A 72,089-nucleotide genomic window follows, 5' to 3' on the forward strand; every position below is an offset into this window, starting at 1 on the left:
AAGATTTGAACATATAAGGGAAGTTATACTTCCGACCGCCCGGGATGAATGGAATACACTGAGATTCCAAGATTTTAAAAAAGTCAGTGATTACAATTCGGCGATATATAGAATAATCTCGCAATTAAAATTTTGTGGACATGAGGTCACAGAATCTGAGATGCTTGAAAAAACATTTTCCACATTTCATGCATCAAATATTACTCTACAGCAACAATATAGAGTACGTGGATTTGCGAGATATTCTGAGCTCATCGCCTGTCTTCTTGTGGCGGAAAAGAACAATAAGCTATTAATGAGAAATCATCAGTCCCGACCCACTGGATCAACAGCATTTCCCGAAGTAAATGTTGTAAGTAAAAATGAATTTAAACCTGGAAACCAAAATCAATTTCAAAGACAAGGTTTTGGTCGAGGTCGTGGACGTGGACGTGGACGTGGAATTGGTCGTGGTCGTGGACGCGGCCGTGGTTTTGAAAATAATAGAGATAGTTATTTTTATAACTCATCTCAAAAGAGCGTCCCAAACCATCCACTGAAAAGGCATCATGAGAATACAAGTGTTAATGAGAATCACTCAAAAAGATATGAAAGTTCTTGTTACAGATGTGGTACTCCAGGACATTGGTCCAAAGTTTGTCGAGCCACTGAGCACCTTTGTAAACTTTATAAAGAATCATTAAAGGGGAAAGAAAAGGAGACCAACTTCACTGAACGCAGTGATCGTTTGAGTGATTCAACTCATTTTGATGATGGTGATTTTATGAATGATTTCTCTGGAAATGATCAACATGTTGGTGGGATAGAAATGAACAATTTTGATGCTACAGATTTTCTCAATGATTTCTCTGAAAATGAACAATTTAATGGTAGAATATAAATGTACAATAATTTATTTTTCATGTATTCATGTAATAATGTTTTATTGTACAATTATGATATGTGTTATATTTACATATGTATTTTCAGTAATTTTATTTCATTGCATATTTTTTTGAAGTTCAAATATGGAAAATGCTATGAGCAAAGCTGAAGTTTGCATACCCGATAGTGGTACAACGCACACTATCCTCCGAGATAAAAGATATTTCTTGGAACTAAAACCAACAAAAACAACGGTGAATACAATATCAGGTCCTGTAGACTTGATTAAAGGATGTGGTAAAGCACAATTTTTGTTACCTAATGGTACAAATTTTTTTATCAATGATGCTTTATATTCACCACAATCGAAAAGAAATTTGTTGAGTTTTAATGATATATATTCTCATGGGTATGATGCTCAAACAATGAATGAAGGGAATGAGAAATATATGTGTCTTATCACATATAAATCAGGAAAGAAATATGTGATTGAAAAACTATCAATGATCCCTACTGGATTGCATTATACACATATAAGTCTCATTGAATCAAACATGGTAGTTGATAATTCTTCGATATTAACCAATTGGGATGATCGATTGGGACATCCTGGTTCAACAATGATGCGAAGAATTATAGAAAATACACATGGTCATCCACTGAAAGACCAGAAGATCTTTCAGAATAATAAGTTTCAATGTAAAGCATGTTCTCTTGGAAAACTTATTATAAGACCATCACCAGTCAAAATCCAAACTGAATCACCAATGTTTCTTGAACGTATTCAGGGTGATATTTGTGGACCAATCCATCCACCATGTGGACCATTCAGATACTTTATGGTATTGATTGATGCCTCCAGCAGATGGTCACATGTATGTTTATTGTCAACTCGAAATGTTGCATTTGCAAGATTACTTGCTCAAATAATAAAATTGAGGAATCAGTTTCCCGATTATACAATCAAGAAAATTAGACTTGATAATGCTGGTGAATTTACTTCCCAGACTTTCAATGATTATTGTATGTCTATGGGAATCATTGTTGAGCATCCTGTTGCTCATGTACATACACAGAATGGATTGGCTGAATCATTGATTAAACGTCTGCAAATGATTGCTAGACCAATGATTATGAAAACAAAGCTCCCTATTTCTATATGGGGCCATGCAATTTTACATGCTGCTTCATTAATTCGCATCAGACCAAGTGCATATCATAAATACTCCCCATTACAGCTTGCATTTGGTAAAGAACCAGACATTTCTCATCTGAGAATTTTTGGATGTATGGTGTATGTGCCTATTGCACCACCACAACGAAAGAAAATGGGATCTCAAAGAAAGGTTGGAATTTATATCAGTCATGATAGTCCATCAATCATTCGATATCTTGAACCTCAGACAGGCGACGTGTTCACAGCACGTTTTGCTGATTGTCATTTTAATGAGGAAATCTTCCCAATGTTAGGGGGAGAACAGAAACATACCGAAAAAGAAATTACATGGTATGTATCATCATTGTTACATCTGGATCCAATAACAAAACAATGTGAAAAAGATGTACAACAAATTGTATACTTGCAAAGAATAGCAAATCAAATACCAGATGCTTTTGCAGACACAAAAGGGGTAACTAAATCATATATACATGCTGCAAATGCCCCTGCTCGAATTGAAATTCGAAAGAAACAAATGGAAGATACTCATGATGTCATTAAACGCCTGAAGCGTGGAAGGCCAGTCGGTTCCAAGGATAAAAATCCTCGAAAAAGAAAATTCATAGAGAAACACGATGATCACAAAATAAAGAATGATGTTTCTGAAGAAACACACGATGATCACAAAATAGAGAATGGTGTTCCTGAAGAAACACATGATGATGAAAATGTTCTGTCAGAACCACAAACTGACGAGAATCATGAAATCTCTATCAATTACATTAATACTGTAAAAATATGGAACCGAAAAGATATAGATGAAATTGATGATATATTTTCTTATAATGTGGCAATCGACATCATAAATGATAACGAAGATCATGAACCAAAATCTTTTGGTGAATGTAAAAATCGGCAGGATTGGATAAAATGGAAAGATGTCATCCAGGTTGAATTAGATTCGCTAAATAAACGTAATGTTTTTGGACCTATAGTCCTTACACCTGAAGGTGTAAAACCTGTTGGAAACAAATGGGTTTTTATTCGAAAGCGAAATGAGAAAAATGAAATAGTAAGATATAAAGCTCGACTTGTTGCACAAGGTTTTTCTCAAAGGCCTGGAATTGATTATGAAGAAACGTATTCTCCTGTGATGGATGCAATTACGTTTCGGTATTTGATTAGCTTGGCGGTATCTGAAAATTTAGAAATGCGTCTTATGAATGTTGTTACAGCTTACTTATATGGATCACTTGATAGTAATATATATAATATTGGGATGTGCAATCTACGAAATTTGTGAAGAATTGTTCATGTCAACATCAGGGGGAGTTTACGTGACTGCACTCTTTTTCCCTTACTATGGTTTTTATCCCAATGGGTTTTTCCAAGTAAGGTTTTTAACGAGGCAGTACAAAACACGTAATGAAGACATCATCGTATCATGATCATCATCACAAGGGGGAGTGTTGAAATAATATATTTGAATATTAAAAAAGTAATAGTTGAATATTTGAATGTTGAAAATAAGAGTTGTAAGTTAGAAATTTGTGTGTGATGATGTAGGTAATGATGTATTTTATTTTTGGATTATGTGTAATGAAACTCTATAAATAGATCTCTCATTTGTGAAGAAAATCACAATTGAGCAGAGAGAAAAATATTATAAAGTATGTTGTTTGGTAAATTTTGAGAGTTTGAGATTTTTACTTTTTACCATAAATTTTTACTTTTTCACAACAGTTACTTATTTATTGAGTTGGAGGATTTTTTATGCAAAAAAAAATTGTGTGACCATCTCACTAGTATATTTTGTGAAACGGATATCTGATTCGGTTTAACTCAAAAAATATTATTTTTTATGTCACGATTGTTACTTTTCATTGTATGTATTGATCGAGTTGACTCGTCTCACGAATATAAATCATGATTGAATTTCGAACATGATATTTCATTCTAAAATATTTTTTATCTCATTTCAGATTAGTTATAAGTCATCGCATAATAATAATGTTATTTTAGGTAAAACAAAAAAGTTTTCCCAATGTCCAAACACATCAAAAATAGTTTTTCTAAGATCTCTCACTTAATTAATAATAATGGACAATTGATATGAAGTGTTATTTTGCAATTTTCAATTCTTGGAGGCTAGATGTAACTTCTATAAAATTTAAGAATCATTTTGATTGTAAAAGTTACCAAGTCAGAAAATTAATGCACTTTGAAATTATTGAAAAAGGGCAATTTTCACCATTTTCCATTTATGACATGGTTTGCAAAAAGTGTCATTTTACTTTTATAGGTTCATCGTAATGTTACATTATTGGTAGAAACGTGTATACTGTGATACCCTTGTCCCACATCTGAAAAATTAAAAAGATTTAAAATGAGTTTATAAAGGGCTACAATATACTTCTTTAGCAACTTGGGTTAATCATTTTCGTAAAGCGATGACGAATACGAAATAGTTGCTACAGGGCTCATTGTGCAGTCAGCAGCGCGGGCCCAGGCTCGAGACGTGACAGAATGGTATCAGAGCCGGTCACGGACATGGAACACCGAGAAATAAGTGCTATGCGGGGCAAAGTGCTACGTGCATGGGAGCCACCTCTTGAACCTGCGAGGCAAAGTGCTACATGACGGGAGCCACCTCTTGAACATGTAAGAGCCACCTCTAGATTCTCGGTGCTTGTGAATCGAGTGGTCAGGCCGCGACGTGGACGTCGCGTTCTGAAGGAGGGGTGATTGTGATACCCTTGTCCCACATATGAAAAATTAAAAAATTTAAAATGGGTTTATAAAGGGCTACAATGGATTTCTATAGCAACTTGGGTTAATCATTTTCGTAAAGCGAAGACGAATACGAAGTAGTTGCTATAGGGGCCTATTGTGCAGTCATGCAGGCGCGGACCCGGGCTCGGGACGTGACATATATGTTTGTATTTTATTTCATTTTATTATTTATTTATTTGATATATATATATATATATATATATATATATATATATATATATCAGACCTTTGGCAAAAACTTGTGTGAGACGGTCTCACGGGTCGTATTTGTGAGACGGATCTCTTATTTGGGTCACCCATAAAAAAATATTACTTTTTATGCTAAGTGTATTACTTTTTATTGTGAATATGGGTAGGGTTTGACCCGTCTCACAGATTATGATCCGTGAGACAGTCTCACATGATACTCACTCCAGACTTTTTGTCTAGAAACGGTCCAATCTATATATATCATACCTTTTGTCTAACGGAACGGTCGAATCTGGTAGGCGTAATGTCGATCATGTTGCGTCTTGGCTTCTCATCGGACATTTATCCATTTTAGGGAGTCTTGTCTTTTGTTTTTATTTCCTGTCTTTAAACAAAACTTATGTAGGAAAATGTAAAATAAGACAAAAATACATATTAACTATTAAGCACTAGAAAGTTGTCATTTTTAGAATCCAAGGAGTCAAGAATCTGTAAGTCGGCTGTGGTAGCTGCCTAAGACAATTACTTTAAAATAATTTCATAACTAAATTATTCATATTTAAAAAAAAAACATATGGCATTCAATGAAATCAATAATTTAATATATATATATATATATATATATATAATCAACGTCTCTCTTGTGATACAGTGATACAAATTTCTTTTTATTCGAGTTTGAAATTTTTTTAAAGCAAAAAAACCGATCCTCCGGAAATTATGAACTTTAATTTTTTTAACAACACTTTCCTTCAAATTTGGTTCTGAAATTTTGAATATTGAGTCGTTTCATTTCAATTTTAAAAGTCGATAACTATTATTTAAATCATTTTTCTTTTTTAAAAAAAAAAAAAAAAACTAGTTGATTGTGTTTTAATTTTGATCACACGAGATGTCAAAAATCCAGCTGGCATTGAAAATGACAAAAAGGAAAAAGGAGCCCACGGTTTTAACGTGGCCGTGTCATTACTGACAAGGTTCACCCGTGGCATTATACCAACTATCCCCGGAAGTCGTACGTCCACGTATGCGCCTTTACAAAGATTTCCCTTTTGGGTCCCATTTTTTATGAACGCTTTTTCTTTTTGGGTCCCATTTTTTATGTATATATATGATATTAAAATATGCCACAAATAGTTTGATACATACGCGTGCAGCCGGTGGCTGAAGTTTGTCATAATTGTAACTATAATTTAAATTTGTAAAATATAAATATTGGTTTTTTTTATATACGTGTGCAACCGTTGAGTTCGATGAAAATAAGAGATTGAGTGGTGAAAATAAGAGTTGTAAATATTGAAAATTAATATGTGATGATATATTTAAAGATATATATTTTTTTGGATTATTTTCAAAGAAATTCTATTAAGTCTCAACACACAATTGAGTGGAGAAAATTTATTATAAAGTGTGAAGTTTGATATATTTTGATAGTTTGAAATTTTTACTTTTTACCGTAAATTTTTACTTTTAACACGTTATCAGCACGATACTCGGAGGTTCGGTTCTCCATATTTTTTCAAGCTCCAAAACACAAGAAAAATGTAATAATATTCAAAAGTAAGAATGTTTATTTATTATTATTGTGTATATATTTAATATATAAATTATCATGTTATTATATAAAATGAGTCTGTGACACCTCATTATAATAATGAGATGTGATTTTATTGTGTTACTGTTTATTTATTGTGTATATATTTGAATAATATTATGTTATTATATAAAAGAGTTTATGACACTTCATGATAATAATGTGATGTTCTTATTTCACTGTTTATATATTTTTATTGTGTTAAATAATAATTATATATATTTCTATAATGTCTCAATATTATATAAAAGAAGTCTCTAACATCTCATTATAATATTGTGATGTGATATACATAATTATTTATAATGATTAACATTATATACATCATATTATTACCATAAAATTTACATATACATACATTTTTTTAATATTTTGTAACGGTCATAAAAACTAGTTTTTATCGTATAAATATGACTTTACAAACACATTCAATCACTTCAAGTTTACTCTTCCTCCCTAAAAATTTTCTTCATCGAAATTTTTGAAGAAAAGAAGATGATTCTTTCAATGTTATTTTATATAATTACTTTAGTTATTATACTCACTAGTCTTGTATTTATCGAAAATATCTGTCTCGCATTTTTTCTTTATTTTTAAGGATGATTTTACTTATAATTTATCCATTACTTTTTATTGTCATATTAATAGATATAGAACTTAACTAATCAAATGCATTGTTATTTTTCTAGTCTCACCAAGTCATATTTGGCAAATCTCGAATTTATTGCGCTCGACATTACTGGAAAAAATTATATTTCATGGACTCTCGATGAAGAAATGCATCTTGATTCATTGGATCTAAGTGAGACCATTAAAGAAAATGATATCTCAACATCACAAGAAAAACAAAAGCTATAGTATTTTTGCGTCGACATATTGATAAATGATTAAAATGTGAATATCTCATTGAAAAAGATCACATGACTTTATGGACAAGATTAAATGAAAGATTTGAAGATATAAGGGAAGGTACACTTCCGACCGCCTGTGATGAATGAAGTACGTTAAAATTCCAAAATTTTAAGAAAGTCAGTAATTACAATTCATTGATGTATCAAATAAGCTCGCAATTAAAATTTTGTGGACATGAGGTTACAGAATCAGAAATACTTGAAAAAATATTTTCCACTTTTCACGCATCAAATATAACTCTACAACAACAATATAGAGTGTTTGGATTTGTGATATATTATGAACTTATCCCCTGTCTTCTTGTGGATGAAAAGAACAACGAGCTGCTCATGAGAAATCATCAGTCCCGACCCACTGGATCAACAACATTTCCAGAAGTAAATGTTGTAAGTAAAAATGAATTTAAACCAGGAAACAAAGACAAGGTTTTTGTCGATATCGAAATCGAGGTCATGGTTGCTGATGTGGACGTGGAAGTGGTTGTGGTCGTGGTCGCGGCCGTGGTTTTGAAAACGATAGATTGTTAATGAAAATCACTCAAACAATTTGAAAGTTTTTGTTTTATATGCGACATTTCAGGACATTGATCTCGTATTTGTCGAGCCCCGAGCACCTTTGTAAGCTCTATAAAAAATCGATAAAGGGAAAAGAAAAAGATACAAATTTCACTGAACGCAATGACCGTTTGAGTGATTCAACTCATTTTGATACTACAGATTTTCTGAATTTCTCAAAAAATGATCAATATATTGGTGGAATATAAACGTAAAATATTTTATTTTTCATGTGCTTATATGCTAATATTTTATTGTATAATTATGATATGCATTATATTTTTCAATAAATTACATATATATTGTCAATAATTTTTTTTCATTGCATATTTTTTTGAAGTTCAAATATGGAAAATAATATGAACAAAGCTAAACACAGAACTAATTTCATGGAAGTTTGCATACCTGATAGTGGTACAACGCACACTATTTTCCGAGATAAAAGATTTTTTTGGAACTAAAACCAACAAAAACAATGATGAATATAATATCAGATTCTGTATACTTAATTAAAGGTTTTGGTAAATCATATTTTTTGTTAACTAATGGTACAAATTTTATGATAAATGATGCTTTGTATTCATTACAATCGAAAAAAAATTGTTGAGTTTTAATGACATATATTTCTATGGGTATGATACTCAGACAATAAATAAAGATAATGATAAATATATGTGTCTTACCACATACATTTATCATTGTAGTTGAAAAACTATCAATGCTCCCTACTGAATTAAATTATACACATATAAGTCCAATTGAATCCAACGTGGTAGTTAATAATTCTTCAATACAGATTAATTGGCATGATCGATTAGGACATCCTGGTTCAAAATTATACGAAGAATTATAGAAAATACACATGGTCATCTACTGAAAGACCAGAAGATCTTTAAAAATAATAAGTTTCAATACAAAGCCCGTTCTCTGGGAAAACTTATAATAAAATCATCACCAGCCAAAATCCAAACTGAATCACCTCTAGGGTGATATTTGTGGGCCAATTCATCCACCATGTGGGCCATTTAGATATTTTATGATATTGATCGATGCCTCCAGCAGATGGTCACATGGATATTTATTATCAACCCAGAATGTGGTATTTGCAAGATTACTTGCTCAAATAATAAAATTACGGAATCAATTTTTCGATCATACGATCAAGAAAATTAGACTTGATAATGCTGATGAATTCACTTGTCAGACTTTCAATTATTATTGTATGTCCATGGGAATCACTGTTGAGTATAATGTTGCTCGTGTACATACACAAAGTGGATTAACTGAATCATTAATTAAACGTCTACAACTGATTGCTAGACCAATTATTATGAAAACAAAATCTATGTTTCTATATAAGGACATGCAATTTTACATGATGCTGCATTAATTCGCATCAGACAAAGTGCATTTCATAAATACTTCCTATTGCAGCTTGTCTTTAGTAAAAAAAAACCAGACATTTCTCATCTCAGAGTTTTTGGATATATGGTATACGGGCCTATTGCATCGCCTCAACGAATAAAAATGGGACTTCAAAGAAACATCGAAATTTATGTTGATTATGATAACCCATCAATAATTCGATATATTGAACATCAGACAAACGACGTGTTTACAACATGTTTTGATTGTCATTTTACTGAAGAAATATTTCCGATATTAAGGGGAGAAAAGAAACATATCGAAAAAAAATTACATGGTATACATCATCATTGTTACATTTGGATCCAAGAACTAAACAATGTGACAAAGATGTACATCAAATTGTCCACTTGCAAAGAAGAACAAATCAAATACCAGATGTATTTGCAGACACAAAAAGGGTAACTAAATCATATATATATTATGTAACTACCCCTTCTTGAATTGAAATTTCAAAGAAACAAATTGAAGATACTCATGATGTCATAAAACGATTGAAGCGTGGAAGACCAATCGGTTCCAATGATAAAAATCTTCGAAAAAAAAACATAGAGAAGCACAATGATCACAAAATAGATAATGATATTCCAAAAGAAATATATCATGATGAAAATGTCTGTTAGAACCACAAACAGATGAGAATCATGAAATCTATATCAATTATATTAATATTGGAAAAAAAATATAACCAAAAAGATATAAAAGAAATTGATGAGATATTTTCTTACAATGTGATATTTGACATAATAAATTATAATGAAAATCACGAACCAAAATCTTTTGCTAAATGTAAAAATCGACATGACTAGATAAAATAGAAAAACGCCATCCAGGTTGAATAGGATTCGCTAAATAAATGTAACGTTTTTGGACCTATAGTCCTTATTTTGGAAGTTTGAGATTTTTAATTTTTACCATAAATTTTTATTTTTAACAAGATTTTTATTATACCAAAACTATATATATAAGTATCAGAAAATTGTTTTTGGTCCTATATATTTACTTATTTGTGATTTTGAAATTTTATGATGTCAATTTTTAGCTTTAGTCTATTATTTTTGTTCTTTTAGTAATTTAGTTTTTTTATTATTATTATGAGGTTGCAGCGATGGAAGCTAATTATGTCGTTATGAAAATGACGTGTGCATTGTCATGTCAATATTTTTCATATTCTATTATATATATATATAATAGAATATGTACTATAGGAGCGGATATGTGTGTAGTATCTTTGCAAGGGTGAAGACTTGGTTCTCACAGATACGAGAACGAAGAATCTCCAATTATAAAAAAAGGAAAAAAGAAAAAGAGAGACTGGAACGGAATTTAGAACGAGTTTTGGATTCTCTCCGCTCCCCCGTTGTCATCTCCAGGAGTAGGTGATAGAGTCATAGGCCCCAACGACCAAATATTAGTCAATGAAATATTTATCTGGAAAGCGTCGTTAAATTTACACAAAACTCGCAAGCAGCAGTCAAACGAAATCGCGTGCAGAATTGAAACTTTCCAGCATTGTGCTTTAATTGCCTCCGGTTATTCAACCATCCAGTACTCTGCAGTTTCCTCTCGTTCCCACGTCTCCTCCTATTTACACTCCTGCCAAATTTGTGATCCCCTCTTTCCCCTTCCGCTTCGTTTTTCATCTAAAAGTGAACGTGCGTTCCCCCTGATTTTCAATTTCTGCACATTTTCATCGTTTCTTGTGAAATCTCTACTGGGTTTTTGCGCTTTGTTCGAGGAGTTGTTCTTTGGGAAGGTGACGTCATTTCTGCTCTGTGAGCTGGAATCTTGATCTTTGAGCCCTGACTGTATGTGCGATTTCTTGTTTCTTGAAATCTGATTCTTTTTTGGTTTGCATTCTCGAATTGGTTTAGGTTTTGATCTGCATTTCCGATTCCTTTATTCCTTTTCTTTTTTCTTTAGCGAGGTTGGAAAATTATGAAACGAAATTCTACATGCATTTGTGAATACAAAATCATATCTTTTGGGCTTTGTTTATAAATACTTTATTTGATTATCTTATTGGAAAGGTTCGAATCTCTCATATGATTTGCGTTCTGAAATTTTTTCCCTTGCCCACTATGGTTTTGAAGTGTCTCAAGATTCAAATTTTCATTTAATGTATTCCTTGTAAATCGCAACGATTGAGAGTTGTAGCTGCCCAGAGTTCATCATTCTTCTTCAGAAAAAGTTCTGCTTCTGTTTGCTGGAGCCACAACGAAAATGCTATTTTGAATAACCTTTTTCTCAAAAAAACAATATGTGAGAAAAAATTGGAACAAGTTTCATCTGAATAATTTTGTTATTTATTTTGTTTAAACCGTGTTTTTCTTTCTTTTTGGTAGTAGTTTGAGTCAGTTGACGTGTTTCTCAACATTTTCTTTTGATATCATGTTTTGAATTTGCTACCTTTTTTCCTGCAATTTCAAGTTTGGTTATTTCCTTTTCTCTCTTTGTGACAAGTCAGGTTGAATAGGAATCTAATATGTCGGCATTATAGTTGTGTTATTGTTAGAAGATAAGGTGCATTATTTTATCTCCAATTATACATATATGTAGTCCTATTGAGGCATTTAGTTGTCGGCTGGTTCAATGTCGAAATTATTTTCTTATCTGTATCTGTTAAGTTATTACCTAGTGAGCACCATTAAACCGTAATGAAGGGGGCCGAAATAATAAATTAGTATATGAAAACTAGAGACCAACTGCTCCACCAATGGACTAATTAATTTGCATCTGTGATCTCTGATGGTGACAACGTTAAAGGGACATCCACCCGATTTTTTTCTCACTTACTTTCATGAATAACATGGTTTATTACATTTTTGTGAATTTTGATGAAGCCGGGCCCATATGCTTAATGATACCCTTGTTTCTTTGTAGGACCAATAATATGTGGTTGTACATGGTTTCATTTCCTCTGTATATATACTATTGGCTTAGGAAAACATAGTACAGCTATAAACCATTGTTTCTCAAGCTTTATGCATTAGCTCTGTCTACCAGTCTTTGAACTCTGTGACTGTATCTTCATAGCCTTTAAGTGGCCAAATTCTCAGACAATGTTTGTTCAAAGTCATTGGGTTGCTGGATTCATTCTCTAGTTATTATCCTTCCTTGCATAAAGGAACTTTCTTGACTTGAAGGCCATAAGTTCTTTGGTAATGATGTGTTTGATCTCTTCATCTTGTTGTTAACTAGTTGTTTACTTGATCTCGCCGGTTTACAGAGTTAGATGGGACATCAAAGTTTAATGTGGCATTCCTTCATTTTTGCGTCAGATAGTTTCAGTTTCTGACTCTTACAGTTTGTTCAAATGTCAATTATCTGCCGTTGATGTGCAAATTTATCCATTTATGTAGCTCTACAATATCGCTGTATTATTATATTATAAATATTGAATTCATATAATTAAGCACGATGATGGGCAAGAAACATCCAACGTTCAAATATGTTTTTTGTATCTTTATTATAAAAATAATTTCTTTTGATCTGGCATGGTATATGTCTTTGTTTTTCCTCCACTTTTTCATGGTTTATTGATTTAGAGTTTTCATTTGTACGAATGGAAGTGGGTGTGTCTTGATGCAAACTCTTGATGTATAATCACGTTTTGTCTGAAAATTCAGTTCTTGAAATTTTGCAGTTACTTTTGCTGACAAGAACATTTGGAACGACTTAGAAGGAATAGAAATGCAAGAGTAAGATTTGACTTACATCTGCTAGATAAGTTTTAAATTCCTATTATCAATTAATTAACACGCGCTTTGATTATTATTTGTCAGGAATCATATTTTTGATGGACTGTTTTCCCTCCATCAGTGATAAACATACTCTTAAAAACTGGTTCTCTATTGACAAAACTGTTGGTTAAATTGGCTTTCAAGATTTTGCAAATAATCTCATTCAATCTGATTCTACCTGCTAACACATATTTGGAATTTCATTCTTTTCAACCCAAAATCTTTATACAATGGATCTGAAATCAAAGCATACGTCCCCTGTTCTCACCGATACTGCCCCTATGAATAACTCTAGATTGGGCATCCACTCAGCTATACTGCCATACCCAACCAACGGCCCTGCTTTCTCTTCGAATCTCTTCCTAACAATCCCAAGGAAAAAGTCGGGAATCCTTGATGATGTCCGGTCAAGCCTGTTTGATACTATGAAATCATCATCTCCGACTCATAATATGTTAACAAAAGAGTCAAGTACAGAGTCCGCTTTAAGTGACTCTGATCTTGCTTACCGTGACTGGCTGGTAAATTTCTCGTGCCCTTTTGATTTTCCTCTAAAATGCTATCATGAATATGAAACTAGTATCATGTTGTAATGTACTGTTTTGGATCTGCAGGTTAAATATCCGTCAGCACTTGCTGTATTTGAGCAAATAGCAAACATTGCAAAAGGAAAGAGAATAGCATTATTCTTGGATTACGACGGGACTTTATCTCCTATAGTGGACAACCCGGATCAAGCCTTCATGTCAAATACGGTACCATTTTCCTATCCTCCCAAAATATAGAATTCCTTAATAGCCTTTGGCCCCGTCTCCTTGAGTTGTTTCTGAATCTTGAATAACTTGGTTTCCAGATGCGTGCTGCTGTCAGCAACGTCGCCAAGTATTTTCCCACGACAATAATTAGCGGAAGAAGTTGTGACAAGGTGACAATTGGCTGCTTTTGATTGATTTCTTTCGCACCCATGTTTTAAATGTACCAAGATTAAAATCAGTGTTCGTAGTTTTTTAATCTGTGTCTCATGTCATTCATTCAGGTTTATGAGTTCGTAGGACTAACTGAACTTTACTATGCCGGAAGTCATGGTATGGATATCATGGGCCCAGTTCGGTCCGTTAGCAGCGATCACAAGAATTGTATTAGGTCGACCGACAAGCAGGTAATGGTCTGAGAAATCCATCTTTCTTGAATGTGTGAACTCAAGCGATTCCGCATGAATTTATGGACCAATTGTTGACAAGGTTTTCTGTGATATAGGGCAAGGAAGTTAATTTATTCCAACCTGCTATTGAATTCTTACCTATTATTGAAGAGGTATGTTGGTAACAACCTTGGCGTCATTTACCATTTAATACACCAGTTCAAGCAAGATAATTTTAAATCTGTATTCTGAAATCTCTGTGTGTTTTTCTGCGAAACTCAGGCTTTTAGAGCTCTTGTTGAGATTACTAAAGACATAGTTGGTGCTAAAGTTGAGAACAACAAATTCTGTGTATCAGTGCACTACCGCAATGTAGATGAGAAGGTATACAATGGGTTTCAAGATTTTAGTAGTTCAATATAGTTTTTATCTTACTCTATTTCAACTAATAAAATGTGTTTTCCCTCTTCTTCTGTGTTGGTTTAACAGAGTTGGACAACCGTTGGTGAATATGTTAATGACATTCTGAAACAATATCCTCGTTTGCGACTAACACATGGTCGGAAGGTAGTATACAAGCCAGTCATATTGTTAATTATCTTGACTGCCTACTTTCAGTATTCCATCAGTTTTTTTCCATCTTTCTAGTTTCTTGATAGTTCGGTTATGATTTAGGTTTTAGAAGTCCGACCAGTCCTCAACTGGGACAAGGGTAAAGCAGTTGAATTTCTACTCGAATCACTCGGTGAGTGGTTTTATTATATCAGTAAAACAAAACATTTCTATAGTGCTATAAGGTTTCCTCTCGTATGAAGCAGTCTGATTAAATCAATGCACATAAAACTACAGGGTTAATGAACTCTGATGATATTATCCCGATATATGTTGGAGATGATCGTACTGACGAAGATGCATTCAAGGTCTGTTAACAAACTTTTGAAAAAGCCTTCTGTGATTACTTGTTACAACAAAAAATTCTTAACTAGACTTTCACAATGTACAGGTTTTGAGAGAGGCTAATCGAGGCTGTGGTATCATAGTCTCTTCGGTGCCTAAGGAAAGCAATGCATTTTACTCTCTCAGGGATCCATCCGAGGTATTACAAGATCTTTTCTTAAATTTTGCATCAACCTCGTATTTCTATTGTCTCGATGTACCATTTCTCAGAACTACACCGCATAGTTTTCTTTAGCATGAAGTCTAAAAGTAAATGTCATGTTTCTTATATGTAAACAACACCTCAAGATCGCACAATAAAATGCTTCAAACTTGATGGACATCCATTTAGAACTAAGATTTATCTCCCTATTCGAAAAATAATTCGCATTTCTTCATCATTTGCAGGTCATGGTATTCCTCAAGACCCTGGTGAAATGGAGGAAGAAAAGCGTGATACATTGACGTTTGAATACGTTGTCGTTTTCGATGCTACGTGTCGTATATGTTAGAAGATGGAACATGTTAATAACTACAAGAGGTTAAGGAGCAGAGGTGCTTATTTCTAGCACCAAGGATGCCTGTACCCATTTTTTCTCCCGAGTTTGTATTTGGTTCCCATATATTTCAAAAAAAATTGTACCATTGTTGATTTTTAAAGATCTCCCCAAGGGAGGCTTCAAGGTTGATTTGTTATTGTGTAACTAAACTTGTCCATTCTTCTTTGGACTGGTACTCAAACAAATCTAGCCGAGAGCAGGGAAATAAGCAAGAAATCTACAAATTTATAAAGAATTTCATGATAATTGTATTCCTTCGTGTTAGACAATATTGTGATCATTATGTTTGACTGTCTCATTTTAGGCAAATAATGTACATAAAAAAAACACTAGAAAACATGGACACACGAAAGTACAGATTCTTTGGGGCCGACAAAATTTCAGTTGTTGGATTTGCTATTTTGATTAATTAATCAATAATTTTTAAAAACATTGATTAGTCTATTTTTAGTTCAATCTGCTATCAATTTAACTGGAATACTATTCCGATCTATTACTAAAAAAAAAATTCACGAGATAAAGTCGGTTAACAATTAACTTGTTGGACAATAAATATGGCACTGAGGTCCAAGTTAATTTCACACTCAAATCATTAAAAAAATGAAATTTATAATTTTTTTTGAATGAATTAGAGTTTGAATTCATAATTGAAAACGAATAATTTTCACCGATTCGAATTCGAACTCATCTGTATAATAAGAGGACAAAAACTTGTGTGAGACGGTCTCACGGGTCGTATTTTGTGAAACGAATCTTTTAATTGGGTCATACATGAAAAAAATATTACTTTTTATTGTGAATATCGGTAAAGTTAACTGATTTCACAAATAAAAATTCATGAGGCCGTCTCAGAAAAATTAACTCTAATAAGAGATGCTTGATTTTTTTCTTTTATATTAATATACAATCAAATTAGTTTATTTTCAAATACTTATTTATAAATAAATACATGTATTTATATATTATGGAATATATAAATTATTATATTATATTTTGTTAAGAATTTTTATCTTATCTTAAGTTTGGTGATTGACAATATAATAGCATCGAGTTGTTACAAGAAATGAATTACTATATTGTTATGGTTTTTAGGTTTACTCTAGTGCTTTTATTCATCACCAGCAGCAGATAACATATTTTCTTACCGGCTCATATCGGTTAGAACTTAGAAGTGTACAATCAGTGAAGATATGTTACTTTCAACTCCTTGGAGACTTCTAATTTTAGCATGAAGTAAAAATACATTAACTTTGAGACATTTAGAATAAGTGACATTGATGTCATGATCTGTTTTTCGAAAACCAAAAAATACAATTTTTTTCAAATTACAAAAATTTTTGTTTTGTAAATATTCTTCACACACATTTTAGTAAATTGACATTTTATCGATCTATAATATCCTCATAAATATTTTTATCTATATATAATTGAACTGTTAAATTAAATAACCATATATTTAATAACAAAAAAAATATTTTTTTATAAAAAAACATTTTAAAATTTTAATTTAATCTCTCGAATTTAAAAAAAAAAATTATTTAACACCAAACATTTTAGTATGTATGTAAACATCACATGTGTAGTCATGTAGAAACACTGATATTATTTATGTGTCCATACATTAAATTATCACATATACTTGCTTCATATGTATTTATAAAATATATATATATATATGTTCATAATATATATTATACATACACAATAAATTGTATTTATAAATTATATATACACATAATATATTAAACATGTATAATTATTCCACTCTCCCGCTTGTACAGAAGCAATCAAAAATATTTTAAATATTTTTTTACTGCCTCACAAGAAGCGGGGCATCGTGCACAATTTTTTTTTTAAATTTATTTTTATAATAATTTAATAACATATAAAAAAGGTATTTTGATTCTTAAAAGGGGAAAAACTATATTATGATTAAAAAATAAAAAAAAATCCCACCAAGTGACTAAATGCATTCAGATCGGGCGCTTGGCCCAGTAGTCTCACTTTACGACCCTCTGTTAGGCATTATCCCAATAGGATAATTAGTGTTCAACAATCTTCATTCAAAAAATTGCACGAACTTATGTGTATATATATTATAGGAATCAAACAAAAACATTGGCTATAATCTCAATTTTAGAATCGAGTATTGACTACTTTACGAAAAGTTATTGTTAAAAGAACAGTACACTCAAATCTTTTAAATCATTTATTAACTCCAATATCAAATATGACCATCATCCAAGCAACATGATTACAAGTACAAAGAAACGAAATTGAGTAGAATATCAAGAAAATTTTAAGACTCGGATTTATAGAAGTATATATATTTGAGCTAGACTTTGATTCGAATATCGAACTTGGCTCAAATTCGATAATTTCTTATATGAATCTAATATTTTTTTAAAGATCAAATCGATCGTGCACAGTAATAAACAAGATTTTTGTGGACCGAGATTTTTTGTATGGATAAGAAATATTTTTTTGTAAGTCATTATTAAATTAAATTTGTAAGGAATTGTTGTACAGGAAATAAATATTATAATGTTTATAATGTGTGTATCAGAAGTTAGTGTTGTACTCTGGTGTTGTTAACACGAGCACACAACATGCAGCGGAAATTAATTATTAACACACAAATATAATTTTAATGAATAAACACCAGCTTTAAATTATGCACAAGTACGAATACTTGTGCGATGCCTCATGGCAAAAATTTCACTAGAAAAATTATGTAAATCGTTTACACCAAAAACAATACTAGTGAGAAAACAAAAGCAAATTCCTTTACACTCCAAGGAATTAAAAATGCATCAAAATAAACCACATAAAAACTAGATGCATAAAATAAAAACGTATTGCTTAAAACAAACACAACCACTCTTCGTCCAACACTCTGCGTCAGTGTTGTCTCCGAGTGTTGGTAACACCAATCGGCAACACGGAAAATCTGTGAATCAATCACTCAAACACTTCACACGAAAATCTCCAATACTGAACTTGTGTGTTCAGAAAATGCTCCAGCAGCTTTCTGCGTTGCAAAGTGATCAATCGATCACACGAAAACTTCTCATCAAAAATAGGCTCGGCTTTCGTATATTCTTCTATGTAAGAACTCCTCTGCCGACCTTCCCGAAGACTCCCAAAAACTCCAGCAGCTTCTCTTCACAACAAAGTGATCCACAATCACACAAAACTTCAGCACCTACACAATAAAGTGACAACCCGATCACATAAAAATGTAGAGCAAATATATGTTGGACTTTTGTAATTTCTTCTATGTGAAAAGCTTCCTAGTCCAACTCTCTCCTCTCCAAAAACCCCACTGTACGGCTGCAAGGGTATCCATATTTATATCAATAGTTTGACCTAAAATTTATTCCATAAAAGTGTCCTACAAAATATGGAAACAAGATTTTCATTAGATAAAAAACACTTTCAAATAAAGATAAAATATCTTGGATATACAAATCATATTAAAAACAAATACTATAATATCTATAGATAAATAAAGCAAGATCTCATAGTCTACAAATAAGTAAACCAAGATATTATCATTTAAATTAAATCAAGCAAGATTTAATAATCTAGAAAGGCAAAATCATAAATTGATATTATCAATTTAGCAAAATAATAAAGGAATAAAGTATTCCTTTCAATCTCCCCCTTTTTGCCTTTCTGGACAAAACATCCAAAAATGATAATCTTGATAAGCATCGCAGTCAGTTAAGCTCCTCCTACATTAGAGTGTGTCTCCCCCTGAGTTAAAGCTCATCTCCCCCTGAATTAAATATGTTAGAGCACTGGTGTTGTTGACAGTGTTGTCAACACCATCATTAGAACACCTGAAAACATAAGAAGACATGCGAATGAGAAATTCATTAATCACGCACAGCAACCCAAAGAGTCTTAACAACTCGAGATGCTTCAGCACCATCCATAGAACCATGTCATTTTTGTTCTCCTTCTCCCCCTTTTTGGCCAGAATGTAAGCCAACTTCCAAAAGTGCTCTCTACTCAGCCACTGGTATTTCTTAGTAAGCAATGGGTTCTTTGGGCTTTTGAATCTACTGTAGATCAAAGTCAATTTGGACCGTAGCAAACACTCCACGATCTCTGAAGAATGCCGTCAAATTTTGTTGGTCATACACCGTCATGTCAATGTTCCTCTCTTCAATAAGTTCTCTATTCACATAGAGGACCATAGGACTAAAGCATCTTCAGTGTAGAACTTGGTGGAGACAGAATGACTTACATCATTATCAAAAGAGTCAGTGTTGTCAGCGGTGTTGACAGCATCGGACTCAACATCAGCAGTATTTTCAGCAACCTGTAAAATGTGAGAGAAAATTATAAAGATATATTAGGAGTTATGCACAAAGAAATCACGATAGTAGGAAAGATGCGAGAGCAAGTGAAAATAAGCAAGAGTAATTATCATGGATTCAATGGTAACAAAACATATATACTCTTGCTCCAACGAAAAAAAATCAGATTGATTCACTCCTTCAGTTCTGAACAATCCACACCGTAAATGTGATATTTTCAAAATTTACCCAAAAAAAACTTATTATGGTTTAATCCCAAAATCAAATAGTAAAATTGATTCAAACTCGTGTTACGACATTTTCAAAAGAAAATCCAGTGAAACCCACGTCGATTATAACTCACTGACACAAGTATACACATAAATTCAAAATCTAGGTAATCAAGGTTTTTATCAACTGTCATAGGTCAACACTGATATGTCACTGCATACGATGAATTCACGAAACAAAAATCAATATGCATGTCCTAAATATGCCTCCAATATGATGAATTATCAAAATGTCAGGCAGTGTATAAATTGTGCTGTGTCAGAACTTGGTGTTGGCAACACCTCCTGGCAACACCACTGAGTTTTATTCAAACTTCCATAAAATTTTATTTTGATTCAGAAATGGTAGCTCCCACACTAGAAGAACGGTCTTCAATGGACTCCCCTAGGTAGCTTTTTCCATTACTATTTTTACTTAGAAGTGGTAGCTCCCACACTAGAAGAACGGTCTTCAATGGACTCCTCTAGGTAGCTTTTTTCATTTTCTTCTAATTTTTTTTTATTTACCTCTTTTCTGTTTTTCTCCTTTTGCTCACATTTTCCAAGTCATCCTTTCACTTTAGACAAGATCGCGATTTTCATGAATGTCCTCAACTACTCAATGCCTTGGATTTGAGCAAAATCTATTTCTCAACATACGATTGGAAGTATGAACGCTAAGAGGGTACCTTTCAGAAATTTGCCTTCACTGTTCAGTCATTGCACAAATAAATAGGATGATTATGAATATGCAGTATGCCTAATATCCTAGTAATGATCATGCACAAACGGATGTTGTCTCTGGTGTTGGCAACACCACGGACAACACTGAACAAATGTTTTTCTTTTAAAGTACACACATGCTGAGAGATTTCCAAAGATTGGAAAATCTCTCAAAATCCAAAAGTTTCGTGAATATATCAGCCAGTTGATTCTCAGTCCTAACAAATTCCAGTCGAATTACGCCTTTTTCAACCAAATCTCGAATAAAGTGACGTCTTATGTCTATGTGTTTTGTTCGAGAGTGTTGAATAGGATTCTTAGAAATGTCTATAACACTTGAGTTGTCACAATATACCATCATGTAATTGCTTAACTTGTAATCTAAGAAAGAAATTTAGTTCTCCTACCATGCTCATTTTGAACTGTGATGACATGCAATCCACAAAGTTATTCACAAGTATTTGAGATGAAGAATCGAAAATAATATCATCTACATATACTTGACAGATCAAAATATCAGATTTCAGTTTTTGAATGAAAAGGGTTTTATCAACCTCACCTCGTTTGAAGCCCAAGTTTATCAGATTGTCAGCTAACCTACCGTACCATACCCGTGGAGCCCATGCAGATTAAACCAATCATTTTGCGGTAGTCCACCTTTTCTTTGTTTCTTGTTTGCACACCATCATGTAATTCACCAATGATTTGTGATGATGGATGATTTTTCTTTTTCACAATTGATCACCACATCATCATTATCATTGTAATCATTATCCACAGTTTCTGTTTGGTTCAGAGGCGGTGTTGTGCTTGGTGTTGCCTCACTGGTCTCAACACCAGACTCAACACTGTTTCTGGTCAGTGCCTCACTTATATCCAGCCATTCTTCTACATCAGCCTCCGGAGTTTTAACTGTTAGATCTGCAAGATCATCAAACACAGCGTTAATTGATTCCATTGTAGTCCTAGTTCTCAGATTAAATACACGATAAGCACGACCATTAGTAGAGTATCCAAGAAAGAGACATTTAACACTTTTTGAATCAAATTTAGCTAGATGATCTCTATCATTCAACACATAACCTACACATCCAAAAATATGAAAATATTTAAGGTTTGGTTTTCTTCCCATGATAATCTCATATGAGGTCATTGTAGAACCACTCCTTAAATAAACACGGTTGGAAATGTGACATGCCGTATTTAAAGCTTCGGCCCAAAAACATTTTGACACATTCTTAGAACTAAGCATGACCCGAGCCATTTCTAGGAGGGTTCGATTTTTCCTTTCAGCTATGCCGAATTTTTGAGGGGTCTTCGGAGATGAATAATCATGAGTGATACCTTTCTTATGGCACAAAGAAATAAAATGAGAATTTTCAAACTCCTCACCATGATCGGTTCTTATTTTAACCACCCTCATATCAAACAGATTTGTTATCCTAGCATGCAACTTCTTAAAAGCATCAAATATATCAGATTTTTCTCTAAGAAAACTTACCCAAGTAAAATGCGAAAAATCATCAACACAAAGAAACGAATATTTCTTACCACCCAAGCTCTCAACATCCATTGGACCCAGTATATCCATATGCAAAAGTTCAAAGCACTGTGTTGTCCCAAAGTGTTGCAACACCGGGTGTGCAACACGGGTTTGTTTACTTTTCTGGCATGGACCACAGACATAAACAACACCTAAATTTAAATTGGGCATACCTCTCACAGCATCAAACTTACGCAGATTCTTCAAGGTATTGATACTCACGTGTCCCAGTTTTTGATGCCATATGTCTAAATCACTCACCTTGGCACTTCGGCAACCATCGCCTTCTCCCAATTGATAACAATTGTCAGCTGAACGAGTACCTGACATTACACAAACATTGGCATCATTAAAAACTTCACAATTTTTTTTTATTGAACTTAACATGTAAATCATCATCACAAAGTTGACTTATGCTTATTAAGTTTGAGTTAAGTCCTTCAACATGTAGAACATTATGAAGTTCAGGGAGCCCGTCAACATTCAGGGATCCTTTGCCTACAATTCTTCCTTTGGAACCACCACCATAGGTTACACACCCACTTTTTACTTCAACATAATCCGTGAGGCGTTCTTTAGATCCTGTCATGTGGTGTGAGCACCCACTGTCAAAGTACCATGCACCTGCAATGTTAGTTTTTAAAGAAGTATAAATTATATTACAATGAATAACAGCTTTTGGTACCCAAACTTTCTTCACAGGAGGTTTCTTGGCTGCTGTGTTGCGCCTGGTGTTGGGCAACACCAGATTTGTATGCCAGTTCATATAGTCATTTCTCAGTTTAAAACAAAAAGGTTTTATGTGACCTGATTTATGACAGTAGTGGCAAATAAAATGTCGCTTTCTTTGCTTTGATTTACAAGTTGACACTTGTTTCTTGGTTTGTGGCATCTTCACTGACGGGTCAACTTTCAAATGAGAAGAGGAAGCTCTGTTTTGTTTCAGCATTTGTTCCGAGGCTTGCTTTGAGATTGACAGAGTCTTCATGGGAGGTTTCACTGTTAAGGGGACAGAGCAGTCTTCGCTTGCCTTTACAAACATGGTTGATTTTGATTTAGAATTAGAAGTTTCACCATGTTCATATGTGCTTTCAACATATCCAAGATCAGTTCTGTTGTCCTTTCCCATAGTTAGCATTGAGTCAAGTTTTGACGAACTTGAGTTGAATTTTGCAAGAGTCTTTGAGGCCTTCTCAAGCTCCTCCTTGACTTTGCACAATTCAAGATCCTTCTCGCTAAGTACAACTTCAAGTCGAGACACAGATTCTTTCAGATCAGTATTCTCCTTGGTGAGGATCAAATTTATTTTATTTCTTTTTACCCAATCTTCATATAGCTCCTCATACATAGGCTGCACACATTCAAATGTGAGTTCATCAGAATCAGCATCCTGGATTTCATGATTACCTGAGTCATTGTGAGATTTAGCATTGAGACACAAGGATTTTGAAGTGGTGTTGCGGCCTGGTGTTGCAACACCAGCGGCAACACCGTGCGGGTTGACTTGCAGCCAGCATTTTTCCTTCAAAACAGCAGTATTCTTGGATAATATGTCCATCGGGATTCTGTTAAATTTCCTGAAAAAAAAACAACAATAAACCAGAATCAATCACTTAGTATATCAAGCGTTGGCTCTGATACCACTTGTAAGGAATTGTTGTACAGGAAATAAATATTATAATGTTTATAATGTGTGTATCAGAAGTTAGTGTTGTGCTCTGGTGTTGTTAACACGAGCACACAACATGCAGCGGAAATTAATTATTAACACACAAATATAATTTTAATGAATAAACACCAGCTTTAAATTATGCACAAGTACGAATACTTGTGCGATGCCTCATGTCAAAAATTTCACTAGAAAAATTATGTAAATCGTTTACACCAAAAACAATACTAGTGAGAAAACAAAAACAAATTCCTTTACACTCCAAGGAATTAAAAATGCATCAAAATAAACCACATAAAAACTAGATGCATAAAATAAAAACGTATTGCTTAAAACAAACACAACCACTCTTCGTCCAACACTCTGCGTCGGTGTTGTCTCCGAGTGTTGGCAACACCAATCGGCAACACGGAAAATCTGTGAATCAATCACTCAAACACTTCACACGAAAATCTCCAATACTGAACTTGTGTGTTCAGAAAATGCTCCAGCAGCTTTCTGCGTTGCAAAGTGATCAATCGATCACACGAAAACTTCTCATCAAAAATAGGCTCGGCTTTCGTATATTATTCTATGTAAGAACTCCTCTGCCGACCTTCCCGAAGACTCCCAAAAACTCCAGCAGCTTCTCTTCACAACAAAGTGATCCACAATCACACAAAACTTCAGCACCTACACAATAAAGTGACAACCCGATCACATAAAAATGTAGAGCAAATATATGTTGGACTTTTGTAATTTCTTCTATGTGAAAAGCTTCCTAGTCCAACTCTCTCCTCTCCAAAAACCCCACTGTACGGCTGCAAGGGTATCCATATTTATATCAATAGTTTGACCTAAAATTTATTCCATAAAAGTGTCCTACAAAATATGGAAACAAGATTTTCATTAGATAAAAAACACTTTCAAATAAAGATAAAATATCTTGGATATACAAATCATATTAAAAACAAATACTATAATATCTATAGATAAATAAAGCAAGATCTCATAGTCTACAAATAAGTAAACCAAGATATTATCATTTAAATTAAATCAAGCAAGATTTAATAATCTAGAAAGATAAAATCATAAATTGATATTATCAATTTAACAAAATAATAAAAGAATAAAGTATTCCTTTCAAAATTAAATACAATAAAATTATATCAAGAATTTATTGTAATATTAATAATCATTATCACAAATTCATCAACCAATCCCTCTCCCAACCTTCAAATTTTTACGCTCATTTTGTCAACAACTTCTTCCATAATTTTTGAGTTACCCCTCCCGATAAAAAAAACCTAAGGAAAGAAAAATTAAATGCTCGAATTGCGTGCATTAAATAGAAAGAGTAAAATAAATAAATAAATAAAGAAGGGAGGGAAAATGCGGATAAATTTGTCGTTGGCGGGGCCCACATAAACCGTGTGTAGAGGAGTGGAGCCCACAAAATTGCATGTGATTTGCCTTTCAACGTTACAGCCACAGTGGCGCCGACCTATCATCAATTTGTCTCTCTTTATATATATATTATATTATATGTATAAATCAAATAAATTATAAAAACTAATGTGAGATTATATTATTATTATTTTAAAAAATAAAAAAAAGAAAATAAAAATAAAAAGATTCTTTAACTTAATAATATAAGTATAGTATAGATATAATATTTTTGTTAGTAGAAAATAAATAATAAAATTTTCTAAATATTTGATCAAATTTGGGTTCGAATAAAAAATTTCATTCAAAGTTAACATACAAATATATAATTTTTAAGAACAACAACGGGTGTATTTGCATAAATAAGCTGTTTGTGCAAAAATCGTTTTGATATAACTAAGGAGATTGTTTTTGGAAAAAAGATGGGTGGATTGTATTTTATCACCATTATAAAATAAACAAAAATCTTCGCGAGACTGTCTATTGATACATATTTTTTATTTGAGTCTCGTTTTATGAATAAAAATCTATGAGATCAACTTACAAGATATCTATTTTTATAAAATATCATATCTTACTACTCATGCTTTTAAAAATTCAAGAACAATCTCCATGTTTTTAGGGAGTTTTCATGTGATTATAAAAATATCATTAATTTCATATAAGAAGTTATAGATATTTTTTTGGTAAGATTGCTAAAATTCCTTCCATTCAAAAAAATATTTTCGCGTGAGATCAGTTTTGTGAACTAACCCGATGGACGATATGAAAAAAAAAGGAAGAAAAAAAAATCTAGAAAATTTTGGACAAGGGAATGCGAAAATTTATAGAAATTTTGATATAAAATTTTATGTTTTTAATAATTTAAAAAGAAGTGATGGCCCTTAGCTCCTCATTGGATAATACGAACCATTTTCTTCATAATAATAATAATAATGAGTTAAAAACTTGTGTGAGACGGTCTCACAAGTCGTATTTTGTGAGAGAAATCTATTATTTGGATCATTCATGAAAAAATATTAGAACCGTCTCATAAACAAAAATCCGTGAGATCATCTTAGAATATATATATATATATACCTATTCTAATAATAATAATAATAATCTGAACGTTACCGGTGTGGACATGTGCTGACTACCGAGTGAGGCATCACTTGTGGTCACCGGTTATAGCCCGTTTCCCTTTGAACCAATTTAAAATTTCCAATCCGAGACTCTTGTCGTCCACATCCACATATAAATGTTTTAATCTACTACTTATTGGATCAAATTATTTAATATTTAATAGAACTTATATTTTAATTAATTTGGTACCCATGTAATCTAGTGTTGATTTGGCATAAACATAAAGTTGATTGAACTTTTATAACATCATATTGTATGTATAATTTTCTCGATTTAATTCCTTGATACATATATCGTAGTGCGAATGATGAAATTCAATAATCTTATATCATCTCTTGTTTAATTCGAGTTTTACGATGATAGGAAAATAAAAATAAATGTTAGCTTATCTTTCAATTTATCATCTCATCATTCATTATCTCGTCTCACGGGTCTAATGTCGACTTCTTGTTATTTCTGTACCATTTCGTGTTTAATTCGAACTTTACAAAGACAGTAATTTAAAAAAATAAAACGTTATTTTTTATGTTTTCAATTTATTTTAAAAGAATATATTTGTTTTAAATTTGTCATTTGCATGATAAAGGCTAACATTAAAAGAAGAATTTTAGGGAGATGGAGCTACTCATTAATGAAGCATTAATGAATAAATTATAGTAAAAGATTTTTAATGCCTTTTTTTGCAACATAAGTCGCATATTGTTAAAGAAACATCATGCCGTGATGTTTGGGAAATTAATTTACGGGTGTGAGCACTTCTCTCTGTTTATTATTATATATAGTAAATGCGTTGCATTTTACTTTATTAAATGATAAGTTTGTCAAAAAGGAAAAAAATATTATACCACCATAATTAAAATATTATAAATTTGCGAATTTTGTTTATAGATTTTTATTTATATGTATAATTTATTCGTTTACTTCATTTCTCTTGTGAGACGGTCTCAAATATCTTTATTTATTAGAAGAATTAACCATACACATAGTTACAATAAAAAATTAATACTTTTGGCATAAAACATAATATATTTTCATGGTAACCCAAATAGAATATTTGTCTCATAAAATTTACATTAGAGATCGTCTCACATGAGTTTTGTGAATAACATAAAAAAAACAAAAAAAAATCTCTAACTTTAAATTTTGATATACTCGAAAAATTTATCAATGTAATTAAATCATTTTGGTTAAATCAAAACTTTGCTTCACTAACAATTTTTTGTTTTTATTTTTGTAAAGGGAACACAAAACCAAACGGGCTTAACAAGTAACCGGTAAAGCAAAACGCCCCACATTTCTAGAGCGCAGAGATATACGGAATTCAAAAGGCACCGTTTTCACAGCAAAGCACAGCAAACTCCCCCAGAGCCTCTACTTACTCTCCCTGCATTTCTTTGCTGTCAAAGTCGAAGCTCGCACTTTGTTATCCTTGTGTCTGTGGCTGCATTTTGCTCCAATCTGTGTGTGTTTTCATGTGATAATTAAGAGAAACGGACCCCCCTCCTTTTTTTTTTTCCAAGATTGGAGTTTGGAAACTGCGGCAATTTGTGTTGCGTGATGGGTTCTGTTGCTTGGTTGCGTTTGATTTGTGCGGTTTTGGTGGTGGGAGTGTGTTTTGGCGCGGACCCATTTGCTAACTTTGAGTTGGTGCTCTCGTACATCACTGCTTCTCCACTTGGTGTTCCTCAACAGGTAAAATGGTGTTTGTTTTTCAGTTTTTGGGTGTAGATTTGGAAATGGGTGTTTTTTGTTTGCTCATCTTTTGGGCTTGCCTTGTTTGTTTGGAATGTTAGTGTGAAATGTGAATGGATCTAGGATTGTGAAGTTTGGTTTTGTAGATTCGAGATGTGTTTTGGTACAAATGAGATTAAGCACTTTTGAGAAAAACTTTATCCGATTTATATGACATTAACCATTTGCTTTTCGCTGTTGTGTTTGATATTTGTCTGGCTGGAGGAGAATTTGGGTTGATAATTGAAAAGTTGGTGGCGGACCACAGATTTTAAGTAAAGGAGTTCTTGTGCTGTTCTGTTCTGAAATATATTTGTACAGTTGAAAGTAAGGCTTAGCAGACATTGTTGTTTCTAGTTTCATTTGATGTTTTTTGGCTAACACTTGTAAGTTTTTGCTTGAAAAAGCGAGCTAAATTTAGATATTTTTATTTTGTCATTTTAATTTCCATTACTTGAAGTCGTATATTGTGTTTAATTAGCTTTGGGTCTCAAGTTTGTACATTTGGTAAAAAGAAAAAAGATAAATATTTACTGTTCAATAGCTTTTCGTGGAATTTGTTTAAATCTTTATCTCCTTTTTTTATAATGTATTATGCTTATGATGCAAGAAGATAAAAAAATTTATGCTGTTCATGGCATTTGCAGGTGATAGCTGTTAATGGGAAGTTCCCAGGTCCTGTTCTTAATGTCACTACCAATTACAATGTTGTGGTAAATGTTAGAAACAAATTGGATGAGAGTCTGCTAATCACATGGTACGTGTGCCACAATGTATGGACCACAATGTTTTATATCTTATAAAGTGAACTGTTTTGAATCTCTAAATTTTGACCCTTCAAGGATCTGATAGCTCTGATTTTGACGGTAGGTCGGGCATACAGATGCGTCGTTCATCATGGCAAGATGGCGTTTTGGGCACTAATTGTCCCATTCCTCCTAACTGGAATTGGACGTATCAATTTCAGGCCAAGGATCAGATTGGCAGCTTTTTTTACTATCCATCACTTCATTTGCAGAGAGCATCTGGTGGATTTGGTTCATTTGTTGTGACAAATCGTGAAATTATTGCTATTCCTTTTGCTGCTCCAGATGGTGATATAATCATCTTGATTGGTGACTGGTATACGCGTAATCACACGGTGTGAATCATATTGTCTGCATGACTTTTATTTTTGTTTCAGGGTATAATGTCTTTTGGTCATGATCATTGCTTGAATTACCAGGCCTTAAGGAGAGCACTTGACGGAGGACAAGATTTGGGCATGCCGGATGGGGTTCTTATTAATGGAAAGGGACCTTATAGATACAACACGACCCTTTTTCCTGATGGAATTGATCATGAGACCATTAAAGTTGATCCCGGTGAGGTTCTTAAACAAGTCCTTGGACATCGATGGCAATTTAATTAATTTAATTTCAAATATTGCACCATAATATCTCCCATAATATAACATAAATGACAGGGCTGATTTTCTGCACTTCTTAACCACACTCAAATGTTAAATCTTTTATGAACGTAATTACACTGCAGGCAAAACATATCGAATTCGGGTTCACAACGTTGGAGTATCTACTTCATTGAATTTTCGAATTCAGAACCATAATCTGCTTCTGGTTGAAACAGAGGGCTACTATACAACACAGCAGAACTACACTAGCATGGATATCCATGTTGGTCAGTCTTTCTGTTTTCTGGTCAGTATGGATCAAAATGCAAGCAGTGATTACTACGTTGTGGCTAGTCCTCGATATGTGAATCAATCAATCTGGCAAAGAGTGACGGGTGTTGCAGTTCTGAGTTATTCCAACTCAAAAGGAAAGGCCTCAGGTCCCCTCCCAGACCCTCCAAATGATGCTTTTGATCCATCATATGCGCTGAACCAGGCCATGTCGATTAGGTGCCACATTTTTCTTCTTTTTGAGCGCATTAAATTATGTACCTTGTTTTTTTGTATTCTTAATGGAATTAGGATTCGTTAAAAACTGGATTAGAAAAACACATTTATTTCGTACTCATGTTTCAAGGAACATATGTTTCTTGGAATTGCTTAAAGTTCATGTTAGGAGGCACAGAATCATGTATCTGTCCTAAACAAAATAGGCTTGGGACCCATGTATCATTTGAAAGATATTATACGGAGAGTACTCTCAATGTTTTATAGACGAAACCCATAGTGTGCGCTACCCTCTTGATAACATTAAGAAAAGAAAGTTGATTAATTCGATTTATTTCAAATTTTTGAAATATTATCTTCAAACTTCCTTCTTGCAGCAGTTTGTGTGCGGAGACTGATGCCACTTTTCAAATGACTTCATACCCCCCCTATGTATTTTATTGTGCTTCTAATGACCATGATATCTTGTAATCTGTCTTGGTTTTCTTGCCTCTATTTTTGTGTTCATCAGGCAAAACGTGACTGCTAGTGGAGCTCGTCCTAATCCACAAGGTTCCTTCCACTATGGTTCAATCAATGTCACTGACTCTTATATGCTCAAGAGTGTGCCACCATTGATTATCGATGGGAAACTTCGAGCTACGTATAATGGGATTTCGTTTGCCAATCCCGAAACACCAATACGGCTTGCAGATGAATTCAAGGTGAAAGGTGCCTACAAGCTCGATTTTCCAATTAAGCCCCGGGACAGGGCACCAAGCTTGGATAGATCTATTATCAATGCTACTTACAAGGGTTTCATCGAGATCGTATTGCAGAACAATGACACTGTTATTCAGACCTTTCACTTGGATGGTTATTCCTTCTTTGTCGTGGGGTATTGTCTAATCTGAAGTCTTATGTGTGCTTAGAGTATTAATGGATCTTAGGATTTAATTATTGCATGAATATGGATATGCAGGATGGGTTTTGGTGAATGGACTGAGAATAATCGAGGTTCATACAACAGATGGGATGCCATATCTCGTTCTACTGTTCAGGTATATATGTTAAAAAAGTTTCCTTTTAATGGTATTAGTTAGGGATCCAGTTAATGATTGCCTTTGATTCAATTCCAGTGTAGAAAGTGGCTAATTATCCCCATACATTGTCATCGGTGCCAATGGTAGTTTAAACACTGAAACCACATGTTGACCCTCAACCACAAGATTATAGTAAATCTTAAACGGTTTAGTGTGGAAAACATAGTGATCAATATAACCTACAAGGAAGGATTTTATTTTATTATTTGGATTGTATTGTAGGGGGCTTTATGCAAAGTTCACCCCAAAAAAGAATATGATTCACTTTTATAGCCGCGGCTAATTTAGGCCTTGGCATCAACCATGTTTCTGGTCGGAAAACACCGTTCAGCTTTCTATCACACTTGCGTTCGTTTATGGACAGGTTTATTCTGGAGGATGGACTGCCGTTTATGTGTCTCTGGACAATGTTGGCATCTGGAATCTTAGAACTGAGAATCTCGACAGATGGTATCTTGGCCAAGAAACATACATGAGAATCACCAATCCCGAAGATCCCAGCAACAAGACAGAACTACCGTTGCCAGACAATACTCTCTATTGTGGTGCCCTCAGCAAAATGCAGAAGTATGGAACAACTAAACTCTAATTAGCTGTAATGGATGGAATCCCCTTAAATCTTTGATACTTAAAAATTTACTGTTCACTTGCAGGCCTCAGAAAGGTTCTGCAGAATCAACATTTCACTTCTCCACCAAGCTCTATATTTTTTTGCTCGTGCTGTTTTCGACGTTGATTTCTGTTTTGGCTTGAGAAGTCTTTTTCCAGTGGGTATATGTTGTGTTCTAGGATGTCTGAATCGAACTGGCCTGGTTTACTGGATTTTTTCGTATGAATTTTCGAGTATTTCGAAACAACCTTCTGTGGTTAGAATTTAGCAGAGGCAAGGGTCGAGTTTGAAACTGAGTTTAGGTTAACTGTGTATTGTTTCATTATTGGTGTGACTGTATCATTCTTTATTTATCAATAACAGGACGTTGCTGATACATTTCATCCATATTTGTTGATTTCTTATACGCTTGCCTCTCCGTTTTATGGTGTTCATATTTCAAGTTGAATTTGGGTACCTATATTTTTTGCATAATGAACTTTACTAAATAAATCTCCTTTTTTTAATGTTTCTTATTGTTTGAGTCGCACCTTTGGTAGAGTAATTATTACTACTGAAGTTAGTTTTGTAATGATCATTCAACTTTGATAAAATAGAGAGAAATTTCCAAATAAGCTCATTCAATTGTGTGTCCATATATTCAAGTGTAAATTGTAAATGTGTGTTTATTATGTGTGTGTATGTATATATACATATATATATATATATATCTGTGAGTGTGTATATATGTATGTAATACAGAGGTCCACTTTGAAAATATTTTTTATAAGTATTTGGTTGACTGCAAGAGATAAGGATGACACACAAGACACCCGGTGGGAGACATCAATGAGTGACTGAAGAATGTGCTGTCTCCATGTTGGCTGGTAGATTGCTTTTATTGAAGCATGGGGCTTCGCTAAAATTTTGAAAATAAATTATTTGACCTCTATGTATTTCGTAATATATTCTTTTATTCGGGTTATTCATAATTTTTTTTATAATAAAAATATTAAAAATATTAATTTTTATTGTGAATATCGGTAGAGTTGACATATCTCACAGATAAAGATTCGTGATATCATCTCACGAAAGACCTACTCAAATTATTTTGCTTTGTTCTGCTTTTTTTTTTTTATATAAAATTATATTTGAATCATTAATGTTTTTGTTTTTATACATCGATTCTTATTGTTTTTTGAACTCTAGTCATGTGGGATGAAATATACATATTTTCCGAAAACACTACCCACAAAAAAATTGTTTTACCAGCCCTTTAAAAAAAAAAATAAACAAATAGAAGTATCTGAGATTATTTCAGGCTTGTAACAATGCAAGTATGTTGCATTTATCTAAATTAATTGTATCTATATTTAAAATACAAAATATCGACTTATGCTATTGTTATATATTATATCTAAAAAATGTCAGTTATTAGACACTAACAAAATAAAAACTTATCAATTTACATATAATTTCTGGAGTAGAAATATTCTATATATATATATATGTATGTATATGTTACTGTGTAAAATTGGGAAGGTAATTAGGGAATCAAAAGACTCATACCAAAGAGAACAAAGATCCATTTATGATTCTTTAGTCTAAAGTTGTGATTTTAATTTATATGATGTATCATATTATTTCTCAAACTAAAAATATTTAGAATCTAGAAAAATACTGAGATATAGGAATGTTATAATCCCAAGGGGTATGTTCGAAAATCGAAAAGAATTACATAGACAACTAAAATTCTCAGTATATTATATATATGTATAGTCTTAAAACCATTGAAATTTTCACATTCCACAATATTAAGTTCCAATTATACATCATGCGTACTTGACCAGGAGCAAGAAGAAACTCAATGATGATTTAAAAGATAAGCCAGCTGCAGGCCTGTCCAAAGACCATGTTCTTCAAATCATACACACACAAACACACACAAATAAATATACATATAAAACTGGTGCTGAAACATTAATTATAGCAAAGTCACATGAAGTTTTTCACGCTGTTAATGATGTTAACTTCCTTTGCAAACAAATATATATCATAAATCTTTGCAAGGTCATCCCATATTCATCAGATCATATGTATATCATGCATGCATGCGCAGCTGCTTATGATTCTATATATTTCAGAGCCAGTCCACACACATATATAGACTCGAGCATGATCGAACAAGGATGTATAGAGTCATTTCGTTTTATCGACAAAATAAAAGTTCTGATTATCTTAAAACTACAGATTAAATGGTCATTCTCATCAAATTATGATGTCTCCCGGCCTCCTCTTTCTGTGTATAAACATTTATACACATACTTTTGACCTCAAGCATACACTCGAAACACAGATTGACTTGGAAAAGCTAATTCCCTTTATTTCCTAGGATACCAAATTCTTTTATCTTTTTTCCCAAAGATCAAGGTCAATGAGTTGAAGTGGGATTACATTCATTCAATTTAGTGAGTATATATATCCATTATACATTATATGAATTTTACAGCTTCTGGAAAAGGGCTGTTGAGCTTCATCCCTTGTATATATCTTGATTGTGCTTCCAAATTCTTTTGACAAAATTTGAGCAAAAAAAACCAATCACGGAAATGCATGACAATTCTCGTCTATGCTTCATGTTCTTGCAATAGTTTCTTGGTATTGCTGTTGAGTACTTCACAAAAGGTATATAGATTTTCTACTTAGTTTGTGTACTTTACGTGTCAAGGCATTAAGTAATTCGGAGCTTGGATTGTCGATCTATCCGCTCCAATTCAGCTCCATCACCTTGTCAAAATATACATATACAGAAGGATATAACAATTGAAAAAATTTCATGCATGCATTTTGAATCTTTTTTTCATAAATATCTACTAAATCACGATGATTTCGAATGTATATGAGCAATAAACTGCACTTTTCCCTTCGGAAATGTTTTCTTATTCAAGGGTTTTGACTGTCCCATTTTCTTTTGCAATATGGAATCTCAGACTCTCTCAAAGTTTAAAACCTAACAAAGCAGATCATGGGCTGTTTTTAGTTTGTCCATATTTTGAGGACATTGATGATTGTGTACAAAAGCATGGTCAGTAGAGTATAGGGTCAGAATTCAGATCGCTACCTCTCGATTTTTTTTTAGATTTCATACGTAAATATATAAAATGTAAGTATCACATCCGCAAACGTTTTTATATGGCGATATTTATCAGTCGTTATCTCCTCGTAAATTTCGTCCTGCTCTTGATAAGTCTATTTCAGCAACTATACCATAGCCGTTGGACCATTTTTATCCTTCTTTATTTCAAAATTTCCTGGCTTTACTACTACAAGTTTACTTGCATGTAAAGTAGAAGAAACCCTTTTTGCATAAAGGTTTTTGTAACCAATTGTTTGTGCCTACTTCCAAGAATTGGAATAAATAATTGCATTAGACTAGCCTTCGAAGTAAAGTTATCAAATGGACCGCAAAACAAAAGGGAAGTTATATATATTCCTTCACTTGAGATGGCTTAAAATTCAGTGTACCACGTACCCGAAATCGCCTTTTTGTAGGATAATTATTATCTATAGATAATAGTATATAGAGACAACAGTTTATTCAAAACTTCATTGTAAATATATTTCTCTATATCGATGGAATATTCGCCGTAAATCAAATATATGGAATCATATGAATGGAACAAATAACTAAAAATTAATTGGCATGTATGGCACATGATCATAATTCACCAAATGTGAGAAGTTTGCATTGAGAGACTATAATGAGCATACATGAATATACTTAAACACGATCACTCAAATTTTCGAAATAATCGATAATGTTGAAAATTTAATTTCTGTAGGTATATGGCTTGAAGACTTGTTTTCTTATATTTAACCAAAGTTTTGCCTTTTACTTGAACAGAATATGACAAAAACTAAAAGGGAAATTTTACAATACATTCATTTTAGCAGTACTTAATTCTTCAATACAAATGCATATTTCAGATCTTGAATTAACCACAGTTTAAGAACATAAACAGCACTGTGGTTATCGTCAGATCATTACAGAGACATCGTCCATCTTACAATTAATAAGATCACTTCTTGAATATTATACTATATATACGGTGTATTCCAAGATTCAACATTAGTTAAGTTGTATATAATATAATAATAGATTCATTTTTTATTATTTACAAGAAACTTATAATATCAATAATAATGATGATGATGACAACTCTTCATCCATTGCATATCAACATATCGTACCCATGCATCTCTTTAGCAGATCCATTCACTTCCACAGATCAATCTGGCAGCTTGACAACGTTGAGTTCGAAGCATTATCCAAGGCCATTTCTTGCTTCTCCAAGTTCCTAGCAATCATATCGGAATCTTCAGCGACCGGGAATGTTTCGTTTTCTTTAGAAATTTCTTCTTGGCTAAGTTGGGATGCCACAAATTTGTCAAGAATCCTCCAGTCTGTAACCTGGTCGTTGGAATTTTTTTCATCATTGTTTTTAAACATTGAGTGAAAATTTTGATCAATGTGTATTTGTTCTTGATTAAGCCCCCGATGGGTGCAAGAAATTGCTGCCAATGTTCATGTTGTTCAGGCCTGAAAAGAAGCCATTTTCGGACATTCTAAAAGAGGAAGCTGGAGGAAATGGTCTGGTGTGATTCCATACTGCAAATCGAGCTCTTTCTTGCAAGAATTGTAGTTAGGGTACGGATATTGGAGATTTGAACGAGAGTGCTGATTAGGGGAGTCCATATCCTGCATGAATGAAATTTGATCATCATACCAGATAGGTGAATCGTGCTCGCCCATGAGTTTGCGAACCGTTGCTAATCGTTTCTTGAAAACCCTGCAAACTACCCATCCTTCTTCCTGTGTATACAATGATCAGAATTATACGACTGTATTAGGATGCTGCCACCATATATATACACTTTTTCCACGTAAATTGTGTTAAATTCTGTATTTTTTCAATCAAAGATTATGCTAATTTTTTGCTAAAGAGATCATGAAAAGCCTAATTTCCTATGGCATTTTCAGGAAAAAAAATTATATTCATGTATTTGCACAAGTACTACTTTACTTGCCTGAGGGGTTCCATTTTCATCAGTCTCCAGACGATATTCGTGCATGATCCAATCTGATTTTTGACCATTTGGTGCTCTTCCTTTGTAAAAGACCAAGGTTTTTCTCATACCAATCAACTCTTGCTTCGAATAAATCGCCTTGTCTCGTCCAGTTGCCTTCCAAAACCCTGCTCCAGTGGCTCTATTCGTGCGCGTTCCAGTTGGATATTTCTTATCTTTGTGGCTGAAAAAGTACCATTCATTTTGCTCTTCTGTTCCTATTCTGCATAGCTCTAATGAAAAATCAACTAATAATGTTAGGTTTATTTTCTTTGTTACACTAATACAATATTTATTATAATATCACATTAGTGTGTGTATGTAAGTGTGTGAATTCGTGATAATAAAAACTTATGAAAATATGAAGTTTGTCAAAATCATAATGTCACACCTTCAAGATCCCATGGCTCAATTTTGTAAAGATCAACATCTTTGATTACATCCAAGTCGATTCGTCTTGAATTAACCTTTCTCCTTAGATAATAATCAACAAGTTCTTCATCGGTAGGATGGAAGCGGAAACCGGGAGGAACATGTGAAATAGTATTCATTATTTCTTGAATTATTCAGAGAGCTGCTATTCAAATTCATAGTTAATTTTAGCTGATCATGGCCCTAGACTAGAAACATTTTTGGTATTTAATTAAAAGAACAATATTTAAACAGTTCAATTCCTCTTTCTAATCTCACGCAAATTTTTCGTTAAATCGTATCAGCAAATTTAAATGTAAAATATACCAGATGTTAATCTTCAAATTGGTTCCTATTCAAAAGAATTTGAAAAAAAATGTTACCAATGAAATGCAGAATCACATGATTTTGTGTTTGTGATTGTACATAGGCAGTGCTGTAATCATCATTCAAAATTCTTAAATATTTTGCGAAACAAAGAAAAATAAGAAAACGAAAAGAATACGTTTAGGAAATTATTTAAAATCACAGAGATAGTAAATTAAAAAAAAACAAGGGATCAATTGATTATAATGTAGATTTTGCAAAAGAATTTAACTACCATATTCATTACATCTTTCTTCGATTTTGTTTTTAATATTGGCTGAGATTTAATTCACATATATTCAATGAATTCTGATATTTTTTTTAGAAAACCCTCAAACATAATAAGTGAAGGTGCCAAGCATGCATGCAAGTAATCATGGTAAACACAATCACATGTTTTTTATGGTTCGATCTAAAATTCTTCCAAACATTGATAAGATCCATCCATTCACTATACTTTAGCCTGTCGTAGACTACTAAAACAAGATATCTCTACGCCATACGCTTTTCGTTATCCCTGAACTATCCCTTCGGATACAAATTATCCATGCAATATATGTCGAATATTTAAAAAATAATAATGAATTCACTCACTTGATTGCTAGAAATCATGCATATGAAATATATTGGTAAGGTTATTATTGTACATAGAAGTAGAAATTTGACATGTGATGATAACTTTTTTTGCATGAAACCTAACTTATCATCACTTCTTTAGGTCACTTTACACCTCCTTGGCAACAAAATTATAGCGCCATCAAAAAGGGTTGCAAGAATGAAGAGAAAAAAATCAAAATTACGGGAAAAGTGAAATTGAATCTCGAGTTCGAAGTAAATATAATATAGATAGATAATTGGATCCGTTCTAGTATAAAATTTAAGAATAAAAAGAATTGTTGAAAACGTGAAGGTGTTGATATTATTAGAAGCATACTCCAGAAATTAATTAGTTTCGATCGATGAAACAAATATAATATTGATTCAACACATGATATGAAGTAACATCGATCGATCGATCGATACATTTTAGAATACAATATCGAAAAAAAGAATATATTTAGAACACTTTTGAAAGTAGTCGATGAGCAAAAAAAAAAGCATTCCTACATAGAAATGAAATGAATCAAGAAAACGCAAACCTTAAAGTTTTCAAATCCAGTGATATAGAACTGATCACAACTCTCCAATCGATCCGATCTACCCAAAGCAGAAAGTGTCTCTTAAAAAACCCTTATGAAATAAACTCGCAACTTCTGCCCAAATCCCGAGAAACATGTTCCGAAGCTATTGGAATATATAGGATTTAGCTAGAAAGCCAAGACAACAACAAGACAAGAAAAGACAACAGATGCTTTCCTCGGGCATCGAAGAACTGCACGTACTGTCTTCTTGTTGTCTCGACCGGGTTCGATCCGGAGAAAACAGGTGCAGTTCTCGTGCGAACGAATGGAAAAAAACATCAAAGGAAGGATAAAAAAAACCCAAGTGGGTGAGCAAGGGAAGAATGGAAGATCAATTGGAATTTGTATATATATAAGAGAGAAAAGCAGCAACAAATTCTGCAGAGGTAGCAGAGGAAGAAAAAAGAGAAACCCTAAATGATGATTACTTTACCTAATAATTTTTTTTGTTTTTAAGATTATTATCAAAACTCACTATCAACAGTGAGCAGAATTGTGGGGAAAGTTTGATGGGTGAGAGAGAAAAGGTGGCGCAAAATTGGCAATAGAGAGAGAAAGAACGTGTGGGCACCTCCGCCAACCGCCATTGATGGAGATGAGATTGTAATATTTTTTTATGGTAAAAATTTGTGTTAGACGGTCTCACGGGTTGTATTTTGTGGGACGAATCTCTTATTTGGGTCATCTATGAAAAAATATTACTTTTTATGCTAAGAATATTTGTGATACCTTGTCTCAAATATTAAAAATTAAAGATTTAAAATGAGTTTATAATAGGTTTACAAAGGACTTCTATAACAACTTGAGTTAATCATTTTCGTAAAGCGAGAATGAATACGAAGTAGTTGTTATAGGGGCCCATTATGCAGTCACGCATGCGCGGGCCCGGGCCCGTGCTCGGGACGTGACAATATTAATTTTTATTGTGAATATCGATAGAGTTGACCCGTCTCACAGATAAAAATTCGTAAAACCGTATCACAAGAGACATACTCATATTTTAAAGGTTTCGTTACAGACAAAAAGTACGAGATACAATTATTTTAACAGATTTTTTTAGAAAATATTAGTCTTCGGGTACATGCGTTGTATGATTCTACGATATATTTTAGATAGAAAGATGTAGGCGAAGTTCGGTTTCATTTTTAAAGTCTCAGGAACAAATCTTGGGGAAAGTTTGAGAGTAATGTTTGTTTCGCGGGTTGAAATATGTAAGATTTTGTTTATACGTTTTGAGAAAAAATCATGTTTAGGGATCTTATAATATAATTGTAAATTCCTTGATGTTTTTAGGGAGTCAAATATGCAAGATTGTCAAACATATATGTCATATCTATGCTTCGATAAAATAAGATTAAAACCAACAAAACACAAATTAATTGGACTAATACACAACTTTGATAAATCAAAGAACCAAAAAATTAAACATGACAACTTAGAAGACTAATTAACTATTTTTTCAATTTTGTTATCTTAGGTTTTGTCTATTTTACACATTCTATTTCAAATTTTTAGAACAAAAGCATTCAAAAAAACTAGTTTCATATTTATCAAATTTAACTTTTCATCCCTCCCAAAGAAATTCTGTTTAGTAATATCATCTAATATAGTATTAAATACTTCAATAACTTGACCGCTATGGGGGAATATTACTTTTTTCATCATCTGTATTTTCTTTTTTACGATATTTTGATATTTTATATTGTCAAATTGAATATTTTTCTTGTAATTTTTTGAAAATTTTAATCATTCTCCATGTGAGTGATTTAGATTGTCAGCCACATGTCAACGTTACGTGAAAAAGAACTAAAATTGAAGAAAAAAATAGTGAATTAAGATTGAATTTCGATTTTAGAAATTATGCCCATTTTTTTAAAAAATACATAATTGAACATACATTTTAATCTTCAAAAAAATTAGAAAAGACTATTTTCCTCAAAACAAATTTTCAAACATACCGGAAAAATAAGCAAATAGATACTAAAAACTTTAAACTCGGCTCAGTCCTAAATTATAATTTCACTTCCACATTTTTTTCTTTAACATTTTAATACATATAAATGAAAAATTACATTTTTGTTCAGATAACTCGTGTTTTTCATTTTTTCTCATACTGTAAGTTACGGGCTTAGCCTACTTAATTCATCATATATTTTTTATTTCATTTTTTTCTCCTTTTTCGTCGAAATTTTTACGTGGTGCCAGAAAATGAAATGTAGCACCAAAAACTGTTGGCATGGTGCAGGATTGTCGATGTGTCTGATTCCAAGCCATAACTACAGTAAAAAAATATTGAAATTGAAAAAATAATTGCAAATTAGTGGAAAATACCATGAATTGATTGACAACAAGAAAAAAAATTAAAATAACACAAAATTCACAAGACAAAATATAAATTTCCTATGTAAAGTGATGTCAATGGGGCGGATGGTGATGAGTTTGTCATCTCCATCCTCACCCAGTCCATATCCGTTTCTCAGTTCTATCTAACCACACAAGGATTAAATCTCCATCATCCGCTTCAAATATCTATTGAGTTGGCCAAAAATCTAAATCGAATAATCTCAAGCGATATTGAGATAGACGAGTGTTTGATCATTTGTTCAGATTTCGTTATGTTTCTTTTTGTTAAAAGTTCCAAAACTCATGACCAAAAAACAAGAGTATGTCTTCTATAAGACGATCTTACAGATCTATATCCATAAAATGGATTGACTCGATTCATATCTACAATGAAATGTAATACTTGTGAAATAAGACGTAATACTTTTCATAAGCCAGATTAGATATCCGTCTAAAAAATTTGACATGCATGTGAGACAATCTCATAGGATTTTTGTGGAAAAATGGTCTAATCTAATTTCTATTAGATTTGTGGAAAAAAATCATAATTTTATTAGTATTTATATATATTTATTAAAAATGTCCAATTAATATTTGGGTTGTTACATTATTATTATTATCGAGATGGATTTGAAGATGGAGCTGATAGCATCCTCATACTTGTCTCTTTTTGCATTTTCAGCCCGGGAAACCCTAAGTCCAATATAAAGCAATTATTCTCCAAAAAAATCACCTGATTTCCACGTTTGGTATATTAAATATTGTTTTATAGTCTTTTATAGTTTTATTAGAGATAATATATAATAATATAATATTTAGTATTCCGCGTCTAAAACAATACGATATTTTTTTGAATTGACTCCTACGAAGAATCCGTGTTGACGAGAAGACGGTAAAAGGAACTTTCACGTAAAAAAATGTTTATTCGAAGACTACCGCGAGACACCATAATAAGTGCCAAAATAATTCTGCCTACAAAATGCATTATTTAACTTGCCTATTGTTATAGTTAGTTCTTGAACTTGAAATCTCGTCTGATAGATAAACCACAATTCATCGACGCCTCTTTTACTCGATTTATATATCACAAAAAAAAATTAATTGTAAAAATCACCCAATATTATAGATTTATTTACGTTAATTGACACCTTTATTTGTTTACATTAGTGTTTTCTCAAGTTACAGTGACTCAATTGAAACCTTGAAGCCAAAAGAAGAGTAAGAGTAAAGTGCCTATGGGTCCTTTGTGCTTTTGATAATTAAGCTAAAACATATTGTAAAATACTCCATGGTGGATTTTTTTTTTTTTTTTTTTTTTTTGCGAGGCCAAATATATACTGGTTTTTCTATGGGATAGCCATTTATTTTAAAAAAAAAAACAGGAGCCAAAAAAATAATTTGTTCCTGAAAAAACCCATCTGTCCAAATGGGGGAAAATGGTCCCATTTAGAGAGAACAATTTCCCTATTCCCTACCATTTCTTGTTCATCACTAATGAGCAATGACCGATTGGGGCCCGAATGCGCACGGGGAACACTTGATTCTTTGGTTGTATATTTCGATTTCTAAAATGAATGGTAATAATTTCAAGAAATTAGACTTTTTGTATGGTGAAAAAAGAATTAAGTTTGGGGTGTTTGTTATGATAATGATTGCAATTAATTTCTTGTCCTATCTAATTTATTTCACTTAGTGGTTGGGTTGTTAAAATTGTTACCATCATGATTCAATCCATTTTCAATAGTTAAGGATTACCCAATAAGAATGATCCAATTTTTTTTTTTTTGTAGAATAAGAAATACATTTTAAATAATTTATAATTCCTGAAAAGGTATAAATGGAATATATGATTTTTGTTTTGCCCTTTTATTTGTCATTCATGGCTCCGTGAGAATGATGAACCCAAATTCGGGAATAATTTGAATCTCAATTCTTTCCATTTAATCCTGTACTTATGTATGTATTCAATTCATATGAAGTTGGTTCATAGATCATCTAAAATCAAAGTTCTAAGACAAAAACTTGTGTGAGACGGTCTCATAGGTTGTATCTTGTGAGATATATCTCTTATTTGGGTCATCCATAATTTTTTTTTACTTTTTATGCTAATAGTATTACATTTCATTGTGAATATCGGTAGGGCTGACCCGTTTCACATATAAAGATTCGTGAGACAGTCTCACAAGAGACCTACTCAAGTTCCAAATTTAGAACCAGATTTGAATTTCGACACTTTTAAAAAATCTCCTCTCTCAACTTAAAAAAAAAATTAAAATAAAAATTCACTCAATTATACTTACAATATTTCTTGAAGTTGTGGAAAAATATTTGGGGAAATTTAGAATTTTTTCCAACGTATAGATTATTTTTTGTTTTTTTTAACCAATAATATTGACATTATTTAACATATTCTACTATATATTTGCTGGACAAGATTGAATATAAACCAGTGATGTTTGTTCCTCGTCGCCAATACGCTTCCTCACCACCACCGACTGTCATCATTATACTCTGTAATTTATTATGTATACAATTGTATGTATAATCATCATCTACTTTTCGCCACTATTTTTTCTATATTAGAAATATAAGCTTTTTTTTACACATATATGTGTGTATTTGTTTGAAATTGGGTTTCAAATTTAGAGAGGAATATAAATTTTAAGAATCGGAAATTCTTTTAACTAGTAAGTATAAAATGTGTTTGATATGGTCGGTGTTGTGCACAATACTACTGTTTGATCAAGTAGATCTCGTGTGATGTTCATATGATCTAACGACTCTATGTTACACAATATCATGCTATGCACGGTAAAAGATACAAGTCCGTATAAAGCTTAAAGAAAAAATTAAGAAGCCCCGTCTCGAAACAATCGAGTTAGTATCCAACAAGCTAAATATTTATTGCGGGACAAAATTTATCTTAAAGCCCACGAAACATGGGGGAGAGATTTTGTGAATGCTATATATAATCCGTGAAAATATGATTCAACACGGGATAGCTATGATCATCATATTGAAACTAATATCAATGATATGGCACCGTTACTAAGGGTGGGTAAAAAATATTGAATTTTCGGTATAACCAGATTACCATATCGAAAAACTACCTAATTTTCGGTATGATAACGATATGAAATTTGAAAATATCGGTATATATCGGAATTCGAAATACCAAAAAAATATATATTATTTTAAAATATATAATATTTTAAAACAATAAATTAAAAAAATTATAAAGTTTTTCGGTATAAAATGATATATACCGATATCGTATTGAAATCTCGGTATCATACCATTTCGATATAATCGGTATATTATTTATATGTACTGAAATTTTCGGTGTATCTGTATAAAATTTGCTTATACCATAATTAGCGATACGATATATGTGGTATATAATTTCAATACAATATACTGCCCTTAATCGTTACGGATTAAGGACGTTCGTACATTTATATGGATGAATGTCTCAGGAGAGGTGACCTACCCATGTATTAAATGAACAACACGCTAATTATTTACGAGAGATGTTATAATCTTGTAATAATTTCTCATATATTATAAGTTCGATAACTTTAAGTTAGAATATATTCTGGAAAAGTTATATTTACATTGTTGCGGGACGATTATATTAAAAGTCCAAACTAATAAAGTAATTTGAACGTGAGTTGTGTAATGTGGATGAACACAAAGGGGTCAACTTCAAAAAATTCGTTTTTTTATTAAATATAAAAGCTATTTTAACTCCATCAGCTTATATATAAATATTTTATTTATCAAATAGTTTCAAAATAATAAGGATTATTAAAAATTACCAAATATTAATGTTAAATGTAACAGTGGAACGTGGGTCCCCTAACAGATACGGGATTTCGGTTTTGCGGCTTACATGTCTGGCGTGGCCTAGCTGATATCATTGAGTTTGGTGGCATCAAATTATCAAAATATATTTTTATTATATTCAAATATATATATATATATATATATATATATATATATATATATATATATATATATATAAATGTATATTATCTATACTATATTATTAAGTGTGAGGACATGATAATAACGACCTAGAGAAGACAACAACTTTTTTTTCCTTCAATTTTACCCTTATATGATACTAATATTACACATTTGTTTTTGTTTTTTAATTTCAACACACATTTTATTTTTATTTTTTTTTATTTCAACCATTCAAATTTCACTTTAATCCCTCCATAATTTGTCAAATTTCACTTTAGTCTATCGATAATGATAAAAAAGATCGTACACACGCATTGCGTGTGCAGAGTAACTAGTATATAGTGTGTGTGTGTGTCTTTTGGGACAGTTGGAGCGATTGGATTTGAGTAAAAAATAAAAAAAAAATTATGTATAATTTATTACCAAATTCAAATTTGAGCTCTAAAAAAATAAGGAATAAAAAATATTGAGAAAATTTAAATATAATTAATATTTTTGAATTTTATTAAAAAGTTTTGAATCAAACTTAGAATTTTACGCCAATATATCTAAAAAAGAAAAAATTTGTGTGAGACGATCTCATGAGTCGTTTTGTGAGATAAATCTTTTATTTTGATCATCCATGAAAAAATATTATTTTTATGTTAAAAATATTATTTTTTATTTTAAATATCAGTGGATTGACCTGTCTCACAGATAAAAATTTATGAAACCGTCTCACAAAAAAACTACTTAAAAAAAAAAAATTACACTACTTTGCACCCCTGTTCTAATGGATTGGGTGCTGAATACAACGCCACTGATCCCATACGTGGCACCTTCTGATTGGCTATAAGTTTGCGGCATACATACTCGAAAATGGGTCCCCACCTAGGGCATCTTTAGTACCCATTGCCCATTGGGTGCTTGCCAAGTCAGAGTGGCTCAAGATCATGAATTTTTTTACTAAAACAATAATGACAATTTTTAGGGGTTTGTTTTCGTTTTCGGAATTTCGGTCAACTTTTTCAGGAAAATAATGCTGGAGATTGTTTTAAAGAAATAAAATTCATGCTTGATATTTTTTTAAAAATTATATATTTGTTAGTTTGGATAATCAAATCATGTCGATATAAAATAATTACATAAAATTAGACATAATTTAATAATAATAATGGCAAAAATTTTAAGCGAAAATGGCAAAAAATTTAAGCGAAAATGATGATAATGCTAGAATATGTGAAAATAAGGGGAAAATTGGTATGAAAAAAGAGAACAAAATTAAACAATAACACACATTATTATATTTTAGATGGAAATTCGTTTAGAAAATTTTTAAAGGTAAATGGCATGCATTCACTCTTTAGAGGACTATTGTCAATATTTAAGTCAGAATGAAAATAAACAAATAAATTAAGAAATAAAGATTTATGTGCAAAAGCAAGTTGATCAATTCATGTAGTCTTCAATTTTTTAATGAATTGTCTATGACTTATAACTCATCTGATAGTGAAAACGAGATATCATGTTCGAAATTTAACTGTAACTTAAAAAACTAATAATAAATTTGTCAGAGTATTTTATACATGCAAGGAGTACATTATACTCAAGTATAGAGTATGAATACGTAAGTAGGCCACATATATATAAATAATGCTAATATTCAAACACATAATCATTTTGTAGAATACAATACATGAGAAGATTGTTTACCACTCACCCCAAATGTTTTCTATAAATCTTATATTTTAGATTTTACAAAAGTTACTGAAATATATTTTTTATTGAAAACAATAATAAGAATTTATTTATTTATTTGAAGAAAATTTTGATTTATATTTTTATAAGTAAGGTATTTATATATAAACTTATTTTATTACAAATGTAACGACCATTTCACGAATGTTATGAAAGTGGAATCGTGGCTAGTAGGATGGACCATTCTTTCCTTTTTATTTTATTTACAGTTATATGTTTCGTGTATTATAAAATATAAAAATAATTACAATTTTGGTTTGCTACATTTGCATCTTTTTTATTTTTATCCCGCGCACACACACACACACATATATATATATATATATATATATATATATATATATATATATATGTATCAAATTTTGTTCTTAGCCGTGTATAATGTACACATATATATAATATACACACACACACACACACAAGTGCCACATCATCATTACATTCAGCGTACATCGAAAAAAGACTAAAATTGTAGGGTAAACAAAGATAATGTACTAATTAAACCGAAATTTGATAACTTATACATAATATCGAAACGACAGAGGTCAAATATACATGAAAAAAAATTTCATTTTCCCTATAAAATATTAAATGTATAAAATAACATTAATGGGAAGTTGAACTATATTTTTTGAGTATATATGTATAAAAATTTGATGTGCTTTAAAAATATTATTAAAAGGTGTGTGTGTGGGTATTAACGGACACGTAATACTTATAATCATGGGGTTGACTTGTTACCTTTATATATATATATATATATATATATATATATATATATATATATATATATATATATATATATATATATATATATATTGAGATCGATCTTCAAATATGATCAATCCAATTAATATAAAACAAATAAATCAAGGGCGAATGAGGTGGAATATAGGTCTAAAATATCGGATAAAAAGTTCTTTAATTTAAATTTTCGACAATTCTTTCGATTATTTAGGAAGCTTATTAGAAAATATTTACACTTGATGGAAAAATAAAGCTCATTAAATCTTGATCGCGAACCCATGCAACCCGGGCCGTGCTTATTAAGAGGTAAATGAGTCCAATGACTCGGGCTCATCTCTTTTTTGGGGCCCAAAAATTTTAAAAAAATTATTATATATTATACTAGTTACTAGATAGCCCAAAACCAAGTATTTATTAAATGGAACTTGTTTAGCCTGTTATCGATTTATTCCTCAATCTTCCCCAATATTCATCTGCAGACAAGCCTTAATCGACTCCAGTCGTTGCGTCGTCTCTAGGTTTGATTGAAAGACTCGTGAGGAGCTGTAAGTGTATTTTCTCGTATTTTCTTTGTTCGGGTTTCTTATTTTTTATTGTAGTTTTTTACTTTTTTCGGAGTTTTATGTGGTATCTATAATCTACGCTTTTCACTGAAATTTTTGTGGATGTAATGCTTATCCGGCTTTCAACGTGTAGTGTATATTTTGTTTTAATTCAAAGTATTTTTTCTCGAAATTTTGGTCACGAGTCTTTAGTTGAGTGAAGACCCCAAAACGAAGAGTGAAGCTGAGTCCTTAGCGTTATATGAACCTGAGAATTTTGAATTCTTGCTTGGTGTGGCAATTTGGTACAAGTTGTTGCATGTTATCAACATTGTGAGCAAATTTCTTCAATCTGAAAATATGGATATTGATGTTGCTATCAAACTTTTACAAGGAATTGTTTTATTTCTTGAAGAATTTAGAGAAGATAGTTACGATAAGGCCATGGTTAAAGCTAAAGGAATGACATATGAGATGGGCATTCAAGCTGTATTTCGAGAGAAACATGTTATTCGAAAAAAGTAACAATTTGGTGAAAGTAACAGTGAAGAAGTGATACAGTCAGCTGCATAATCTTTTCGAATTAACTACTTTCTCTTTATAATCGATGAAGCTCGTTCTTCTATGAAAGCTCGATTTGAACAGTTTCAAAAATATGAAGAAACATTTGGTTTTTTGTTCAATCTAGAGAGATTACAACGTGCAAACGATGAAATCTTGTTGAGGTCTTGCAAGAATATTGAAAATTATTTGACTCATAAGGGTTGTTCTGATATTAATGAGGATGATCTATTTTCGGAGTTGACATTCTTGAGGTGCTCATTACCAAGAGAAGCAAAATCGGTCATTGATGTAGTGAATTACTTGAAGAAAATGGATGGGTGTTTCCCAAATGCTCAATTTGCTTATAAAATCTTGTTGACTGTCCTGGTCATAATAGCAAGTGAAGAGCGAAGTTTCTCAATAAAACTCATCAAAACTTTTCTCCGATCAACCATGTCACAAGAAAGATTGAATGGATTGGTTATATTATCGATTGAGAAAGAAATTATTGAACAACTTGATTATACAGACTTGATTAGTACTTTTAGCTCTAAAACTGTTAGGCGAGTTGTTTTTTAGTGATCATTTGGACATGTTTAATATTTTTATTCATTTAGTTTTTTATATTTTCTTTGAGATATTGATTTAATTTGAAAAATTTCTATGAAAGTAAAAAAAAATATGAACACATATTATGATTCAGATGCCTGTTTTTAAAGGTTAGACTCAGACCCAAATATTGTTAGGATCGGCCCTGCATGCAACAAATATCGAAGAGTTTGAACGAAAAGTGTTAAGATTGGAACTTGGACCTAACTGTCAAATCAAATTTTTTCATCCAAACACAATCTTGTGTAATATTCGAAAATCGAATGTCGACTCAAAAAGACTGGAGTAATTGCTTGCTAAACTGTGCAAGTAGTAGCAACGATCTCTTGAATCGAAAGTAAGATTAATCTTATTAACAAGGACTACTTAAACGTACAAATTAATGTGATATTAGTAACTTCTTTTTGTGCATGGATAAATCAACGTACACACCACACCCATTTGCACCATTATTGCTAAAGTTTTAGGTGTATCATAATTGTCACCATTTCATGAAAAAGAAACCCTAACCTAATGACACATGATTATGTACAACAATTGTGGATTATGATTGATAATTGGTTTAAAAGTCTCCTTCGAAAATATAATTACCACTCGAGTTTCATTATCACGAGAAAATACGACGAAAAAAGTGTAAATGATTTAATTGAAATGTATGATTTATCGCAGATAAGTGTTGTCCTGTGCTTAATTTGAGTTGTTAGTGTGGGAAATAATCATCAGTATTTTGTACTAGTTAATGATCAAGAGTTTTCATAATGGACACAAAATAATGTATTTTTAAAATTTTAATTTTTAAATTAAGATTTGTTATCCCTGTCATATTCATCCCCAGGAAAATAGCATGTAGTTGATAACAGTTTGTTTCTCTACTATAACTGGAGTTTGAGCATATATACATCAAAAGACACGGCTTCGAGTAATTGTCTAACGATGTATCAAATTCATGTTGTTTTTTGGTTTAAAGTTTGTCTTCAGTTTCCACTTTATGTATGTTGGATTTTTTGGGGCCATGAATATGCTTTTTAGTAAAAAAATATAAAAAAAATTCATCATCTCTTATCAAAAATTCGTTTTCTTGGAGAGCATAAACATGCTTACTTTGTTGGGCTCTCAAAATCGGAATTTTCACACTCAAGATTTAAATTACTTTGTGGTTCAATTTTTACGATTGAAGAAGCTGCTTTTGTGGTGTTTTTCTTTATTAATAATTGTTCTCTTATTCAAAATTTAGTCACAGTTTTCTGATAAATCATTATTCCATATTTGTTCTCATATTTTCCAATTTTTTTCTTAATCAATTTAAATGTTAAATCATGGATAATTTTATATTTTATTTTAGCCATTTAATTTTAAATCTCGGATTTTTTTAAACCATATTTGTACATATCTCTTCATACGTCTTACTCGTGAAGATCGAGCAAATCACATTTTAGTTAGAGTTTGGTTAAATACAAAGTGAGTATGTTACATAAATTTTTGAAAAGTAACTGAAAATGAGGTGATAAAAACATGATTTAAGGTGATGGTGAATATTTTATTTGTTATCTATTTATTAGATATTCAATTTCAATCATAACTAAAATTTTAAGTTTTTATATGGATGCATTGTCTATACATTCATCTCTGATATCCAAAACCCATTGTATACATTGATGCAGACACAAACTTATGTGAGACGGTCTCGCGAGTTGTTTTTTGTGAGACAGATATCTTATTTGGGTGAGTATTATTTTTTATGCTAAAAATATTAATTTTTATTGCGAATATAGGTTATTTGGGTCATCCATTAAAAAGTATTACTTTTTATGTTAAGAGTATAACTTTTTATTGTGAATATCAGTAGGATTGATCCGTCTCACAGATAAATATTCGTGAGATCATCTTATAAGATACCTACTCATTGATGCAAGTTCTAATTTTCATTAATAATTTATATCAAATTAAAAATGCCGTGCCACATCAGAAATCCCACGAAATATTTCTAAAATCACCAAAAATTGAAAGATATAAAAGTAAGTAAACTTTAATTTAGTTAATATAAATAATCTAGTATATATACAGAACTGATATTCTGTTTTTTTTTTCTAAAATTTAATTATTTACATAATAAAATAACATAATTATAAATATCTCGTCGACAGATTGGACACCATGTCAAATACGGCACCTGGCGGGGTCACTCGAGGGAAATAGAAATGCTAACCAATTACATTAACGAATACCATTATAGTGCGTACCAGAATCGGTTGAGCCACGTACAATCACTTATTTATTGGCTCAAATTTATTACAATTAAGTATTTTTTGGCCTTGTAATAAAATAATTGGTAGCAAAAATATCAAATTCAACAGTCTCTTCTCCTGCTTTAATATAAATCGATGCAAACTAGCAACTTTAAGATTTTAAATTCTGTAATTCGATTATTTTGCATTAAGACCAAATTCGAGCCAATTAAAAACCAAATGCATGTATAGACTTACACATGACCAATTTTGATTATTTCCCTTATAATTAATATTACCAACCATTAAATATGAAACTGACTTCTCACCTCTCAAAATTAAATATAAGTTAATAAAAGGTATATATATACACATCATGCTATTATGAAATGAATATAACCCTAATTTTAACAAAACATTTAAACTCTAAATTAACCTAAAACGATATTGTCACTATCATAGGCACATTAACCTAACAGTGGTGTCACAATTTTTTTATGCACGATTCACATACATGAAATTTCTCTAATATTTTTTCATTTGATTTTGTAAAACAAAACACCACTCGGTCAGGATGAGAGGTTTGATAGACCAGACCCCTAATAGTCCATATATATGAAATACTGAGAAGAACTAGACCAAGACATATGGAAGAGAACTAATTTTTACAACATAGATATGGTAACTCAGTTTTATATAACTCAAAAGGTGTGTATGTATATGGATTTGGATAATCTACTCTAGCTGAAAACACAACATATGGTGACACGCATTTTTTTACACGAGATGATCAGCTGATTATCTCGTTTCGTCTGACTTGTGTGAGGTCCATCAGATGTTCAACTGATCTCATGTAAAAAGTGCACAACACTAGGTACTATGTTTTCAGCCACAGGAGAGAATCCAAATCCATATGTATATCATTTACATCAAAAAATTTACATGCTTTGTGGCTATATATGCGCCTCCCTACTGAAATTGTCTGTCACCTGATTTTCTCCTCTAAAAATGAGCGAGATATTTCTGTCATCTAGATGTCTATGTCTATATGTGATTTATTAAGCGTGAGCACTTGGTAGGATTTATTAATAATTTTGTCAACACCATCCCCTCAAATTAAAAAAAAAAAAACTCAAAATAAAAAATAAAACCGAAGTATTATTTAAATATATAGTTATTTTACATAAATATATAACTTGTACGTTTATATTTTAATCATGATATCAATCAGTTTACTTTTTAATTCATTAATTTTCGTCTTTTTTATAAAAAATTAGTCATTTCACATAAGTATTGATATATATTCGGATATAGCAACAATGTCCGATGTTATGACGGAAATTTATAGCGACACATTATTACTTTTTAATGTCACGTCAACTCTCTTTTTTTTTTTAAAAAAAAGGATTAAACATGAAAAATAATTGACATTTAAACCGATAATGGATCGATAACATAAGCAAAAATGGAAAATTACATGACATACAATGTCATTATCCTTGTCCAACTCCGGCTCAACTCCGAATTAATTTTGACTTAAAAACAAGTCAAATATAATTTTTAGGCAAATGCAGGGGCTCTAATCTCTCTATAAATACCAATCATTCCCTCCCTTATTTCCCACAGCCAACTTGTTATTAAGTTTAACACATCATCCTAAACGCACACAACATCATCGAATACATAAGCAAATAAATAAAAGTTCACGAATGGAAATTAATTTTCTGACCAAATCCCTTCCCCTAGCTCTGTTATTCATCAGATTACTAGTAGCTTCCTCCGCTGATGCGGGTTTGGCCACCCGTACCTCCATCGGAACAACCGGTAGTGCCGAGTTCATAAAAGCATCATGTTCTGTCACAGCCTACCCTAAACTCTGCTACGCTTCCCTCTCAACCCAAGCAACCGCCATACAGGGAAGCCCGAAGCTACTCGCGCACGCTGCCCTCTCCCTCAGCCTCAACACAGCCCGCTCCACAGCCGCAGACATGGCCGAGCTCTTGAAATGGAGCAGCATGCGCCCCAAAGAGGTGGGCGCCATGCGCGACTGCGTGGAGCAGCTGGCTGACTCGGTGGAAAGGCTCCGCCGATCCGCGGCGGAGATGAACCTGATCAGTAAAAGACGCTCCGATTTCTGGCTGATGATGGAAGACATTCAGACTTGGGTCAGCGCCGCCTTGACGTACGAGGACACCTGCATGGACGGATTCGCTGCCAGGCCGACCACCTGCGAAGTGAAGATCGCCGTGAGGGGGAGGATTTCGAAGATGGCGCGTATGACTAGCAATGCATTGGCGCTGATCAATCACTATGCTACAATTCATGGTTAAATTTTTTAATAAAATATAATTACATAAAAGAGAGATTGAGTAATTACTATATATTATAAATTAATAAATCGACAATGTATGGGGACATGTGACTATATAAAATAATATAATTATCAGATATATATTTTGGAATTCTAGCTAATACAGGATTGTTTAGGGTTGGGATCGGGTAGGAACCGTCCCGTAACCCTTTAACTCGATCCCCGTCCCGATAAGAATTGGGAATAAAAAAATATTCCCGATCCCGTACCCGACAAATATCGGGACCCGAATGTTCGGGATCGGGTCGGGAAAAGAGACAAATCCCGATAAATATTTTTTATTTATGTCCTGAAAAGAAGGATCTCAAATCGTGTTTAGCTTCTGGTTCAGGTACTAAATATCAAGAAAACATTCTTTTTTCATTGGGATTTTTTGTACATCTACATATTCATGAATTCATAGGGAGCAAGAAAAGTGATCATGCGAAGAAGAAGAACAGAGTAAAATTCGCAGAAGATGTGAAAGATTCAATCAAGAAAATCAACGGTGAGTCGTACAGAAATAAACAGATAAAATTCGGAGAAATTCGAAGAGTTGCGGTAATGAAATTCAGAAAATTCCTGCAAATCATGTAGCTTTGTACAGTTGGATTCTCAAGGATCGTGTGCACAGAATGCAGTATTCACACTGAATTTTCATTATTATGACCAAGAGTGTGTCGTTCATTCTGTTCATTTTTTATTTTCATCATTTCATTTTATTATTATTGTTGTTAGATATAAGAAATTAAATTTGAAGAATTTTTTAAATATTTGCACTTTTTAATATGACCTAGAGTTTGATCCGATTTATATTTATAAAAATATATATTTTAAGTATAAAATTTAAATTTTTTTACATCAAATCAAATTAATAAGATTCATTTATGTTTTATTTTTTTGACGGATAAAATCAAATATAGTTTGTCATTGTAATACCTAATATAAATATAAAATTACTAAAACGTTCTAGTATTATGATTGTATTTGAAGTAAATTACTAAAATATACCTAAGCGAAACAATATTTTTCATATATCTTAAAAGCAAATGATGGATGCACAAAGATACATTCTATATTATTCTTGATCTCTTTTAAAATTTCTTTTCGTTTTCCATTTGTTCTCTAACTAATAATATGATTAATTAATTTAAGAATATATACATATAAGTTAATAAAATCTTAAATATATATAAAATAACCCAAATAAGTATAAATATTATGTATAGATTAAATTTAAAAAATATATTTTAATTCAATAAATAAAATTAGTATTTTATTCTCTTTTTCAAATAAATTAAATCTTTAAATTTATTAATATATTCGGGTCGGGTCGGGTCGGGTCGGGTCGGGAATCCCGTCGGATATATCCTATATTCCCTATCCCTTTCTCGATTCTGAGCGGGTCGGGAAAAATCCCGTGGAAATTATATTGATATCAAGAAGAAACTCTGTGGCATAATATTTCTTATTTCATATAATGTGTGGGGTTCAAGAACTAATAATTAAATAAACTCCTCCCCTAATAAAAAATAAAAAAAAAAAAACCCCGATAAAGGTGCGCCCCTTGTAAAAGCTATTGCAATATTGTTAAAATATATACAATTACTAATGATCTCTTTTGCACTTTTTTTAATTAAAAAAAAGTTGATTTTACTATTGCAATGCAAACGAACTCGTACATATTATTAACACCTCGAAATCAAAATCTATTCTCCATTCATTCATGTAAAATATTTCCGTAAATATACCAAAAAAATCGTTGAAAATCATTTTAAAATATTGAATTGATGACAAAAAACTGCTTAAACTTGGATACATCACGCTGTATTCATAAACAAGAAATTTAATCTTACTTTAACAAAGAATTGAACATTAATGACGCTATCATTGGCCGCCTCCTTCGGACTTCCTTCACAACTTCTCCGTCCACCTCTACGCCGTTCAAAAGATCATAACATGCATTTTGAGCTATGTTGAAGGACAGTGGTGGAACCAGAAATACTGACTCTATCCAGATTAAAAATTTAAACTCTAGAATTGGGAGGCCTAGGGACGAAGCAGCTTCAGGCAGAATTTGGAGTTGGAAAGCTTCTCGCAGGCAGCGTTGAGACCACCGCCAGATGCCAGCATTTTCGCATTGTTGGTGGCAGCTTAGACGGCGGATAGAATCTGCAGGAGCACGAGCAAAGATAGGGCAATTTTATTTAGATTTGGAAATATACAGTGCACGACATGATGATTGATACCCCTATAAGGGCCCGGGTCATGGATGACCCGGGAAGTTTCATTGGATAGCCCGTATAGAAACTAAGAGGGCGATTATTACCTGTCCGACTGGGCACTTCATGCATAGCCGGGTATTTACTTACCTCCCGGACAGTTAGGGACCGGGCTTTCCTGCTAAAGCCAATGGCTCAATACCCGAGTAACTTACTTAGAGGATCTCATAGATTATAGGGAAGAAAGCGACTGGGCGGGAAGTCAACGTCTTTAGCCTGAACGTATCCCCGAAAATATTGAGAAGAAAGGGACTGGACATGCAGTCAACGTCCCTTATCCTTGGAGTACCCATGAAGCTATCGGGAAGAAAGGGACCCGACAGGCCGTCAACGTCGAGGGTACGAGTAGTAGGTGAGCACGCGCATCAAGGTAACCCTAGCTTCCCCTCCTATAAATAACATGTATAATTGTCATTTACAGAGGTCGAGAATCTCTTCATTCGCAAGCATTCATACATTTTTACTCAAGTTTTCTTCCTTGACAACCCTGCTGACTTAAGCATCGGAGTGGTCACGTCGGACACCCCTCCGGCGCCCATTCACGAGTTCCTCTTATTGTTTGCAGGTCACAGTGGAAGCCATTTACCTTGTTCAATTTCCTAAACAACACTATAAATTTTTGATTTGATCTGATGGAGCACCCGACCCTGCTCTTCCATTTCATCCGGATCGTATCAATGATCTACATCGTTGAGCAGATGGATCATTTAGACTTTACATGTAATGTACTTCAATTTGAATATATATATATATATATATATATATATATATAATTTTAGTCGAATTTATATATTAAAATCTTAAGTTATCCGAGCTTAAAGTTAAACTCAGGCTTGAATATCTAGCTCGAGTTGAATTTATGTCTTAATTTTTTTATTTTTTATTTTTGGATATTCGGCTAGTTTTAGATAGAGATATAAATGAACCAAATCATTTGTGAGCTATTCGAAGCTCAATCCGATAAAAGCTTGTTTAATGAGGCTCGTTAAGATAAATGAATAAGTTCAAGCTCTACAATGTTGGGCTCGTTAGCTTGTGAACATGTTCGTTAGTAAATTCATAAGTAATATCTTAAATGAAAAATAATAATTTTGATATTTAATTTATTGATTTAACACATTAATTATGAAATATATAGAAAAATATATTACATTTATTTCTCATAATAAATTGACATATTTTAATAAGAATATTATATTTTTTTCTAAATGTATAATTTATTTTTTAATGAATTTAATTAATCTTTAAAAGTACAATTCATATTTCTTGAGCTCGTTTAGGTTCGATAAAACTTGAATAAGCTCGTGAACCATTAATATATTCGTTAAATAAAGCTCGAGCTCGTCTCGATTATAAACAAGCCAAGATCAAGCATTCAAGAGTTCGGCTCGACTCGACTCGATTACATCCTTAATTTTAGATAATGGATTATCTTATTGAAATTATTGTGATTTTTTTTACCAATATTGTTTGAGACCGGATCGGGCGTATATTTGGATACGGAAGCCTAAGCTTAGTAACAATTTTAATGTGTTCTAAAAAATAGAAAAGGTTTTAACATTTATATATCTTATTGAATTATTTTTTAACGAAAACTAAAACAGAACCCTGTTAATTGATATTATTAATAGTCACTGTTAGCACACACATATACAAAAGTGTTATACTAAGTAACACGCTTCTTCTTGTATATATATATCCTCGGTACACTGTTGCCACAATTAATTGATTGAAGAAATAAAAGAGAAAAGGAGTTTTTCCTCCACTTTACAGTATTCAACATGGTATCAGAGCAATGGAATGATCAGCAAGTTTCTGAGATCAATTGAGATTGATTTCCAGAAGTCTTCTTCAGTAACGATCGGAATAGCGCAGCAGCATTTCAATTGAGATGGCCGTGAATCCTAATTTCAATGACCCGATCTTCATCCACCCTTCGGATACTCCAGGTATGAATCTTGTCACTGATCAACTGATATGCACTGAGAATTATGGAGTGTGGAGTCGCGCAATGCTCATAGCGTTGCGTGCCAAAAATAAAATTGGATTCATCGATGGCACATGTATGCGTCCGATCGCTGGATCCCCTACACTACCACAATGGGAGAGGTGCAATGCCCTGGTGCTGTCCTGGATTATCAATACAGTTTCAAAAGATATATTTAGAGGTATTGTCTATGCCTCTGAAGCGTTTGTGGTGTGGTCTGACTTAAAAGAACAATTTGATAAGGTGAATGGATCACGGATCTTTGCTCTTCATCGAGAAATCGGAAGGCTCACGCAAGGAGAAAATACGATTTCAGTTTATTTTTGTAAATTGAAACAGCTGTGGGATGAATACTCTTCTTTAGTGACTCTACCTTCTTGTGAGTGTGCGGCTGCTCGGAGATATATTGAACATGACAATCAGCATCGCCTTCTTCAGTTTTTGATGGGCTTAAATGACAGCTATCTTCAGATTCGAAGCCAAATCCTCATGATGACTCCTCTACCATCTGTAGGACAGGCTTTTTCAATGATCTCTCAAGAGGAATCTCATCGAGCTATAATCTCTGTTGATGCTCCAGCTGCAGTGTTCTTCACTCATCAAAATCGTAGATATCCACAGAAAAAGGAAATTATCAGATGTGATTATTGCAATTGGAATGGTCACACACGAGCTACTTGTTTTCGGCTTAATGGATATCCTCCAGGTCACAAGATGTTTAAAACGCAAGGCAAAGATGTCCCTCAGAAAGTCATGAATACTAACAAACACCAATTTGATGTGAATGTGGCTGAGTGTGACTCGTCTGGAATGTCAACAGCAACAGCTCGTGATACTCAAATCTTCAGTCAAGCTCGGTATGCTGAGATTTTGAAGCTTGTAGGAAGGTGTCATATTGAATCTCCTCATGAACCTACAGCTAATATGGCAGGTACAGGGCCGAAAAATTCCTCATCATTGTCTCAATTGACAAAGGTCCCTTGGATTATAGACACTGGTGCTAATGAACACATGGTAGGAGATTCATTGACTTTGCAAAATCCTAAATCCATAGCTGATCCTTCAGGAACAGTTGGTTTGCCAAATGGTAGTAAGATTTCCATTAGCAACACAGGTTCTCTAGCTCTTACAGATTCACTCACATTGAACAAAGTCCTACAAATTCCTGATTTTCGATTTAATCTGCTGTCTGTTTCTAAGCTTACCAAAGAACATAACTGTTTTGTTACATTTTACCCACACTTATGTGTATTTCAGGACCTCAAAACTGGGCAGATAATGGGGATTGGTAGAGAACGCAATGGACTCTATCACTTGGACAACACACATGACCTACCCTCTGGTTTTTCTTCTCCATTACCTCATGCTTCTGTTTCTAGTTTTAAGATACATTGTAATACGTTGACAATTGATAATAAGTTAGCTTGTTCCTCAATAAGTGATTTAGTGTGGCATAAACGTTTGGGTCACATTTCTGTAAGTAGGATGAAACTTTTACCCTTTCTTTCTAAATGTGATTCTATGCCTCACTGTTCTATCTGTCCACATTCAAAGCAAACTCGCCTTCGTTTCCCTCATGCAAGTACTTCTAAAGCTTCTTGTCCTTTCGAATTGTTACATGTGGATATTTGGGGACCATTCAAAACAAACACATACAATGGAGAAAGATATTTTCTTACCATAGTTGATGATTTTTCTAGAGGGACTTGGGTATTTTTGATGCATTCCAAATTGGATGTTTTACGCATCCTCAAAAATTTCTTCTTGCTTATACGAAACCAATTTGGTACGTCTGCTAAAATCATTCGCACTGATAATGCATCTGATTTCTTCAAGCTGGAATGCACAGTTTTGTTTCAATCTCTTGGCATCATACACCAAAGCTCATGCCCTTACACACCACAACAAAATAGTATTGTGGAACGTAAGCATCGGCATATCTTAAATATAGCTCGTGCCTTGAGATTTCAATCCTCCATTCCATTAAAGTTTTGGGGTGATTGTGTTTTGACAGCGGTCTATTTAATTAACCGCACTCCTACACCTTTTTTAGACAACAAAACACCACATGAAATCCTATTTCATAAGGTTCCCTCATTTGATCACCTCCGAGTGTTTGGGTGTTTATGCTATGCTACAAATCTGACTATTCAACATAAGCTGTCCCCTAGAGCATTGAGATGCGTATTCTTGGGATATTCGAATACACAAAAAGGTTATAAGTTGCTTAATCTGCACAATGATAAGATAATCTTCTCAAGATATGTAGTGTTTCATGAGGAAATGTTCCCCTTTTCTGAGCCTACACAGCAGCCATCGATTTTTTCCTATAATCCCATTGTTGATCATGATCAAGTTTCATCCTACCAACCTGCTACCTCTGAAACAGATTCTTTTCTTCCTCGAAGATCATCTAGACATACAACACCACCCATTTGGACAAGAGACTACACATGTCCCACCTTACCACACAGTCACTTAGCCACAGCCAAATATCCTATTTCGGATTACCTTACATATTCAAAATTTCATCCAGCTTATCAAAGTTTTTTGGCATCCATTTCTTCTGAAAAGGAACCTCAATACTATCATGAAGCAATAACTGATCCTAGATGGAGAAATGCTATGGATTTGGAAATTACAGCCCTTGAATCTAATTCCACATGGGATATTGTTACCCTTCCTGCCGACAAGAAAGCAATAGGGTGTAAATGGGTATATAAGATTAAACACAAACCTGATGGCACCGTGGATAAATTCAAGGCAAGACTCGTGGCAAAGGGTTACACACAACAACTAGGTATTGATTATCATGACATGTTCTCACCCACGGCCAAGATCGTAACCATCCGTTGTATGTTAAGCTTGGCAGCTGTTAGGGGCTGGAATTTACACCAAATGGATGTCACAAATGCATTTCTTCAAGGAGACTTAGAAGAAGAAATATATATGGATTTACCTTTGGGGTATAATAAACAGGGGGAGTCCAAAGTTTGCTTGCTCAAAAAGTCTTTATATGGGCTAAAACAAGCTTCAAGGCAGTGGAACCATAAATTTTCCAGCATCATGACGGCTGCGGGTTGTGTTCAGTCGCAACATGACCACTCCTTGTTTATTAAGCAAACTGTTGATAGCATTATTTTGTTGCTTGTGTATGTCGATGACATCATCATAACAGGTGATAATGATGATTCTATTGCGGCACTGAAGACATTTCTTCACTCCAAGATACATCTCAAGGATTTGGGTCCATTGAGATATTTTTTAGGGATTGAGATTGCTCGATCCCATGCCGGAATCTTCCTATGTCAACGCAAATACGCATTGGAGTTAATTTCTGAAATGGGTTTGAGTGGTGCCAAACCATGTGTTACACCTATGGAGCAAAATCTTCGGCTCACCAATCATGATCTTGATCGTGTTATTCATTCAAAAGCTTCGGTAACAAATGATGATGACTTACTGCCGGATTCCAGTACGTATAAAAGGATTGTGGGAAAGTTGATATATCTCACCGTAACTAGACCCGATCTCTGCTATGTGGTGCAGAATCTCAGCCAATTCCTTCATTCACCCAAGCAATCTCATATGACAGCTGCTATTAGAGTTGTGCGGTACCTCAAGTCCACACCTGGTTCAGGTATCTTACTATCTGCTCACAGTGATCTTTCCTTGACTGCATATTGTGACTCCGATTGGGCTGCCTGCCCCATGTCTCGAAGATCACTTACAGGATATTGTGTCAAGCTTGGAGACTCGTTAATCTCTTGGAAAACTAAAAAACAAAGCACCGTTTCACGTTCATCTGCTGAAGCCGAATATAGGGCGATGGCAACCACTTCATGTGAGATTGTATGGATTGTTGGGTTACTTAGAGATATGGGAGTCTCCATTACCGAACCAGCCATTTTGTATTGTGATAACATGGCAGCAATGCACATTGCTGCTAATCCACTCTATCACGAACGCACAAAACACATTGAAATCGACTGCCATTTGATACGCGAAAAAATCCAAGCCAACCTGCTCCGAACTTCTTATATACGTACAAATGACCAGCTTGCGGACATCTTCACCAAAAGCTTGGGAAAAGATCAACACGTCTACTTGATGTCCAAGATTGGTGTGTTAAATCTCCACCAATCTTGAGGGGGAGTGTTAATTGATATTATTAATAGTCACTGTTAGCACACACATATACAAAAGTGTTATACTAAGTAACACGCTTCTTTTTGTATATATATATCCTCGGTACACTGTTGCCACAATTAATTGATTGAAGAAATAAAAGAGAAAAGGAGTTTTCCCTCCACTTTACAGTATTCAACAAACCCAAAAATTATATTTCCTTATTTCTTTAAAAAAAATATATACATTTTTTTCAAAATTATTTTCGATCCAAAATTCATTTTTGAAGGAATGAAAAAAAATTCCAAACGTTCTCTATGAGTCGACCCAACTTTAATTTTATCGTAGTTTGGGGGCTTGAGTTTTGGGCCACTAATTTTATTATTAACTCAACATTTTTATTGGGAATATCAAACTTGGGCTAATTAGAATAATATTTAAGAATGGGCTGAGCCAAATTCGGATATTTTTTTATTTAATTCTTGGAAAAAAATTGAAGATGTTAGTATAGGGATGTAAAATAAGGTTAGTTCGACGCTACCCCTTGGGGCACAGCCCCAAGCCATTATTTTTTGCCACGTGGTATTTATATTTTATTTTTCTTTTTGTACAACAAAACTCAACCATGGTTGAGTTTTCCAAAATCAAGCAAGCTTTCAGACTCTGCTGTTAATTTTGAAATTTCTGAAACAATCTCTCTCATAAAATCAAGCAAAATCAAGCAAGCTCCGTCTCCACAAAAAACCTCTCATTTCCCGTTCCTGTCTTTCAAGACGGAAACAACCTCATCTCATTGAATCAGGCAAGGTGACTAAGTGAGGATTATATTTGCCACTGTACAATTATTTTATATATATAATGTAGATATTTGTGTTTGTTTTAAGCAATTTGGGATTTGTTTCTGCTTATTTCTGTGAAATTGATGATAATTTGAGCTCGTGGATGGGAAAACTACTTATAAAATATTTTATAAAATTTTTTACGAAAAAACTATAAAATAAAGTTGGTATGTCCAAACTACTTATAAAATATTTTATAAAAAATTTTACGAAAAAACTATAAAATATTTGAACTATTTTATAAAAATATTTTTAGAGTTGGAAATGTATTTGGAAAACTATTTTAAAAAATGATTTAATAGATAAAAAATAATCAAGAAGTTGTTTGCAAAAAAATTATGCAAAAATCATTTAATTCTCATTTAACTTGTGTTGTACAAAATGAAAAATAAAATATAAATGCCACTTGGCAAAAAATGAATGGTTTGGGGCAGTGCCCCAAGAGGTAGCGTTGAACGAACCGTAAAATAAACCGGATCATACATATTTTTTTGGTTTAAACAAAAAAATTGAACTGAGATCCAAAGGCACTGCAATCGGTTTGGATACTATTTTGGCTTGATTTCGTTTTGGAAATGTACTTGATATCTTCGTAAGAATTCGGGTCATCATTAGCCCGGATTATTAATTGGATAGCTCAGATCAGAGCCAATGTGTCGGGTACTTTTTTCACTAGCCGGGCGTTTCTCCTCTTCCCGGGTAATCAATAGCCCGGGTCCTCATATAAGCACCTGGGTACCTTACCACCCGGGCCACCTCGAGAATTGCACCACACTCGAGTGTAATTGATACGAGCTGTCTAATTTTTCAGAGAAACATGGGTTTGGAGTGCTCTAAAAGTCATCAGAAGCTATAGTAGGGGCAGTCGACTTGTCATACTTAGTAGGTGGCACTAGAAACGAAGTACATACCCCATTTTCTACTATAAATAACAGGTATTAACGTCATTTACAGATTCTGAAATCTTTGAACTCTCAAGCACTTACATATATTCTCCCATACAGGGGCGGAGGGAGAGCTTGCTTCACCCGGGCTAAAGCCCAGGTGGTCCAAAAAAATTTTAAAAAATTTATATGTAATATTTTTGATAATTTTGGATAAATATGATATTACCCCGGGTAGATCAATTTAAAATATTAAATGATATTAGAGTTTAAAATTTTAGCCCGGATAGGATTGGATTCCTGGCTACGCCCTTGCTCCCATATATTCGCTTGTGTTCATCTTCAACCTGCTGACTTAAGCATCGGATTAGCTACGCCGGACACTTTTCCAGCGCTCATTCACGAGTAACTTTCTTGTTTGCAGTTGTTATCGAAGTCATTATCTTCACTCAAATTCTTAAACACTAAATTATTTATTTGATCATGTGGAACCCTTTATCCGGCTCATCCATTTCACTAAAATCACTTTAGTACTCAATATCAAATTGCTATATTTGATATCCGCTGAATCCATATAAAATTAAACACAAACATCAAATATCAATTTTTCTTCAATTATGTATATTCACTGTGGCTGAGTCATAATTAAGATATAAAGTAATCATACAACGAAAAACATGTAATCGGATTTTGAGGAAAAATCCATCAGCATGTTCTCTCTGTCTGTGAATATATATTATTGTATGTTGTGTTGTCCCAACTAGAAATTATTGTGCACATGGTGACGAATAAAAAAAATTAGACCGTCTATAATTAATATCCTTTATTTATTTTTTTTATCATTTTTTCTTCAAAATAAAGAGAGTAATATCTATTTTCAAAAATATTTCTCAACTCATATACTCGAAAATTTACCAAGTCCTCATTTATTTTTCTGTTTTTTCATTCACAACGATTATATATATAATTAAATAATTACGTAATGTATTGTTAACTCAAAATTAATACCATAGATTTTTGTAATAAATTGTATGATTTATTATGTAATCATGTAATTTATTATTAAATCAAACAGATTTAAACGTGTGTTCGACTCGATTTTTTTTTTATAAATAGTGATGTAAGCACTAAAATTAATTAAAGGTAGTAACAAAAAATGGAAAAATACCAAAACATAAATTAAAAAGGACAAAAACATAAAAAAATGTAAAAACAAGGATGATGGAGATCTCTCCATTTTCGAGATCCGTTGGAGGAAAACCCATCCTCTATTATGGAGATATTATTCGGAATAAAGGATGGTTGGAGATGCTGTCATTTCATGTCTGCCGTTGATGTCACCGTTCACACTCTTTACACTTACTCCTCGGCCAAACTTCACCACATGCTTCACTGTCATTAATTTCGGCCAACTTTATCAACTCTCTGTTCTTTTCCACCGTCTACTGTACTCACTGACAGAAATCTTGGTCATCCATGAGAACAATACTCACTAGGATGAAATAAACCGCAGTTGAGACTCTTGAATATAAGTTAGTGACTGTCAAGATTCTTTGAGTGAAGGCCCCAAATTTGTTGAGGTTTAGACTTGAATCCCATGTATTTTTCTAGTTATTATGCGATTATTTGCAAGCTACTCTGTTTACCTAGTATCCTTGTTGTTTGTGTAATTTTCAGACTAAAATATATAGTGTATAAACAAAGATGTTGTCATAAAAATAATATTAATTTTTTAAAAAAGACAGATAGAAATATAATTAATTATATCCATATCTTTAACGTGAAGAGATACTGAGATAGAAACAAGAGCTCATCGTTCGAAGTAAAGAAAACATAACCCATAATTCTAGTTTATATATATATATTACACATATTATATATTGAAAGCCTTGGAAGTGGTAAAAACAAAAACTTAGCCACACTGGTTTCTTTAAAATTTCCCAGAAAACTGATTGCACAAAGCCAATGCATTACTAGTAACCTGTGCCACATTAGTCATTCGGGCCCTGACCGAAGTCTTGATACGCCCATCCATAGCTCGGTCCGCGAACCCATCCATGCACGTGCTGTCGTCGGTGAGGGCGGCGCTGACCCACGTCTGCAGGTTGCTCATGTGCCAGAAGTATTCGGGTCCTCCGGCCCGGCCCATCTTCTTGAGCTCTTGAACGGACTTGGCCAGACGATCTACGCCTTCGGTGATCTCTTCCAGGCAATCCTTCAGGGCCGCGTACTCTCTTCGTTTGAGCCCGTGGAATTTAATGAGACTTTGAATGTGCTGCTTCGAGGATTTGGCCCGGTCGATGCTCACGGACAATGCGGTCGTGACTAATTGTCGCGGGCTTTTTCGGATAGTCGATGCATAGGCGGAGAGCGATGAGATGCAAAGATTGGGGTATGTCGTCGCCCCGCATGAAGATCTAATGAAACTGTTGCCGATAGACGGGGCGGCGGAGGCGTCAACCGCCTTGTGTTGGCTAAAAACGTAGAGGATCAGGGTGAGAATTGCAAGGGATACTACAAGCTTAGCTCTAGCCATGTTTTGTTTCCTTTGATTTCTTGTAATTTGATGTTTTGTCACAAAATTTAAGGTCTGATATTTAAAGGAAATTGCATTGATAATCATCCCATCACGTGCGTAAGGGACGACAAATTATTCACCGCCACCTTTTCTTTCGCCAATTTGGATATGTCGCTGTTTTCGTGATTAGCGTAAATTGGAATTATTATATATATAAGTCGGCCAATATAAAATATCAACTTTTATTTACTTTAAAGAAATAACTTTCATTTTTTTTTTTATCTCTTTAAGCATGAATCTATACTTTATATACTCTGTTACTTAATTACTCATAAAATCTCAAATATATATACCAGTATTTCACTCTTGTGATACACAAACAATTATTTTATGTCATTAACGATTAAAATTTGTAAATAATAACATTTGGTTAAATAATTAAAAAAATATAAAATAATGGGATTATAAAATGTACAACTAGAAAACACAAAAATTAATTTACGATTTTTGAAAAACTTTCTTAAATCCAACGTTTATCGTTGAATTTTTCTAGTTATCATTATCACATATAAAAAAAATTTAGACTCTTAAGATTAGTAACTCTGAATACAGTGACATACGACTGATCATGACAAAAAACGAAGTTCTTCAAAAGAAGACAATGATTGACTTTGACTTTTCCTTATTTATCATGATGTATGATCCAATCAATGGATACCATTTTCATTGAAATTTAAAAGAAAGTCTTGGATCAGAAGTGTCAATGATTCTTGGAATTACCATTTTATGACCAGTGTTACATCCAGTATTTGTCCTTCCAAAACATGGTTTCGAGCCCGTCACGATCAATTTAGTGTCATTGTATAATCCAAGAGAATGATATATATATGTTCCACAGCAACATAACTGGAGTTCCAACCTTCAAGTTTAACTTGTGATAAGGTTTTTCGGAACATCTTATTCCATTTAAGAATTCAGAAATATGCACATCATGCAGTAGATCAACATTTCTATCTGAGTAACACATTATATCAAAATTTATATACAACCTTCTCTTTGAATGGTTTGGTGATATCATGTATTCATTTATGGCCTGGACAATATCAAGAATCGACGCCTAAGTAGCCGTCAGCTGAAAATAGATAGTATATTTGTATTGTTGCTTGAAGATGGATACATGCTCTCAACTACTACTGCAATAGAATCATTGCAATCTTTGAGCAAAATTGCGTTGTGAGGGTAATGAATTGTGTTAAATCTGTCTCATATTATTTCAGAATAAACCAGGAAGTGGCGTGCCCTATTAAACCAACTCGCGGATTGCGCCGGGGAGATCCTCTGGCTCCCTATCTCTTTGTCTTTTGTGCTCATGGCCTTTCTTCTCTATTGAATGCATATGAGCGCAAAGGCTTAGTCCGGGGAGTAAAAATAGCACCTACTAGTCCATCAGTTTCTCACATATTTTTTGCAAATGACAGTCTTGTGTTTTTTAGAGCGACAATGGAGACAGGGGCACATGTAAATGAGTGTTTGTTCCGCGTCTCTCCTATCCAATTTTTGTTTCGATAAGAATTAAGATTTTTTTTTCTACGTATCATGTACCATATATTGGGACTCGAATATTCGAGACCATGTGAGATAGGGAGATAATATCCCGAAATTTCATAATCTCATCGGGTGGGGAGATGATATTTAAATAAATATAGGAATGTGAACAATAAAGTGTTCACTCTTCTAATTTTAGGCTCAATAGGAAAAAATGATGAAAAACTCTTCTTTTTATTTTGTATAATTTTATTTTAACTATAATATTTGTTTATATGATTTTTTTAATTTGTATGAATTAGTTAACCATTTAATTTAAGTCCTAAAATCGTCATTTATGGGCTAACCTCTTTTAAATGTGTTAGCCAATTTCTACATGCACTTCGACCTAATATTATTTATTTAAAGTTACAATCTTATGATCTAATGTGTTAATAATACTATAATATGTTTTTTAAAAATATTATAATAATAGGATCGGGTCGAGAATCTTGTCGGGTGGATATTAATTTTCATCCCTCTACGACATCAATTAGGACGAGAAAAATATCGACAATTTGGCTCGGAAAAAACACAGGTCGGGATCTTCAATTTTTTTCTAGCCTTAATCCAAACATATTTTGTAATTTATATATTATCATTTTTATCTATTTATCTAAACTTCAAATTAACACAACTTTTATTTCAAAAAAACACTTTTAAATTATTTTTTTTTCAAAATATTTTGAAACCACACGCACCCAAGTCTTGGAATGATACACAACCATTTTTTGGGCAAATCATACTTACAAAAAACAAACAAACCTGTTATTATAAACGGAAATGGTCGAGCCAAAGTTATACTAAAAGAAATAAGGGATAAAATCATATTTGTCATCGTAATATTATAAAATAAAATTAAAAAATTTTATTTCAAAATTCAACCCAACATCTCCTTGTCAAATTTGAAATATTTTTCATTACATCGATCACGTTTAAGATTTGTTTTTATTTTAATATTTAGATACATAGAAATGCGTACAATTATTTAATATCTAAACCTTTTTTAATATCTAATATTTTTCGAGACCGACATTGACTCGAACCAACCAAGTTCCTCTGATTTTTTATATATGATATGATTCCCCCAACAATGTGAAACGTAATTATTTTTGTACTTTTATTGCTAAATAAATTAGCCATCCACCTGTTGTCGGGTTGCACATAGATACTAGGATTAAAGGTTTTGTAGATTTGTGGTTATCTCTTTCAATAAAAAAAAAATTGAAAAAGTTTTTTTAAAAAAATTATTTATTGATTTTTGAATCGATTTATAGTGTTATTTACGTAACTAATAATTAAAATTATTAATTATCAATTTTAAATATTTATTTGATATAATTTATATAACATAATGGATATATTTAAATTTATATATCGTTATATAAAAAAGTGTGTATGTTATTTGTGATAATACTAAAAACTAATAAATAATAGGTTTTTTTAGAGTTTTTACTAAAAAATGAATTGAAAAAATATTTTAAAAACATATATTGTTTTGTTTTTCCAAATTTTAAATAATAATTAAAGATTTTTCAAAAGTCACAAATTTGTGTAATTCATTAAATGAATGAAATTTGATTAAAAATTGTAATTATTTTTTAAGGTAGGTTAAAAATATATTTATATTAAAGTTTTAATTAAGATACATAAGAATAACAATAATAATAGAAATTTATAAATAATCAATATACTAAAATTTCACGATGATGCTCTTTCAAAAAATTGAAAAACATGATATTATATAAAAAAATTATATATTTTTTAATATGATAGAAAATAATGATTTTAAATCTTTAAAAGTAACACAATATTCGAAATCATTACAGAAGTTAAATAAATAATATAATTAATGGAGAAACTTAAATATAATATATATTTTCAAAAGATATCAAATTAACATTTTAATTTTAAAAAAAAAAATTGAAAAGACTTAATATTTAGTTACATATTTATTTTATATTTGATTTCAAATATTTAATGCAGTAGAATAATACATTAATACTGATATATTTTCTTTTATAACATATTAATTTTGGCGAAAATTTTCAAATATGATAAAAACTCTCAATATATAATTTTATAACTAAAAGGAATTTTATTAAATAAAAAAGAAAAAAAAATCATTTTTGTGTTTATACTACAGGTCAGATCATTATACTCATTTATGTCTATGCTAGACACGAATATTTATAACGTTTGAAAATGTTGAATCCGAAACGAAGATGATCGACAATAGTCGGAAATGTATGTCTTGACGTACGAGACAACCGGTGCAACGTAGACGATGACTAATAGGAGATGTCGGTGAACTCTTCCCCGAACAAAACGAGAGCGATATGAACTTAAAATTGACATGCGTATTTTGCGAGTGATCGGTTTCCCTAACCAGCGGTCAAGGGTTAAATGATTTGCAGGCTACTGTATAAGTGTTTAGCCAATGTGTGTTAAGTTGGAACTTGAACCTAACTCAACCCCAAAAATTAGCTCAAGAGAGAGGATTGTCCAAGTATATAGCTCAAGAGAGGATTGTCCAAGTCCATATACGTTACTCTCAAATTATTTATTTAAATGATGTGAGACAACTAACACACCCCCTCACGCTCTGATACCATGTTAAGATGGAACAACTTGGACCTAACTCAACCCTACCATGTTAAGATGGAGCAACTTGGACATAAGTCAACCCAAAAACTAGCTCAAGTGGGAGGAGGATTGTCTAAGACCATATATGTGATAACCCGAATTTTCAGTAGCTAGCAATTTCAGTAAGCAATGCAAAATTTCCAGCAGAAGATAATATTCAGAAGCTGGTATTTTTCCAGCAGACATGTATTTTCCAGCAGCAGCAGTAGAGGAACGAAAAATCAGCAGCAGCAGAAGAGCGAGAAAGAAGCAGCAGTCAGTTACTGATTCAGCTCAGACTTGTAACTGAAGCATTAACATGGAATAAAGGCTGTTAATGTCAGATTATGGCCATTAATTGGAAGCGTAACAGTCAGATTGTGGCCTATAAATAACACCCTCAAGTCTCTGAAATGGGTTATACAAGCTTTGCGATCATCACTTAAATTTCGAGTTAAGAAAGAGTGCCTTTGTCAAGCAGCAAAATCCAGTAGCGAGAACAACCAAATTCCAGTAGACTTCAACCGAAACTTTAAGCAAATTACTGTAAGTGGGCTTATATGTAGATATCTTGAAATCCGTTTGATAATTAAATCTGTTTTAAAGTTCAGTTTCTGTATGTTTGATTTCTGATTTTGAAGCACTGAAACTCCCTAGTGAACTAATGGTAGGAATATATATTCTGAACATTTCTGAATTCTGATTCTGATTCTGGCCTCACCCCTTAGAGGAGAGAACATATAGGGGACTGATATCAGTTTAGCCATGAAATTCACTAACGTGCTCAGTGCTTACTAATTCTGAATTCTATTCTGTAATTTCTGAATTCTGATTACTGTTCTGAAAACAAGAGTTCTCTGTA

General features: G+C 32.6%; 5 protein-coding genes and 1 long non-coding RNA gene across 8 annotated transcripts; 4 read left to right on the forward strand and 2 right to left on the reverse strand.

The window, feature by feature from the left end:
* The first annotated feature begins 10,815 nt into the window (after positions 1 to 10,815).
* LOC140825604 (probable trehalose-phosphate phosphatase F) lies at positions 10,816 to 15,999 on the forward strand. Of its 3 annotated transcripts, none has more exons than XM_073187490.1 (13): positions 10,816 to 11,298; positions 13,137 to 13,191; positions 13,276 to 13,754; positions 13,848 to 13,988; positions 14,087 to 14,158; positions 14,270 to 14,392; positions 14,491 to 14,547; positions 14,657 to 14,758; positions 14,864 to 14,941; positions 15,050 to 15,119; positions 15,224 to 15,294; positions 15,378 to 15,470; positions 15,719 to 15,999. In XM_073187490.1, the coding sequence occupies exons 3-13, from the start codon at positions 13,464 to 13,466 to the stop codon at positions 15,773 to 15,775; spliced, it is 1,155 nt and encodes a 384-aa protein (XP_073043591.1). In that variant the 5' UTR covers positions 10,816 to 11,298; positions 13,137 to 13,191; positions 13,276 to 13,463; the 3' UTR covers positions 15,776 to 15,999. The 3 variants fall into 3 exon arrangements, with proteins under 3 accessions (XP_073043591.1, XP_073043599.1, XP_073043583.1); XM_073187498.1 differs by having other exon boundaries at positions 10,816 to 11,246; XM_073187482.1 differs by lacking the exon at positions 10,816 to 11,298 and adding an exon at positions 12,092 to 12,651.
* Positions 16,000 to 28,236: 12,237 nt separating this feature from the next.
* LOC140825619 (monocopper oxidase-like protein SKS1) lies at positions 28,237 to 32,656 on the forward strand. Its single transcript, XM_073187510.1, has 9 exons — positions 28,237 to 28,623; positions 29,310 to 29,419; positions 29,533 to 29,803; positions 29,888 to 30,026; positions 30,196 to 30,562; positions 31,071 to 31,436; positions 31,521 to 31,599; positions 32,006 to 32,208; positions 32,295 to 32,656. Exons 1-9 carry the CDS (start codon positions 28,489 to 28,491, stop codon positions 32,392 to 32,394), a joined length of 1,770 nt encoding a protein of 589 aa, XP_073043611.1. The 5' UTR covers positions 28,237 to 28,488; the 3' UTR covers positions 32,395 to 32,656.
* Positions 32,657 to 34,434: 1,778 nt separating this feature from the next.
* LOC140825635 (uncharacterized) lies at positions 34,435 to 36,721 on the forward strand. The gene is made up of 2 exons (XR_012116722.1): positions 34,435 to 34,915; positions 36,501 to 36,721. It is a non-coding gene; the product is annotated as an uncharacterized lncRNA (long non-coding RNA).
* On the reverse strand, positions 34,909 to 39,698 carry LOC140825628 (NAC domain-containing protein 7-like). Its single transcript, XM_073187522.1, is given in 6 exon segments — positions 34,909 to 36,763; positions 36,804 to 36,842; positions 36,845 to 37,103; positions 37,319 to 37,590; positions 37,749 to 37,931; positions 39,274 to 39,698. Coding segments are annotated over 5 exon segments (987 nt in total). The 5' UTR covers positions 37,909 to 37,931; positions 39,274 to 39,698; the 3' UTR covers positions 34,909 to 36,506.
* A 13,941-nt stretch (positions 39,699 to 53,639) lies between these two features.
* LOC140810902 (21 kDa protein-like) lies at positions 53,640 to 54,482 on the forward strand. The gene has a single exon (XM_073168823.1). The coding sequence runs from the start codon at positions 53,740 to 53,742 to the stop codon at positions 54,358 to 54,360; it is 621 nt and encodes a 206-aa protein (XP_073024924.1). The 5' UTR covers positions 53,640 to 53,739; the 3' UTR covers positions 54,361 to 54,482.
* Positions 54,483 to 66,334: 11,852 nt separating this feature from the next.
* Positions 66,335 to 67,130, reverse strand: LOC140825643 (21 kDa protein-like). The gene has a single exon (XM_073187539.1). The coding sequence runs from the start codon at positions 67,121 to 67,123 to the stop codon at positions 66,431 to 66,433; it is 693 nt and encodes a 230-aa protein (XP_073043640.1). The 5' UTR covers positions 67,124 to 67,130; the 3' UTR covers positions 66,335 to 66,430.
* Positions 67,131 to 72,089: the final 4,959 nt, after the last annotated feature.

This window comes from Primulina eburnea, chromosome 1, assembly GCF_022965805.1.
Source record: "Primulina eburnea isolate SZY01 chromosome 1, ASM2296580v1, whole genome shotgun sequence".
Taxonomy (NCBI): domain Eukaryota; kingdom Viridiplantae; phylum Streptophyta; class Magnoliopsida; order Lamiales; family Gesneriaceae; genus Primulina; species Primulina eburnea.

Coding starts and splice junctions, on each gene's coding strand:
- LOC140810902 (XM_073168823.1), top strand. CDS start 53,740: ATGGAAATTAATTTTCTGACCAAATCCCTTCCCCTAGCTCTGTTATTC.
- LOC140825619 (XM_073187510.1), top strand. CDS start 28,489: ATGGGTTCTGTTGCTTGGTTGCGTTTGATTTGTGCGGTTTTGGTGGTG. Junction 29,420..29,532: donor GAGAGTCTGCTAATCACATG/GTACGTGTGCCA, acceptor TTTTGACGGTAG/GTCGGGCATACAGATGCGTC. Junction 30,563..31,070: donor AACCAGGCCATGTCGATTAG/GTGCCACATTTT, acceptor TGTGTTCATCAG/GCAAAACGTGACTGCTAGTG.
- LOC140825643 (XM_073187539.1), bottom strand. CDS start 67,123: ATGATTATCAATGCAATTTCCTTTAAATATCAGACCTTAAATTTTGTG.
- LOC140825604 (XM_073187490.1), top strand. CDS start 13,464: ATGGATCTGAAATCAAAGCATACGTCCCCTGTTCTCACCGATACTGCC. Junction 13,989..14,086: donor AAGCCTTCATGTCAAATACG/GTACCATTTTCC, acceptor CTTGGTTTCCAG/ATGCGTGCTGCTGTCAGCAA. Junction 15,120..15,223: donor ATTTCTACTCGAATCACTCG/GTGAGTGGTTTT, acceptor ATAAAACTACAG/GGTTAATGAACTCTGATGAT.